General features: G+C 33.7%; 2 protein-coding genes and 1 long non-coding RNA gene across 3 annotated transcripts; 2 read left to right on the top strand and 1 right to left on the bottom strand.

Moving 5' to 3' along the window:
- Nucleotides 1–6,943: 6,943 nt before the first annotated feature.
- Nucleotides 6,944–7,955, bottom strand: LOC107638039 (uncharacterized). The gene is made up of 2 exons (XR_001619702.3): nt 7,880–7,955; nt 6,944–7,201 (listed from the first exon to the last, which is right to left on the bottom strand). It is a non-coding gene; the product is annotated as an uncharacterized LOC107638039 (long non-coding RNA).
- Nucleotides 7,956–21,111: 13,156 nt separating this feature from the next.
- Nucleotides 21,112–21,813, top strand: LOC107618128 (uncharacterized). Its single transcript, XM_088483092.1, has 3 exons — nt 21,112–21,418; nt 21,493–21,615; nt 21,711–21,813. The coding sequence occupies exons 1-3, from the start codon at nt 21,291–21,293 to the stop codon at nt 21,811–21,813; spliced, it is 354 nt and encodes a 117-aa protein (XP_088339218.1). The 5' UTR covers nt 21,112–21,290.
- A 6,376-nt stretch (nt 21,814–28,189) lies between these two features.
- LOC148569254 (uncharacterized) lies at nt 28,190–28,872 on the top strand. The gene is made up of 3 exons (XM_088483163.1): nt 28,190–28,477; nt 28,552–28,674; nt 28,770–28,872. Exons 1-3 carry the CDS (start codon nt 28,350–28,352, stop codon nt 28,870–28,872), a joined length of 354 nt encoding a protein of 117 aa, XP_088339289.1. The 5' UTR covers nt 28,190–28,349.
- Nucleotides 28,873–72,089: the final 43,217 nt, after the last annotated feature.

Genomic DNA, 72,089 nt, shown 5'->3' with positions numbered 1-72,089 from the left:
ACTTTAATTTGGTGCATGAAACATCTTATCTATGTCGATGTATATATAGCAAGGTTTTAAAAATCGAACCGACTATCGAATCGGTCTAATTTTTAATTTGCTGAGTTATTGATTTAACCAATTTATTTGTGGTTCAACCAAAAAATTATTTTATAATAAAATAATAAATAATATTATCTCTAAATATTTTTTAGTTGATGCTCTCATCCATACCTAAAAATTATCAGCAATTCAATAACAATATTACAGCAACTAATTAATTTTAAGATAGATACAATGATACAAAAAAAATTAACAACAGAACCAAACCAAAAAAAGAAATTAGAGACAATAGAACCACGGCATATCAGAATCAAGATTTAAGAACATCAACGACAATCCTAAATCACAGTAATAACTAATGACAACAATAATTGAAAAAGAAAAATGAAAAATCACATATTAACAGTTCTAAAACCAATTAAAACAATAATTACAATAAAAAATATCTTCTAAAGTATAAAAGACAAGGAGCACAATGGAAGGCTGGACGCGACTAAATTGGAGAAGAGGTGGCTCAGACCGCCGCAAAACTAGAGCCAAGGGGAAGAGGGTGGTGCACGGCAGAACTAGATCAGAGGAGGGTAGAGCGTGACAGAACTGGAATAGAGAAAGATTAGAGCACGGTGGAACAGAGCCCATACGGTGAGACAGTGACTGTGCGATGGAGGAAGGATTCGAGACGAGTTGTAGTGGGACGACGGCTTCGAACAGTTACAACGTCTGCAGTGACACAGAAATGGCTGGACGGAGCAAGTGAGGGAGTGAGGGAAGAGCTCAATACCGAGAGTCAAAGGAAGAAAAAGGAGTACTAAGTGAGTGCTAAGCTTAGATTAGGGTTACTCTTTTTTTTTAATTAATAAATGAAACGGCGTCGTTTTCTTCAAAACGTGAAAATCAATTGGGTTCTGATTCAGTTCGATTGGCTGGCCAATTTTTGACCAATTCAGTAGTTCAATTACGATTTTTAAAATAAACAATTATATTTTTGAAACGAATAGCTTTTCTCGTTGGTTCATAATTTTGACCAATTGATTCGAACCGGTTTTTAAAACTTTGATATATAGTAAATCATACTCATATACTTTTGATGGCATATCTATAATATCTATTATATATTAATAAAATCATATTTCTTCAATTAATAGCAGACGTGGCATGTTCTTAAAGATAATTTTTATTTATTTTATTTGATTTACTTAAATACGTTAATTAATTAACCATTCATTTAATTTAATTGAGATAACTATTATTTATTTAATATTTTATTTAATTACATTAACTATAACTAATCAATTACATTAATTATATGATTTGACTAAAATAAATAAATTGATTTTGAATTAATTTGGATTAATTTGGATTAATTTTTTATCTTATGTATTTTACTTAATAATTTTTAAAAATATTATAATTAATTATTTATATGATTTGATTATGATAAATATCAAATTATTTAATATTTTTATCACATTAATTATAATTAATTAATTATACTAATAAAAAATATTAAACAACCAACAAAATTTATTATTTTTGGCCAGCAGTTAGCCATTAATATTTAAAAATATAAACTAAAAGTATGTTGTTGAATTACTAAAAATATTTTTTTCACACAAAAAAATTTATTGAATTCAAATTTTACCTTTTTATTTTTAAATTAAGATGTCTAATTTTTCAAACCGATTTCGAGCAGTTAAAATTATTATTTTATTAAAGCGGTTTTACGTGAAAATTCTGGTTCTTACATTCTCCCCACCTAATTAGGAATTTTGTCCCTAAAATTCGAATCGCGTGACGTATCTTTCCCTTGCACCTTCCGCTGCATCACTTTGATTAGTTGCCATTAAGAATTCGAATTTTTCTTTAAACCAAATACCACTTTTGTAACATTTTATAAAGCTTTCAAAACAAGTTCAATCTAAAATTTTTCAATGTCAAAACTTTTTTAAAAGACTCAAAAATTATTTATTCTTAAATCAATCAAAATTATTCTCGATAAATTAAATTATAAACTAATTTCACAACTTAACAAAATCATTGGACTCACTTTTCCTTTAAAACATATCATTCAAACCAAGAGTTTTGATCTAATTTCAAAACCAAATTATTTAAACCAAAAGTTCCAAACTAAACTTCAAAATTAAATCATCCTAAACTTTAAAACTTTTTCAACAAGGCTCAAGAGGCCATACCGGTTAGGAATTGAAAATCTTAATTAAAAACTGCAAAAATATCAGTCGGTCCTTCTAATGATACATCCTCATTCTGTAGCTGCATCAGTTGACACTTCCCCTGCCACCAGTGTTGAGATTCACCCATCAATTGATATGCCGCAAACTCTACAAACTGGTTTTCTAGAACATGTTGAGCTTAAAACGCATTGGCTAGGCTAGTCATCCTCACTATCTCTCCATGAACGTGATTGATCTCGTCCGTGAGTTGCCATTCGGGTTGCTTTTTCACACCAAACAATCGATATCGAGGTGATCAGTCTCAATATCTCAGACCCAGTGCTTCAATTATCCCCAAAGGCACTCACAAACAAACATGTTATGTATATCAAACAGATAACCTAAATAACATGGAAGAAAAATGATCCAAAGAGTGTGACGAAGCACAATCGGTCCATCCCTCAAGCTCACGAGGAGGAGCTGTTCTGATACCATAAATGTAACACCCCGTTAGTCTAAGCCTTACCTCTAGCCGCAAAGCAAAGGATAGCAAAGTGCCACGACAGTTCTAAAGTTTATAATATATAATATATATCTAAGAATTTATATAACTAGAAGTCCGATGAAGGAACAAAAGCTCAAAGTCGCATAAAGCGGAATTACAAAATGCGAAGCGTTCACACTCTGTAACTAAACGCGTAAGTATGAACAGAACAAGATATAATACATATAAAATGTAGATAGCTCCAGGATACACAAGGTAACAATTAAATTAACAAGATATGTATATATAAGTATGATGTACCAAAAAGAGGGCTTGTCAGAGCCTGCAGAGTTTAGGCAGGCTAGTCAAACTAAAATACAAAAGAGTTTTGGAAGTTTAAAACAGCTTATACAACTTATCTCTCAAATCAAGCCTCTAAGGCCATAAAGTCTAAAATAGAAAGATGAGAGAATACTACAACATAAGTAAAGTAAAATAAAGCATAAGAAAGACCATCCTCCGTCCTGTCACCATATTCGCAAACTCACCTAAGTGGGTTGCGACTTGCATCTGAAAAGCAACAACAATATATGGTATGAGAACATGAGGTTCTCAGTATGGTAACAGTGCCTAATATATAAGATGTAAAGTTCTGGGACGCCAAAGGCAATCCTAGAACTTCACACCGATACAGATATTCAAGCTTAATGAAAATAAATAAATCAAACCATAAACCATAAAAAGGGTTATCTAAACTTAGGAGATTTCTAACTAAAACTAGTCACACTGCTGTATCCCACAGCCTTCACCAATCTAACCTCCGTGCGATCCCATCGCCATCGCCTCCCGATCCTCCTTAACGCCAGTAAAACACATTTAATGCAACCAAGAAAAACACAAGTAATATACATATACAGCAGGTAATTCAACTAGCATTTAGGCATGTTATTCAAAAAGGCATAACTCAAGTAATCAAAGCAAGCAAACATATAGAAGATACATATGATGAATTTCTATCCTATTTGACTGGTGATATCACTTGTCAATTCAAAATGCCAACCCGACATATTCCCGGGATGTCGCCTTTCTGCCACGACTAGGGTTATAGTGCCCTGCTCACTCTTTCTAGTACCCAGCACTTTATCTTACGCCCCGTGAGTTATAGTGCCCGACACACTCTTCAGGTTATAGTGCCCGAGTTCACTCCGGCGGTAGAAAGGTTATGTGAGCAGGAGACTGCCACAGTCCTCACATCTCAACGTAGGTGAGAGACTGCCTCGATCCCTACGCCGGCACCGCTACCTCGACAAGCAGGAGACTACCATAGTCCTTGCTCAAGGCGCACAGCGACTTACCAATCATTACAGTTCAGTAATACAACACAGCTCATAGCACAATTCCTTTTATATTCATTCCAATCTCATCATCCAATGTCAATATCTCAAGTTCATCACCAACATCTCAAATTCATCATCAACATCTCAAATTCATCATCAACCCGACTCCCCCTTAGTTCACAAGATGAACCACCCAACTGACATGCCAAGTCTAAGTCACTGGCTTCTAAAACCCGTATATAAGTCCATTAAATATCAAACATAAACCCATCTATACTAGTCTTAGGCCTAATTATTAACCACAAGTATTAAAGAGGAGTTATGGAAGTTTGAAAAGTTAGAGAACCCTTAAAAGTGAAGAAAAATCATTGTTTAGCAAAATAGGATGTATGCATATGCATGCCCAATGTATGCGTACGCATACGTAAAATTTTCCCATCTCGCATACACATACAAGAGTTCGCATACACATAGGTTCCAAACAAAATGGTATGCTCGCATATGGGGGGTTCTCGTACGCATACCCCTCCAGACTTACAGAATTTTGTAAAATTGCAGAAATCAGTTTTAAACACTAAATTTTAAATGTTCATAACTTCCTCTACAGAAATCCGTTTTCATCAAACTTTATATCAATTTAAAGATCTTTAGATAAACTTTAATTTAAGATAAATTTCAATCAAACTTAAAACTGAGGCTCAAGTTATGATCCGTCAAAATTTACCAAAAATTTACTAGGTTCTCAAAACTTCCAAAATTCACAACCAAACCAAATCAAAACCTACCAAATCCATCAAAAAACACTACCACACACTACACTTTACTATCCATTGTACTTTCATCACTTCCACACTTAATTCACTCAACCCTTCCTCCATAATTCAACACAAATCTATAATTCCAATTCAATACTTTCATACCAATAATTCACGCAATCTAATTCCCCATATACATCCTTCATCAATTTACAACATCATCACATCACAATCATTATATCACAAGTATCATCTACGCAATCAATACTCATTTCATCATCTACATTCATTATCCAACATCAATAATTCCATTATAATTCATTAAAATCATCATACATCATCAATCCAATAAATTTCAACAACCAATTCAATCCTATCCTAAGGTCCACTAGCCTAAGTTTCCAAAAATATTACATATTACATAAAGAAAACTGAAACGATACCTTGACCAATTCCCAAAATGTACTAAACACCAAAACGAAGCCACCAAACTCGATCCAAATCCTCAAACCAACTCCAACAAACACCAAAACTCAATCTAACATCACATAACATACAAATATCAAACCTAGGGTTCACAAAAATAATGAAACACAAGGAGTTAGTAAAACCTTACCTTACCCAACAACATTAAGGGTAAAACCCAACAATATACCAATGCTAGATCACCCCTAAACAACAAAAATACAAAGAAACTCAAAAATCCAAAGCCATTTTTTAGTTTTGAGCTAGGACAAAAAACTGGAGCTAAAGAAAGAGTTTCTTACCAACAAAACTTAGTTAGAAATGACGGAATCGGTGAGAGCTTCGCGTGGCTACAAACGAATCGTCAATCGGAGCTGCGTAACTCAAGATATAGCCAAACGAAGAAAAAGGTGAATAGTACCCTCTCTTCTTCTCTCATGCTCGAACCCTCACTCTTTCTTGGGGGAGAAATGAGCTGAATGCTCGTTAAATAGCCTTATATATGTTGGACCTTGGGTCCAGTTTGAATTCGGTCCAATCCGTTAGCGTTTTTAGCTAGTGGGCCAAAACTTTTTAAGATTTACACTCGGTTTTTGGATTCTAAATTATTTTTGCCTTTCAAAACAATAAATTCAATTTTTAAAATCTTATTTTTCTCAATATGCGGTACTGGACAGACTAGAGGCGATACTGCCGGTCTTAGTGTCGGTACGCGTTTTTACAAAAACTTTTCGAAAAAGATACATTTTTCCACTCAAAAAATCTATTGAATTCAAATTTCACTTTTTTATTTTCAAATTAAGATGTCTAATTTTTCGAACCGATTCCAAGCAGTTAACATTATCATTTTATTAAAGCAATTTTACGTGAAAATTCCGGTTCTTACAAAAAATACTGACCAAATTATTATATGTTTAAAAAAGGTTTTGTGGTCTAATATATGACAAACTAAAAATTCGCTTATTTAAGCCAGATAAATAGATTGACATGATGAATTTGACCCTACTAACTAGGGATATTCATGGATCGGATCGTATCCGCAGATCCGCGATAAATATCCGCATCTGATCCGAAAAATTGCGGATACGATCCGATTTGCAAATTAATCGGATCGGATTGGATCCGATCCGCACCCTTTGCGGATCAGATTAGATCCGATCCGCACCCTTTGCGGATCGGATCGCGGATGTCTACTCTACATCCGCGTATTCGATCCGCGGATCCGCAGATCCACACAATAATAATTAAAAAATAAATATATATATATATATATATATATATATATGTTTGGTATTATATTTACTTATTTATATGTTTAAGTTAGTAATTATTATTCATATATTGTATTATTTTATTTTTGTTATTTAGAAAGAGTTTGATTAAAAATATTGTAGGAATAAATAAGTTTAAAAGTGTGAAAGAAATATTTTTATTGAATTTTTTATATAGAAATATGATTAAAAAGAGAAGGTTTAATTATGCAAATATATCCGATATCCGATCCGCACATTTGCGGATCGGATCGAATCGAATCCGGCATTAAAAAGCGCGAATATCATATCTGATCCGATTCGATGAAAATTATGCGGATCGGATCCAATTTTTGGCCATATCCGATCCAATCCGATTCGCGGACACTCCTACTACTAACACCCTCACAGTTTTCTCTCTATTATGGACGGAATAAAATTGTATATTATAAATATGTTGTAGTCTCATTATTTAATTATTTATTCAAAAGGGACAATGTTGTAAATTTAGGACTACAAATTTAACATGGGAAACGGCAAACACAATCTCTTGTAATATCGCAATGACCAGTTGCATGGTCTCCATATATTCTCTTACAGTCCCTGTTGCATTCGTTATTTGTTGTTGGATTACACTGTCCTTCAGTCTCGGCATAACACAATCTTGCCTCTGATACTTTTAATAATCTTTCATTGCCTATACATTTACACATCAAACATATAAAACCATTAGTACTTGTGATGTAAAATTTCAACTATGCTTAAAGAATGTATATAATTTGCGTTTTTATTTTTAATATTTTCTGTTTCAAAATTCTATAGAAAAAAAAAGAAAACAAAATATGAAAAAAAAAATTAAGATTTTATTGTTTTTATTTTTTTTTCATAAAATCTTAAGAACAGAAAACAAAAATACAAATCAAAAATATTTTTAGAGTTTATTTGGTTTGAGAAATAGTTTTCTTTTTTATTTATAATAATTTTTAGTTTATTAGGATTTTATTTAAGATAAAATAAAAAGTTAAAATTTTATTTCTTACCTTTTTTTATATGAAATGCTAGAAATTGAAAATATAAATATAAACCAAATCAAACCGACGCTGAGTAGTATCTATTTGTTATTTTTTTTTTGAAAAGAAAAACTTTTTACCTGTGCATATAAATTTATAGATAAAAAATAATCATTATTAATTTTTCTGTTAAAAAAATTTATATAAAATAGAATCTTTTACATAAATTCATTTTTAGCAATTTTAACAAATATAGAAAAATTAAACGTAAAATAACATTGTTTTCAAAAAAGAAAACAAACATGCACATAAGAAGTAAGAAGATACAAATAATGAAATCTTGTTAATGAATAACTAAAATATACCGATACCAATGGAGAAAATAAAAAGAATGATAAGAACAAAAGTAAAAGCCTTCATCTTATCAGTATTCAATCACTTAGGTACATGAAACATCTTGTATATGTATATATATATATAAAGTAAGTCATACTCATATGCCTTTAATGGCATATTTAATACTAATTAAATGTTTGAGAGTCATCATTTGAAAATTAAAGAGAGTCATATATAATTTAACCAATTTAGATTGATTAAGTGATTAGCTCACTCGTTCGCTTAAAGCATCTACAATGGTGAGTTCCTCTTTCATTTTTTTCTGACATATAGGAACTCTAACCATTGGAGGAGAGAAGGAATGAGTTCCTGCACGGGTCTCAAGGTGAGAGAATCCCTCTAAACAGGGACTCAAGTTAACTAATAATAACTTGCCATTTGACAAATTATTTTAAAAAAATAATAATATAAAATCTGAAATAATTAAATAATTATATTAAATAATAAAATAATAATTAAATTAGTAATAATTATAATAAAAATTATATTAAATAATTATATTTTTATTTAATTAATAATTTATATTAATTATTTAAAAAATAATTAATTAGATTAAATAATTACATTTTTATTTAATTAATAATTTATAGTAATTATTTATATCATATTAATTGAATATTATTTATATTATTATATTAAACTATAATTAATTAAATTTACTTACATCAAAAAATAAATTTAATTTTTACACCTTACAAAATAATTCTTAGTTGAGTTAGTTATTTTTATTTTTAAAATTTAAAATGCTAACGATATTATTAAAATTAGCAATTGTAAACACAAAACTATAAATTAGTGTAATCTCGAATTATATATTGTGTATTATTATTATATATGAATTTATTTAATATTAATATCTTTTAATAGTGAATTATTTTTAAATTTATAAATTTAAATAATATTATTAAAAAAATCAATTATATTAATTTTAAGTATTTTAATTAATTAATTAAGTGGGACCACAACAGGGACTAAAGTTAGTTCTTCCTAATGGAGAAGAGAGAGATGCTTTGAGTTCCTATTTACCGTTTATGACGCAAAAGCTGATGTAGAGTTACTTTTTATGACAGATGGGCCATAAATAGGGACTGAGATGAGTTCCCTACTGGAGATGGTCTTAAGTAAGTGATGAAGGATTTGAATGTCGTCTTATGCATGCAATAATCTAGGCTACGTTTATTTTTGAGAATAGGACAAGACAAGACACTGAAAACAATACATAAAGGACAGAGACAAAATTTTGTGTTCTTATATGCTATTTGGTGATAAATTAGAATAAATTATGAAAATTTAATTTATTCTCATTTTATTTTTTCATTCAAAAAATTTTGGAACGAAAAATATAATAATAAAAAAGGCAAAACACCTCAATAAATCAAATACACATCAATATTAGCTGAATATCCCAAACCAAAAAATGCAACCTTAAAGTCCCAAAGCACGTTTTTATATAAATTGAATTGATTAAATTCGATTTAATGAAACACGTAGTAAATCGAATTCAATAGATTCGAATTAGGTAAAAAACGTTATTGAATGAAAATCGAATCAAGTGGATTCGAATTAAGTGCATGGTTAAGATGCTAATAAATCGAATGAATTGGCTTCGATTTACATGTTTGCTTCGTCTCCCATAATTCGAATCTAATGGATTCAATTTGCATAGATTTTGGCTATAAAGTTTTTGTTTTGAAAAATAATTTATTAAATTAGTTTTTAAAAGATAATTTTTAGATAAACTTTTAGAATTTATTTTTGATAAATTATACTAAAAATAATTTTCAATAAGTATAACTAATAATAATTATATTTAATAAATAATTTTTTAATTTTAAAAATATTATAATAAATATAAATATATAAAAATTAAATAAATTTATATATTTATTAATATATAAATTTATATTAATTTTTTTAATTTTAATAAAAATAAATTAATAACTTGCAGAAATATTTCTATAAGAGAGAGAAATAAAAATATATTATATCCACTTTATTATAGACTTATTCACTCAACATATATTCTTTTTAAGTATTTTCAATAATCTTATTTTTATTATTATTATTTTTTTTTACTAAAAATAGGAGACTCGAACCCACAACCTCTTAACTGAGTATGGAGAGATTATGCCATTTGAGTTATAACTTATTGGCTATTTTTATTATTATTATTATTATTATTATTATTATTATTATTATTATTATTTATTTTATCCAAAAAAGGTCAACAATTCATACATAATAATCTTCTTATTGAGAGTACCTAAAAAGAGTACTAAAATATGTTATTTTATATATTATAAATACTTATGAGACTTTTTCTTTTTTTTTAGTACTTTTTTAGGTACTCTCAATAATAAGATTATTATGTATGAATTTTTGACCCTTTTTAGACAAAATAAATAAAAAATTGAACATATATAATAATAATAATAATAATAATAATAATAATAATAATAATAACTTTTTAAATGCTAAAAATTTATTTAAAAATTATCTTTTAAAAACTAATTTAATACATTATTTAAAAATTTTATAGCCAAAATCGATGCAAATCGAATCCATCAGATTCGAATGATGGTAGACGAAGCAAACATGTAAATCGAAGTCAATTCCTTCGATTTATTAGCATCTTAACCAGTCCACTTAATTCGATTTTTATTTCACTTAATTCGAATCTATTGAATTCGATTTACTACGTGTTTTATTAAATTTAAATTCGATTTATATAAAAATGTGCTTTGGGACTTTGACGTTGCATTTTTTGGTTTGGGACATTCAGATAATATTGATGTGCATTAGGTTTATTGAAGTGTTTTGCGCTAATAAAAAATTAAAAAGAATAATGAAAGAAAAAATAAAAAATAAGTTGTGTCCCTTGTTAGTGTCTCTGTGTCCTTCCTGTCATGATAGACACAAAATACACTAATTCAGTGTTCTGGACATATTGTCTCTATCCATGTCTCCTCTGTTAAATACGATTTTGTGTCTCTGTGTCGTCACTGTCTCAGTGTGTCCTGTCTCTGTAAACAAATGCAGCCCTATTGATTAGCAACAGACCCTTAACTGGAGCTTAGATCCGCGACGAATTAGTCATTGAGGTTGAAAAATACCGTAAACAACAAAAAGTCATAATTTATTTATTTTTTAACATAATCCATTTCTTATTTTATATTCTTTAATTATTATTGAAATAAATAAATAATTTTAGATGTAATAAACATGTAATAATAAATGTATATACATAAAACAGTCATGTTACTACACATCCATATAATTTTGTATCCAAACTAGTCCAATACCATTAAATGAGCGTGTATTACATGTGCCCCAACCCCCCCCCAAAGCGTTAACATTTATTCGCGCTTCATTATGAAAAAATTGTTCCTTCTTCAACCTTGAAACTGCTACTGGAGAACTTCGAATCTCTCTCAAAATCTCTCAAAGTTCGATCGTTTTCTTTGCAAAAACTGCTTCTACTCAGGAATCGCGAGAAGATTTATCGAAAGAAAGAAGAAAAATAAACAAAAACAAGAATAGAGACTGTGAAAGGTATGAGAAAAATTACTGTTTATTTAAAATCTCGCAATCTCGCGTTTCTCCTAGTTGCATTTTAGGTTTACTGGATTGAGTTGCTTCGTTTAGTAGATCGACTTATTCTGATTTCTTTTTTTTTTTTTTTTTTTGCGTAATTAGGGCATAGGAATGGAAATGTATTCTTATTTACATTCAGTTTAGTGAAATTGGTCATTTTGATTCACTTGATTATTAATGTGTTCAGTTGAATTTTTTTACATGCAAAAATACTTTTCTTATTAATTAAATATTTATCACATTTTATTCAGAATAAATGATATTCAATTTAATGGAGTTGACCATTTTCATTCATTTGATAATAACTGATATACTCATATGGCTTTTAATGGCATATTTAATACTAATTAAATTTTTGAGAGTCATAATTTGAAAATTAAAGAGAGTCATATATAATTTAATCAACTTACGTGGATTGAGTAATTAACTCACTCGTTTGCTTAACCAACTGATGGGGTTTGAATTTGATTTTGTGCATACAATAATTTATTAACTAACGGTAGATCCTTAACTGGAATTTAAATATGCGACGAATTAGTCATTACCTATCAAATTGAAAAATACTATAAACAACAAAAAAAATCATAATTTATTTATTTTTTTTAATATAATTCATTTCTTATTTTATATTCTTTAATTATTATTAAAATAAATAAATAATTTTAAATATAATAAATATATAATTATAAATATTATATATATAAAATTATAAATATTAAGTTAAATAAAATAATTTATATTATTATCTTCTTAGTATTACTCATTTAATATTACCGAGTAAAATTAATTACATTTGGCCATGTATATCTATTTATTTATCTATTTATAATCTATAAAAAGTAATATTAATTATCTATGCAATGAATTTAAGTCAGCTTACTTTTTAACGATGCCTCATCAGCACTTTTAAACATATAACATATAAGAATCAACCAATCATCCTTTAAAAAAAATAAAAAATTTAAAATAATTTATTATTATTATCTTCTTAACATTATTCATTTAATATTACCGAGTAAAATTAATTATATTTGGCCATGTCTATTTATCTATTTATAATCTATAAAAATTGATACCAATTTTTTATATACAATCAAATTTAGTCATCTTACTTTTTTTAATAATGCCACATTAGCACTTTTAAATACATAGCAACATATGAAATTAACCAATTATATTTTTTTTTTAAAAAAAAATTTAAAAGTAAAAGCTCTTACCTATTATTAGTATTCAACAAATGTAATAATCGTGTCATACACGTGATAAAACTGAAATTATAATTTTAAATTATTCTATTAAAATTAATTTAAATTGTAATAATTTAATTAATAAATAAATAATATGATGTGCATTGTTCATGTTTTTTTAAATATAATATTAAATGTATTAACTCGAATGTAGCTATTAAGTATATAAAAATTATATTTGAATTATGAATTCTCTAAATGAAATTATCCCATTTAAAATATTTAAATTATGATTTCAATCATAAATTACAATTATGATTTAAAAATTTTTTTTGATATAATATTACATTTTTTTCTTCATTTTACTATTAATATGTTGATATTATAAGTCTAAATTTATGTATTTTACTTAATCTTGACTAAAAAAGAAAATAGTTACGTGTTTCTATCATTTAATTTATTTAATACACAATGTGCTAACACTAATAACGATATTTTTAAAAAAATATATTGATAAAAATAGATTTAATATAATTACAAATATAACATAAATAAATAAAATATATAAATAAATGCGAAACAAATATGTTTACCAATGTCTTTGTTAAATTTTATAAATTAGAGAATAAATTATGTATTTGGTTGCTTGGTGATCACATAGATGATCAAGTAATTGGATTGTAAATTGATCTCATAGTGTACATCTTATTTTTTTTCTCATTTTTGAATAAAAGCGAGAAGCCGATAATTAAGGGAGTAAGTAGTAATATATAAAGAAAAAAAATTTGTACCACAACACATAATTATAACCTAAAGAAATATTCATATTAAAATTTTACATACTGTAAATCATGAAGATCAATCACAATGTACTGGTCACTTCTCTCTATTTTTGACTATGATGTGAGTTTTTCTTTTCTAGTCAAGAATCTAATAACATTTAATTGAACAAAAAAATTGAATTAAAAGTACCAAATTAAGGACAAATGAGTGAATAATATAAGAAATTATAACTTCGAACGTGTATAAAATAAAAAGAATTTACTGATTTATTTTATATTAAACGACAAAACTAACAATAGTATATTAATAAAAGGATATACCTTTAAAAAAAGTCACAATACAATTTCAAATATTTTCATAAATAAACTGTTAAAATTTTTGTTATCGATAAAATGATGCTATTATACAATTTTTTGGCAAAACTTAAAAGCAAAAGGAAAATAATTTTGTGTGGGTTAATATAAATTAATTACGTACCAAATAAGTAGAATCGTTCATTTGTTTGTTTCAATATATCAGCATGAGCAAGCAAATTAAAATGATTATCCAGAATTTTACGATCATCGACCAAATGTACTATACCTGACTCTATCTTAAAAGATATTTTGCATGTGTATACAGTCAGAAGATATATTCCGCTTGATTTCTCGATTTCAAAATTCGAGAAGACATAGACTTTCCTTTCTACCAATTCATTCTCAAATATTTTTGTCAAATAATTCTTGATTGAATAATGAATTTTATCGTATTGCAAAACAAATTAAATATAAAAGCTATTAGCATTTACAAAGCTATTAAAAAGAATTGTCTTTTACTTGATTAAACAATGAATTTTATCGTATTGCAAAATAAATTAAATATAAAAGCTATTAGCATTTACAAAACTATTAAAAAGAATTGTCTTTGACTTGTAAAATGGTGTACTTATAAAATTAACTTAAAATATGAACTACAAATATTTATAAGAATTTAATTTTGATGCACTGACAGTGTAAAGTAGTTTTACACGTGTATCCAACTATGTAATGACACATCAATAAAAATAAATACATTTCACATTGACCGCGTGAATGGTCATTCAAAAAAACGAATGTGATTACACGACTATGTAAAACGTTTTACACTGTCAGTACATAAAAATTAAACTCTATTTATAAATTGAACTTAGCATTACTTGAAAAAATTTAGTAAATGAATCAATTAATCTTATCATCTATTAGAACTATTTCTATGTAAATCGTCTTACTCTTGCCAAACTTGAATGGAACTTTTTATAGCCTTATAAGTCTTGTCTTTATTTTTCATACTTTCTCTTCGTATAATCTACTATAGGTGATACTATTAATAGAATCGTAGTCAATAATCATTAGGTATAGAAAAAAAATAGAATAAAGATTATGTGAAAATTATAAATTTTTTAACTAATAAACATGAAAGAAAATTTACTGCTTATTATATATACTAATAATATGTCAATAATTTTAAAAATTTACTAATAATACTAATAGTTTAAAGATAATTTTACTATAGTTATAATAAATTTAGTTATTACTCTAAATAAATAAAATAAATAATATATTTAAAAACTAAAGAAAAAAATATTAGCGGTAATTATGTTTAGAATGTTTCCATATTTTTTTATTTTTTTTTTGCTTGTTATTCTTTCACTGCAATGTTAGATCAAAGAAACTCTAAATTTAAAATATAATAATAAATATGTCATGTAATAGAAAAATAACAAACTATATATATATATATATATATAGGGAGTCAATGCATGTCTCAATATAATAATAAATATATCATGTAATGAAAAAATAACTATATATATATATATATATATATATATATATATATATATATATATATAGGAAGTCAATGCACAAAGATATGTTATTGTAATAAAATATCACACTATGAATAATTATATTTGTCAAGTAAATTTATTTATACTCTATATCTATTATATTATTTTATGTAAAATTAAAATCTACTCTTCTAATTTAATATTATATATATATATATATATATATATGATATTTTAGGTATTAATTATTATTATCTATTAACTTATTTTAGGTTTTTAATTATTAAAATATTAGATATTAATTATATTATGTTTACCATGTTAAGCCTTTAAACATAATTTCAATTTAATTTCAATTTATATATATTTTTTGATATTATCTAAAATTAAATTGAAATTATGTTCAAAGTCTTAATACCGTAATTGAGGTATAATTAATACCTAAAATTTTAATAAGTAAATACCTAAAATAAGTTAATGAAATAACAACGATTAATACCTAAATTATTGAAAAGGAATTTTTAATAAATGTGAGGAGTAAAAATAAAAAAATATTAATAAATAATATTAGTGTTTAAATGAAAGAGTTGGTAAAGAATAATAATTATAAGTAAAAATAATATTTTTATTTTGGAAAAAAAATACATGAGAAATTGTTTAATAATTCGTGCTATGTACATGATAATAAATTGTTCAATAATTCGTATTATGCACATGATAAGTTTGAAATTATAATTATAAATTATTTTATTAAAATTAATTTAAATTGTAGTAATTGCGTATATTTTTTCTTAATTTAGTGTTATGTGTATCAACTCTAATATAGTTATTAATCGTTTTTGTTAATCTACTTTTTTTTCTCTAAATTTATGATTTAAAATAACAATTATAAATATTAATAATTAAACAAATTATTAGATTATAATTATTTACGTTTTATTCCCAAAATTGAAAACATACTATTTCTTTTTTATTTAATGGTTTTTTATTTATACTACCAGTATATATTAATCGATTAGTCAATGATATTTTTATTCGTAGGATATATTTATTTATTTTGTTTAAATAATTTTAAATCTTTCCTTATTTAAGTACATATATTAAGTCACATATATTAATTATTTTTTGATTTGTTGATTATAAATAATTTTTTTAGCCTACAATAATTATACTGATTTTGATTTTGTTATTCCGTTAATACCATCATATGCCTAATAATATTCATAAATCATATTAATTTTCGTATTTATTTATATGTATATATATCAATTGTTTAGTTAATAACTTTTTTATTTTTAGAATATATTTATTATTTTAAATAATTTTAAATACTTCTTTATGTAGTATATATATATATATATATATATTGTATGTACATATATTTAAATAGTATATATTAATTAATTTTTTTAATATAATTAATTTTTTTTTGAGTCTACAATCATTCAATAATTTTTTTATTCTTTATTATTAATGTCATCGTATGTGTAATTTTTATAAATTATAATAATTTCTTTATTTATCTATACATATATATTAATTTTGTTAAATAATTCTAAATATTTGTTTATATATATATATATATTAATTGTACATATAAAAATTTAAGTCACATATGCTAATTATTTTTTTGTTATAATTATTTTTTTATATATATATGATTATTTTTTATTCTACAATCGAGTAATAATTTTTTATTTTTTATATCCATGCATATTCTCCAATCTCTTTTCATATGTATGATTAACAATTTTTTTAAATGGTGATATTTTAATTTTTTTTCTTTCACGTATTTTTATATATTAGCAAGAAAACAAAACCATGTATTGTGACTCTTTTTTCTTTTTCACGCCTTAATCTTAATAAATCAATCTTGTGTCCAAAACATATGTTAGTTAATCTTAATTAAACTTTTAATCATTCTAATTTATTAATGAATTATATTTCTCTTAATAATTGTATTACTAATCTGAAATACAAAAAAAATGTGATACATATATCAAAAAAGAAAACAAACCTAAAAAAAAATCATATTAAAAAGTTTAAAAATAACATATCTATAAAGAATAGTCATAATAGATAAATTGAGATAACAATTTAAATTTCTCTAAAACTAATTTAATCAACTACCAATATTAGAACTAAATTATTTAAATAATATTTAATCTATTCTAATCCTTAGATACGTATAGATTAGAGTCATTCTCGTAACAACCAACCGAAATAACATCATAAGATCGAATACTTAGAATCGGTACAAATTCAGACTATCTTCTTGTTAAAATTGTCAAATTAAATTAACTTTTATTCTCTTCAATGGCATTACATTAATGCACCAAAAGACCGGTAGTTTCTGAAAAAAATACAATATGTTATAAAATTATTTTTAATACAAAAGCTTAAGAGAAAAAAATTTAAATATAATACCAATCTTTGAATTGCATCTTCAAGGTTGACACGAATTTTTTAAAATTGAACCTAAATTGAGGAAATCCGATCTCATTATATGCTCCACTTCGAATATTTTTGGACAAACGTAGAAAACCTAGAGGGGATGTGACTTGAACTTGACCTACAAAACTCCTTAGAAACAATTGCCCAATCAAAAAAGAATAACAGATTAGAAAAAAATGCTTTGATTCTTAGATTTAGACTCACTAACCACAAAGAAACACTATATATAGCCTTTAGTAGTACAAAAATAATTATAGAAATTAATTATTACAATATCAATTTACCACTATGAATGTTAGTATCATATTTATAGCAATTAGAATTATAAATTTATGTTTAAATTTTTATATAATTATAATTAAGATATTTTTAAATCAGTATAATTATGTATTATTCATTAAATGCTAATTGTAATATAATTCTAATAAAGATATTTTTTAAAATAAATTTAGAAGAGAGAATAGTGCCTTTATTTTGAAAAGAAAATAAATTCATGAGAAATTGACAACTTACTTTCATTAGTTGGGGGAAAATCCAATTTTAGTATATTAAGTAGATTATTTTATATAATTATAGTAAAGATATTTTTCTAAATTGGTATAATCATGCATTATTCATTAAATGCTAATTGTAATATAATTATAATAAAGATATTTTTCTAAAAATAATTTTAGAAGAGAGAATAGTGCTTTTATTACATGAGAATAGTACTTTCTAAAAATAAAGATATTTTTCTAAATTAGTATAATCATGCATTATTCATTAAATTTTTATAAAAAAATTGTTACAAATATTTAAATTTTACACTACTTGCACTACAACACACGCGGTGGTTCCCTACGCCGAATCTCCTGCGGTTTCACCAAACGCAGCAACTAAGGGTGGATTGCTGCGATTCATCTCCAAATTAGCCTTCCGATGCCAATTCGTTCTGCTTTTGCGTCGAACTCACCAAGCCCGCCGCTAACCCCAAACCGTCTATCGATTTTCTAACCCAACCTCGCCTCAGAATACCCAAAATCTAGTATCTTAGAAACCCGCCAAAGTAGAAAGTAGAGCGCGTGAAACTCTTTCCTACTCTACCGTGGCCCAATCTGAGACCGTGGAATCTCGTGGGTATCCATCCAGCACTCTCCCTCCTGCCGTCGACCCTTTTCAGAATCAGATCCGTAGCTCAGACTCTTCATCGCGCGAACACACAAGGGGTAGAGGCACAAAACACATCTCCCCGCGCCCATCCTTGCCGCCGTTCTCCTCTGGACACCACTACCAGCTGAATCGTGCTTCTCGTTGCCGGTGGATCCATCGTCGACCAGCTTCGTGGTTTACAATTCTGGTATGTACAAAATCCCTCTTTTCTTGTAAGGTTCTAGCTTGTTAAACCATTTGTTAGCTCTATCTCATATGAATTGTTAGCTCTATTTTTATTCGACTAAAAGTAACTGGTATTTGAAATTGGTGTAAGTACACCTAATCATTTATGCTGTAACATGTTGGGTTTAGTTATTAAAATGTCTTGAGTATGCTATTAGTCTAGTGTGATTGTGTAATTTTATTTATGCCTGCAGAAAAAATATCTGAGATTGAGCAGTTGGATGAATCTACAAGAATATTGTCAGAAAATGATTCCTTTGCCCAAGCTCTCAGTAAAGAGCACCCGGGTAGAGTGCGTGGGATGGGACACGGGTCGACACCAAGTCAACTCTTTCGTCCGAGCTCGCAGCCGCCGGTGGATAGAGCTCAAGTAGAAGAGGCCCAAAGAATGCTGACTGAACTACAGGCAGAGGTGACAACCGAAAAATTGATGCGGAAAGCAATGTAGGATGAATTAGCAGCAGAGAAAACGAAGAGGCAGGCAATAGAGAGTGTGCTGAGTTATCTGGTCCAACAGCAATGTGGAGAGCTGTCTCCGGACATCGCTGCACAGATAAATTGTTTGGATGGACATGGCGGAAAATAGAGATTAGGCTTTATGTGATACTTTGTCTTTCAGTATATGTTTAGTTTATGTTAAGTATGATGCATTAATTATTAGCCAGGTACTTTACCTTTTTGGGTGACTTTTAAAATACTCTATTAATATTATTAAAATATATATGTTAGTTTGCTTCGCGGTTAAATATTCATGAGCTTTTTTTCCATATTGCAAAATTTTTAAGATAAAAAAGGTATAATATTCTTAAATAAAAAAGATGAAAGAAGAAATTAATAAAATATAAATAAAAAGATAAAAAAAATAAATAACGATAAGATTCTTTAGATAAAAAGAAATTCTAAAAAAATTACCCAAGATTGTAAAATTAATCAAAATAAATTATTAAACAAAATTCTTCAAAATAGCGGCAGTTTTAAACCGCCACGAATAAAGTCTCTAAAAAACAAAGTAACAAATAGCTGCGGTTTTAAACCGCCGCGAATAAATTCTTGTAAAAAATTTGCAACGGTTTTAACACTAGTAGGAAAACACAGAGTTATGATATATGTAAGACCCAAGACTTTTGAAAAGTCCTATTTTGAACTAATCTCAAATTATATATATTTATTTATAGTTTTAATTTCAGAAATTATTTTTATTAAAAAAATAATTAAAGGCAATTAATTGGATTTGAAATAAATTAAGGTTTTTATCTAAACTATATTCCTAAGTATTATTTTCCTATTTATGATTTAAAGTTCTAGAAATTTAAAAATAATGGGATTTTGGCTATTTAAATTAGAATTTTGTCTAATTTTATAATTATTGATATAAAATTAGTAGTTATGAAATAATAAGAATTTTATATGATTAGATTTTAGATAATTTAATTTATATTATTTAATACTTTAAGTTAAAGATAAAGAAAATTAATTATATTACCATGAATTTTCAATTAGAATAATTTATTGAGAAAATCAATTAGTATTTTTATACCACAAATAATATTTTAAAATAATTTTAGAGATTTAATTAGATTTCAAAATTTATACTCCATGCCTCAATTTTATTAAAATTACTTTACTATAATTAAATTCAAAATCTTAATTTTATACATACCCTAATCCTAATTAAATTACAATTTTTCCCTTACTCCTAATGAAACCCTAGCCGCCATTAGACTTCACCAACAGCAGCTGAAACCCCCTTTTTTGTCTAACCAAAACCCATCAGGAAAAAAAAAAGAGAGAAAGGGGAAAAAGGAAGGGGACCGAGGAAGGAAGGAGAGGGGGAAGAAGAGTGAGGCGGCGCGGTGGGTGTCACTGCCACCGTCGCCGCCGCTGCTGACAGAAGAGAGAGGAGATCTGAGAGAGAAGGAGAGTACCGCGAGGAAGCCGCCGCGCAGCTCAGGACCGCCGTCGCGTCGCGTCGCGTCGTTGTTGGCGCCAGCGTCGAGGAGACCACGCGGGGAGGAGAGACGCGCGAGGGAGAGAGAGCAGAATCTCAAGCCGAGCTGAGGTCCAACCACCGTGTTAGAACCCTTTTCGCGTCGCCAGCGTTGCCCACACCGTGAAGCCGTCGCCGCCGCTACTGTACCCGCGTCGTCATCGTCCTCGTCTTGGAGTCGGTTGCCGCCACTTATGGAGGAGCCAGAGAGAGCGAGAGAGAGCGAGCTCGGGAGCAGAGGAGAGAAAAGAGAGACCCGCGCCAGCCACCGCCGCTTCTGCCGCTCGAAATCCTGCTGCCGCCGCCGGAGAACGCACTGTCGGTAAGGGTTTTAAAGTTTGGTTTCTGTTCTTTTGGATTCCGGGAACCTTTATCGTCACTGCATGTCTATTTCAGCTCTCCGCCGCCGCTGCTTGTTGTTCTGAACTGCTGCACCGTCGTTGCCGCCGTTCGGGTCACTGGGAACATGGCAGTGATCACCGGAACCACCATCGGAGTTACCGTTATTTCAATTCAGCCGTTCGTCCTTGTTTGGGTAAACAATGCATTCCGAAACCTATGAATTAGTATTTCTGTTCTAAGTTATTTAAGGATCCAAGGTTTTGGTGTCATAGGATCGAGTTCCGGGTCTTGATTGCTGAGTTCTATGGCTGTAGCATACAACATCAAGGTGCTGTGTCGTCACCGAATCTGCTGTTGCTCCATTTTCTCAATTAGTTGTAAGCCCAGTAAGTCTTTCCTTGTTCCAAACTCTTTTAGTAGCTATTCTGTTATAGACTATTGAGTTTACGCGACATTAATGTTTTAGGATTGAGCTAAGGCTATGTTTAGAGGTTGTGGCTGCTGCGGGGACAGTCGGTATTGATGTTGCTGCTGTGGAATAAGAATAAAAATGTAGTTTGTCGCGTAGTTGGATCGCGAATAAGGTAGGGGCGTCTTTCTCAAACTTGTTTTTCTTTCCAGAGTTGTTGTAAATCGATATTAATGCGTAAAATACATCTTTGGTGATTGCCTGAGTCTTATGAATTGAATAGAGTTGTCTTGGATGAATAAGATTATTAGTTTGATTGATAGATGGATCGATTGAGAAAGCTGAATATTCTGATTAGTTGACTGATGTTGTTAAAGTGGTTTTCCTTGAATTAATGGGAGAGATTTAATAATGGCATTTAGTTTAATTTTGGAAACAATTCGATTTTAGGAAAGGTTTAGTATTGAAATTTGATGTGATATTGAACCCGATTTGATATTGGAATTTGATTTTAAAACCAATTTGGAAAGGACTTGATATTTGGAAATGGTTTGTTTATTGAGAATAATTTACTATTTTGATAATGGTTCGAACATGGTTTGAGGAACGGTTTGGTTTGAAACTGTTTGAGAAAACTGAAAGTTCTTAATTATTGATTAATGCTGTTGAATGAGGTTGATTTAAACTGCGATTTATAGGATTGGTTGATTGGATTCTGGATTTTACTATTTCTCTGTGTTGAGTGTGGTTGTTGTGAAAATTATTATTAGAGTGATTTGAATGTTTAACAGGTGTTTGGTTTGGTTTGGTTGGGACTCGAAAATGGTGGCAAAGTCCGAGTTTTAGAGGAGATGCTGCCGAAATTTTATAAAATTGGAAGTTTTGTTTGAAGCAATTGTTTAAAAAGATTTAGTTCTTAAACGTTATTTGTTTCAGATTGATTTATTTAGAAAAGAAAGAATTATGTTTTGAATTGAGATTGTTGATTAACGGAATGAAGGATGATGAGGATTAATTTGAAATATAATTTTTGAATGAATTTGAAAATGGGACATGGTTTGACGAATGATGATGATTTTGAGAATGGCTTAGATATTGATGAATGATGAATGAATTATTTATATGGCTTATGAATTTGAAATATCTGAGATACGAGGTTCCCTGGATTAAGTGCCGTGGCTTGCCACCACGTGTACCAGGTTGAAAACTCGATACTCTGTTGACCCTACGACGTAAGTGTGACCGGGCACTATATAAATTCCCGGGAATGATACCCCCATTGAGCAATATTGATTATTTGAAAAAAAACTATGCATAGACTCTTGGGGATGCACGTCGGGGGACAGTCTAAGGACAATTCAGACTTGTCGGGTTGGCTGGATAACCGACAGATGAGCCTCATCAGCCATAGGACAGGCATGCATCATATGCATTTGTATGCTTTGCTTGGGTTTGAACTTGTTTTGGTTTGCCTAATTGCTAAACTGTTCTTAATTGCTACTTGAACTATTTGCTGTAACTGCTACCTACTTGTGCTTTCCTTGTCTGTCTTGCCTGTGTTTGTTCTGGCGTGCTACATTTGAGAATGAACTTGGATGCTGAATTAATGATTGTGTTGTTTGATTGCGTGGTTGATTTCTGATTGAGATTTTCTTATAAGGAAAGGTTTCGGATTTCTGAAAGATTAAACATTGTTTCTCTGAAAAGGGATTTGAACGATTTCCTATTGGTTTTAAAAGATTCATAAGGCAATGATAATTACTGAGCTTGAAAACAGTTTCTTATTAAATATCTTCTTATGACAACTTTGAAACTCCGTGGTGAGATCGTGTGGTTAGGTTCTCACCCCCCTACAGCTTTACCTTTTCAGGAACCAGATGAAGAAGTATTAAGAAGAGTTATACTGTATTTGGTTTATATGCTGTTGTATTAATTAGATTATTTTCTTCTCTCGTCTTTGTTATTACAAGTTTGTAAGAGGGATAGGAATTGTATGTTTTATATGTACAATATATTGAATTATTATGTAAGGAGTCTTGTATATGAATCTATGCCTGTTTGTTTTTCCTTAAGATAAAGTATTTATTTCTGGTTTTTCAAAGAAATCAGCGATACAGTGTCAAGTCATAGGCTCCTATTTTAATATTTAGTATGTAAAGTAGTCGTAATACTTCTTGCTATCAGAGTAGCGCAGCCGGAAGCGTGACTTCTGGTAGTGAGGGTGTTACATTATGGTATCAGAGCGGTCTTTCCTGTAGAGCCTGAGAAATTGACCGATTATGCTTCAATTGCATACTCTGAGAGTCAGTCATGTAGTAGGTCTTGTTTGGATAACGAGAATAGAGCTTTAAGTACATGACGGTCTATTGATAAATACCATTAATCTTGCATTGCATAATTCCTGGTATTAAGTTTGGCCAGCTTAACCCTGGTGAATTATGTATTTGTAAGCACTAATGGGTTATCATAGACAATATGCGAGTTATAGGTAATGCGAATCGCGGGTTTTGGAAACGTTAGGAGTTAATTCTTGAGGTTACTCGGTTAGGTGTCTTGAACTCTGCGAATATCACGTATCTTATTCTTGCTTGGTATGCTCTAAGGTTCTTGTCTGCGATACTTTTCTTCGAAAGTGAACAGATTATCTTTTAATCCTACTCTCTTGTTCACGTACGATTTTGTTTGATCCTAACTGCATATGCCCGTTTAAAACTCTTGGTGTATTTACCTTCTTTATTTAGGCACTTCTTTTTTAATCATGTATTTTTTTTTATATACATTCGAATCTGTTTTGATGCAGGACACCTTTTTAAGTTCATATTTCAAGTCTTTTGTAAATAAATTGTAATTTAGTTTTCCTCTTATTTGATAATAATTACAGTCATTCTTTAAATCTTAACAAAATCGTTTTTAATTTGAAATATACAACCGCTTTTAATTTGATATGTACTTCTTTATATAAACGTTGAAAGTTTCTTATACAGTTTAAAACTAGTCGTTTTCAATACCTCGCCTGTTTCTTCATTGATTTATGGAAATGTATATATACTTTAAATACAATTTGATTTTCTAACAATTTTATTACCGTTTTTACGAATATCCTGATTTGACTATATATTTAGATATTTTTCAAAGAAAGGTTTTTGTCTCTTTCTAGTTGGTTTTGTTTGGTAAGCTTCACCTAATTTATTTTTATTTGAATTTGGTTTAGCATACTATATCATTTATGCAAATTGTTGTTCTTACAAAAAAAAAAAAAAATAATGTTGGATTCATGTCTTTATTCTCATGAATAGACCAATTTCTTCCTTAAACTTTTTATTTCTGTAGATGTCATATTTAATTCTATTTTTAACTACTCTTTTTTTTTTTTTTTTACCATTAATCTTAGTTTTCCATTTCTTGTGAATCTCATTCTCATCCGAGTCAATTTTAATTCGTTTTCACCTAATGCACCATTTGTCCTTTTATTTGTCTTTCTTTAGTCAAAGGTTCCTTCTTGAGAATTTTCTATTGATTGAGTTGTCTTCGTGGCGCATTTTGTATTTCTTTAGACCAATTGGAAACTCATTTGATAATCCATACCCAATGAGTTCTTGTTTGAATTCCCTTAATTTAAAGGTCCTTTCTTCCATGGGTTGATATCATTTTAAGCACATCGTAATCTTCTTAAATGATACTTGCGAGGTGGTTATTTCAAATATACTTTCAGAATTTTGTTTTGAACCATTTTTGAAAAGGTTTTCAATTCTTTTGAAGAAATTTAAGTTTTGAATCAACTTTTTTTAAGTTGTTAAATTTCTTCTTAAGCTTTTTGTTTCTATGAGTGACATGCTTTATGAATCCTAATTGAAATCCTTTAATTTAAGTCTCTTTCTTAAAATGAGTTAGTTTCCTTTTTAGCACATAATAATATTATTGAACATCCTTATAAAGTTGTGACTTCAAGTATATTATTGAAGTTTTGTTTTAATTTAAACCTTTTTAAACAAGTTTCGATTTATTTTTATGCAAAGTTGTCCCTGACTAGAATTGTTTTACTTGAACAGTGCCTCTTTTTGGTGTGATTTGAACTTGTTTTGGGCGATACATCTATTGAAGTTTTAATAAAATTGCTTTCAATTGAGTTTACACTCTTTTATCCTATACTCTGAAAATTTCTATGTGATTTAAGCCTGTTTGATTGTAATGCATCATCTTTTCTTTTATGAGTAAAACTTTATCTCAGATTTTCTTCTAACAAGATTATAGTTTTCATACATGCTTAAAAAAAAAAATAGAAAATACAATTTTGCTCTTAGCCAAATTAATCTTTCCATTTACAAAGTTTGTGTAATCTATTCCACTTGAATTTATATTGAAATAGTGCTACATTTACGCTTTTATTAATCTTTTGAAGGATGTTTGTTATCCATTTTCTCTTTCAGAACATGAAATGATTTCCCCTTCAGTTTTTCATTCTTTACGAACAATGCATTCAAAAATATTTTTAAACCAATACTCTTGAGTTCTATAAACTTTGTTTTTGGTTTGGATATTCTTTTTCTGTAAACCTCATATTTCTTGATTTAGCTTGAATTCGTTTCAAGATACTGCATTGTTTTTCATCTTATTGGTCTTATTAAATTCCTTCGATTTAAGAGTTACCCTTAAAGATATTAGTTGACTCTCTTTCTAGCACTCTTTATTACTTGTTCATCCTTGTCTACTTGTGATTTCAGCAATTCTTTTAAATTCTTGGGAACACGGTCCTTGTCGTTTTTCTTCCTTTTCTATGGTCTACTATCCTTCTGAGTATACTTGAGATTAGTTTTAGCATTTTGTGCGACCATTAGACTTAGTAAACGACACATTAGTCTTTTAGGACACGTTTGGTGAATGCAAAAGGTAAAACTCATAAGTGTACGACATCACAGGGAGTTGTGAAACCTTGTTTTACGTGAAAGAGTTTTGTTGATGTGGGACTTATAACCAGTAGTAAGGATTGCAAAGTGTTTAACAAAGTTGAGAACTTTCGGATGAGTTGCTCAATGAAGTACGGTTAAGAATGGTGGAGATAAATTATGTTGAAGTTTGAATAATTTAATCCCTAAAGTTGATATAAGATCAGTATGTGGACATTAAGCACATCATTTTAACCCCAGCTTGTGTTATAACCTTTTGCCGTATTGCTTTACCATCACATGTTTGAAACATATTATCTTGTACATCAAGCCTGTCTTGTAACTTCTGTTTCACATCATATTTATATCCTGTATATTTTTATGCCATATGAAAATCCTGGTATTTGAAACTATTTGTGTGTATATATATATATTGAGGACTTGTTGCCATTTCTTTAAATAAGTTCAAGAGTGAAGTAATATGAAAATCTCTTTCATTTTGTATTAATTTTTGAGGACGAAAATTTTTATAAGGTTGGTAGGATGTAAGACCCAAGACTTTTGAAAAGTCCTATTTTGAACTAATCTCAAATTATATATATTTATTTATAGTTTTAATTTCAGAAATTATTTTTATTAAAAAAATAATTAAAGGCAATTAATTGGATTTGAAATAAATTAAGGTTTTTATCTAAACTATATTCCTAAGTATTATTTTCCTATTTATGATTTAAAGTTCTAGAAATTTAAAAATAATGGGATTTTAGCTATTTAAATTAGAATTTTGTCTAATTTTATAATTATTGATATAAAATTAGTAGTTATGAAATAATAAGAATTTTATATGATTAGATTTTAGATAATTTAATTTATATTATTTAATACTTTAAGTTAAAGATAAAGAAAATTAATTATATTACCATGAATTTTCAATTAGAATAATTTATTGAGAAAATCAATTAGTATTTTTATACCATAAATAATATTTTAAAATAATTTTAGAGATTTAATTAGATTTCAAAATTTATACTCCATGCCTCAATTTTATTAAAATTACTTTACTATAATTAAATTCAAAATCTTAATTTTATACATACCCTAATCCTAATTAAATTACAATTTTTCCCTTACTCCTAATGAAACCCTAGCCGCCATTAGCCTTCACCAACAGCAGCTGAAACCCCCCTTTTTGTCTAACCAAAACCCATCAGGAAAAAAAAAAAGAGAGAAAGGGGAAGAAGGAAGGGGACCGAGGAAGGAAGGAGAGGGGGAAGAAGAGTGAGGCGGCGCGGTGGGTGTCACTGCCACCGTCGCCGCCGCTGCTGACAGAAGAGAGAGGAGATCTGAGAGAGAAGGAGAGTACCGCGAGGAAGCCGCCGCGCAGCTCAGGACCGCCGTCGCGTCGCGTCGCGTCGTTGTTGGCGCCAGCGTCGAGGAGACCACGCGGGGAGGAGAGACGCGCGAGGGAGAGAGAGCAGAATCTCAAGCCGAGCTGAGGTCCAACCACCGTGTTAGAACCCTTTTCGCGTCGCCAGCGTTGCCCACACCGTGAAGCCGTCGCCGCCGCTACTGTACCCGCGTCGTCATCGTCCTCGTCTTGGAGTCGGTTGCCGCCACTTATGGAGGAGCCAGAGAGAGCGAGAGAGAGCGAGCTCGGGAGCAGAGGAGAGAAAAGAGAGACCCGCGCCAGCCACCACCGCTTCTGCCGCTCGAAATCCTACTGCCGCCGTCGGAGAACGCACTGTCGGTAAGGGTTTTAAAGTTTGGTTTCTGTTCTTTTGGATTCCGGGAACCTTTATCGTCACTGCATGTCTATTTCAGCTCTCCGCCGCCGCTGCTTGTTGTTCTGAACTGCTGCACCGTCGTTGCCGCCGTTCGGGTCACTGGGAACATGGCAGTGATCACCGGAACCACCATCGGAGTTACCGTTATTTCAATTCAGCCGTTCGTCCTTGTTTGGGTAAACAATGCATTCCGAAACCTATGAATTAGTATTTCTGTTCTAAGTTATTTAAGGATCCAAGGTTTTGGTGTCATAGGATCGAGTTCCGGGTCTTGATTGCTGAGTTCTATGGCTGTAGCATACAACATCAAGGTGCTGTGTCGTCACCGAATCTGCTGTTGCTCCATTTTCTCAATTAGTTGTAAGCCCAGTAAGTCTTTCCTTGTTCCAAACTCTTTTAGTAGCTATTCTGTTATAGACTATTGAGTTTACGCGACATTAATGTTTTAGGATTGAGCTAAGGCTATGTTTAGAGGTTGTGGCTGCTGCGGGGACAGTCGGTATTGATGTTGCTTCTGTGGAATAAGAATAAAAATGTAGTTTGTCGCGTAGTTGGATCGCGAATAAGGTAGGGGCGTCTTTCTCAAACTTGTTTTTCTTTCCAGAGTTGTTGTAAATCGATATTAATGCGTAAAATACATCTTTGGTGATTGCCTGAGTCTTATGAATTGAATAGAGTTGTCTTGGATGAATAAGATTATTAGTTTGATTGATAGATGGATCGATTGAGAAAGCTGAATATTCTGATTAGTTGACTGATGTTGTTAAAGTGGTTTTCCTTGAATTAATGGGAGAGATTTAATAATGGCATTTAGTTTAATTTTGGAAACAATTCGATTTTAGGAAAGGTTTAGTATTGAAATTTGATGTGATATTGAACCCGATTTGATATTGGAATTTGATTTTAAAACCAATTTGGAAAGGACTTGATATTTGGAAATGGTTTGTTTATTGAGAATAATTTACTATTTTGGTAATGGTTCGAACATGGTTTGAGGAACGGTTTGGTTTGAAACTGTTTGAGAAAACTGAAAGTTCTTAATTATTGATTAATGCTGTTGAATGAGGTTGATTTAAACTGCGATTTATAGGATTGGTTGATTGGATTCTGGATTTTACTATTTCTCTGTGTTGAGTGTGGTTGTTGTGAAAATTATTATTAGAGTGATTTGAATGTTTAACAGGTGTTTGGTTTGGTTTGGTTGGGACCCGAAAATGGTGGCAAAGTCCGAGTTTTAGAGGAGATGCTGCCGAAATTTTATAAAATTGGAAGTTTTGTTTGAAGCAATTGTTTAAAAAGATTTAGTTCTTAAACGTTATTTGTTTCAGATTGATTTATTTAGAAAAGAAAGAATTATGTTTTGAATTGAGATTGTTGATTAACGGAAAGAAGGATGATGAGGATTAATTTGAAATATAATTTTTGAATGAATTTGAAAATGGGACATGGTTTGACGAATGATGATGATTTTGAGAATGGCTTAGATATTGATGAATGATGAATGAATTATTTATATGGCTTATGAATTTGAAATATCTGAGATACGAGGTTCCCTAGATTAAGTGCCGTGGCTTGCCACCACGTGTACCAGGTTGAAAACTCGATACTCTGTTGACCCTACGACGTAAGTGTGACCGGGCACTATATAAATTCCCGGGAATGATACCCCCATTGAGCAATATTGATTATTTGAGAAAAAACTATGCATAGACTCTTGGGGATGCACGTCGGGGGACAGTCTAAGGACAATTCAGACTTGTCGGGTTGGCTGGATAACCGACAGATGAGCCTCATCAGCCATAGGACAGGCATGCATCATATGCATTTGTATGCTTTGCTTGGGTTTGAACTTGTTTTGGTTTGCCTAATTGCTAAACTGTTCTTAATTGCTACTTGAACTATTTGCTGTAACTGCTACCTACTTGTGCTTTCCTTGTCTGTCTTGCCTGTGTTTGTTCTGGCGTGCTACATTTGAGAATGAACTTGGATGCTGAATTAATGATTGTGTTGTTTGATTGCGTGGTTGATTTCTGATTGAGATTTTCTTATAAGGAAAGGTTTCGGATTTCTGAAAGATTAAACATTGTTTCTCTGAAAAGGGATTTGAACGATTTCCTATTGGTTTTAAAAGATTCATAAGGCAATGATAATTACTGAGCTTGAAAACAGTTTCTTATTAAATATCTTCTTATGACAACTTTGAAACTCCGTGGTGAGACCGTGTGGTTAGGTTCTCACCCCCCTACAGCTTTACCTTTTCAGGAACCAGATGAAGAAGTATTAAGAAGAGTTATACTGCATTTGGTTTATATGCTGTTGTATTAATTAGATTATTTTCTTCTCTCGTCTTTGTTATTACAAGTTTGTAAGAGGGATAGGAATTGTATGTTTTATATGTACAATATATTGAATTATTATGTAAGGAGTCTTGTATATGAATCTATGCCTGTTTGTTTTTCCTTAAGATAAAGTATTTATTTCTGGTTTTTCAAAGAAATCAGCGATACAGTGTCAAGTCATAGGCTCCTATTTTAATATTTAGTATGTAAAGTAGTCGTAATACTTCTTGCTATCAGAGTAGCGCAGCCGGAAGCGTGACTTCTGGTAGTGAGGGTGTTACAATATAGCGGCGGTTTTTAACCGCCGCAAAACTGTTCGCCACAAAATTAATGATTCATGGCGGTTATGGCAGCGGTTGCTGGAAACCGCCGCAAAGTATGATTCCCGCGCCTTTATGCATTGCGGTTCCTGTTTTGCCGGCAAAAATCGCCGTAATTCGGCAATTAAACCACCGCTAATCGGCGCGTGTCCTGTAGTGACATACATAATAAATTTATTATTATTCTATTTGATTTATTTATAAAACATGTTGAATACAACTCTTACTGTTATTATTTCATTTCTTAATCTCCATGCTAATTGCTTAAAACTCCTCTAAAATAATTTAAATTTAGCAAAACATCTTTTATTAAGTACGTTTAAATATATTATAATTATAAAGTTAATTAATAATTTTATATTATATTTTTGTTATTTTTATTTTAATTTATTTTTTAAAATTTTTTTCTTTAATTATTTGTAAATAATAAAAACAATAAATAAAAATGTAAATTTGTAAAATTTTAATATAAAAAATTTATATCTTTTTCTAAAAAAAATTAAATTTTAAAATAATAAATATAATTCAATTTGTATTATATTTTAGTTTAATAATTATATGTAATTATTTATACATTATCAAATAAATATTTTACAAAATATTTTTAATAAAAAACATTTTAAATTATTTATTTATATATTATTTAATTAATTTTTAAATAATATTAAAATATATTATAGAGTATAATTAATTCACTCCTTCGTACAGGGAACGAGTCTCATCAGTCTAGTCTATTCTTAATATATAAAAGTAGATGGATAACTTTATACCCATATTATTTTTAAGACATCTTTTTTTTCTTATTAATGTCATGTCAGCAACATCGCTTACTTGACAAAATTTTGGAATCGACCACTCAATCTTTGCCAAATCAACTATTATTTCCAAATCAGCAAAAAAAATATATATATACAAAAAATAATATAATAATTACCAACAACAATAATTAGAAATTAATAGTATCTAACCAAATTTATAACTTACAAAGACATTAAATTCATATCCCTATATTTATTATATCTTATCGTTATAAACAATGTAATAAATTTATAACCCCAATAATTATTTTATTAATTTCTATGAATAACTCATTTAATGTAATAAATATCCATATTACAATAATAATAATAATAATAATAATAATAATAATAATAATAATAATAATAATAATAATAATAAAGTTTACGTTACAAATATTTAGACGAAAATCACATACCCATCAAGAGATTAAGGAGAAAGAAAACCATATAAATTCAAGACACATCTTCGAAAGAAAAACATACTTGCAAAGATGGAATAAACAACACAATAGAAAGTGCATATAACTCAACAATTCATAAAGAACATGCCTTCATAAGAACCTACGACAGAAAGAAGAAAGTAACAACTCTAACAATAACTAATAAAAAAGGACGAACGCCACATAAGAAGACTAAGTTCATCAACTAAAACAAATGCAAAAATCAAACCACCAAATAAAAATGTCATTTTGTACATACAATTCTAATATCCAAATCTTTTGTATTATAAATTATTTTAAATAAAATACCTTTTAAATTTAACTTTAGTTTATACATAATTTAATTCTATAAAACATAACAATTTTTAATATTTACTAGGGTAAAGTACTAAATTGGTCTCTATGTTTGGGCGTAATTCTGTTTTGATTCTTAAAGTTTAAAGTGTCCTATTTGAATCCAAAAATGTTTCATTTAGCATCAATTTAGTCCCACAGTGAGGTCAAAGTTAAATAATTAAAGAAATGTCCTACATAACAACAGTACAAGAACAAAATCGATAATCTGGAGAACATGTACAAGCTCAAGAGGAACAAAATCAACCGTTGATGCATCAATACATTTATTTATTATTTTTTTATAATATAAATAAAATATTTTCTATAGAACTAAAGAGAATGATAAATAAATATATTGATGCATCAACGGTTAATTTTGTGCCTCTGGAGCTTGTACTTGTTCTCCAGATTATCGATTTTGTTCTTGTACTGTTGTTATGTAGAATATTTCATTAATTATTTAAGTTTGACCTCACTGTGGGACTAAATTAATGCTAAATGAAACCTTTTTTGATTTAAATAGGACACTTTAAATTTTAAGGACTAAAACAGAATTACACCCAAATATAGAGGACCAATTTAATACTTTATCCTATTTATTATATACTATCGTTAATTTACTGTTCCACGCACCACGCAAGTCTCATTCTAGTTTATATATAATGAGTCATAAGCCTTTGATGGCATATTTTAATGTAACTGACTGAAATTGATTCCATTTGAACATAATAGAAGGAGGATATTGCTCTCAAAAGTCAAAAAGGATATATAGAGCACACGTATTTTTTTCTCGTATGACTTGTATCTTACGTAATTTTGACATCTACAAAGAGGATAGAATTAAGTTGAAACAAATCAAGCTTAAGACTCACAAATTTTTTTTGTTTTCACCTCAATTCATAAACAATTGAATTTATTAACATAGCTAGTTTAACTCATCAAAACTTAAAATATGATTCGCTCAAACTCATGAACGGACTCAAAACACAGTATAATTGATAGAAATTTTAATTTATAAAAAATTATTAATTGTATATTATTTTTTATATGAGTTCAAATCCAATTTAAATTCTGTTCATACATTTCTCTTAATTTCTTGTATGATTTATAGAATTTGTTTAGTTGTCATTAAGTTAATAGAATATTTTTTTATTTAGTATGTTTGACAATATTTTAATAGTAAAAGTCAAAATATTAAAAAAATTCAAAAATAATTTTTTTTAGAAGTTATTATTTATATTTTTAATTTTTTATTTAAAAAAATTTAACATAATAAATAAAAAATATTTTTATATTATTCTATCTAAATATAATTGTTAAATAAAAAATATTTTTATATTAAATATTTAAACATAAAATTACTTTTATTTTTAAATTTTCTTTTAAAAATCAATTAATTTTCTTTTCTGTGAAAATTCACCTAATCTATAATCCCTGGTAATTTTGTCACTTAGAAAGCGGAGTAGAAGTAAGTTGAAATAAATCAACCTTAAGACTCATAAGAATTTCGGTTCACACTTCAATAATTTAAAAGAAAAAAATAAATCGATTTCTGATTTTTTGGTCTGTCAATATTTAAGTCCCTCAAAATTTAAAATACATTTAAGTTATTAATCTCTTTAAAATTTGGACATATCAATTTCTGGATTTAATTTATTCCATTTTAAAAAAATTTTTATGTGTGCATTTGAATCAACGAGGTCAGTACAACGGGAGTTATGTTTGATTTTTTTTATTAGATCTAATAGATCCAAGTAAATATGAAGGATCATTATGTCTAAACTTTAAAAAAATCATAGACTTAATTAAATATATTTTCAAATCGTTAAGGACTTAATTGTCCACAAAACAAAAAGTCAAGGATCTATATATTCTTTTTTCATAATTTAATTTAATAAAAATATTTAAAAATAAAAAATAGACATATTTTTTTAACTTTTATATGCATTCATTAGTTATTACTAGAATAAATATATAACATTAGATATAATAAATGTATAATATTAATGTTATATAAATAAACTTATAAATATTATATTAAATAAAATAATTTTTTATTATTATCTTCCTAACATTACTCTTAATTTAATTATAAAGCTCAAGCTAAGTTTAACTTATCAAAAAAAAAAAAAAACAGGTTCAAACTAGGGATGGCAGTTTTTTCCAGCGGGGCGAGTATCCGCGGAAATTTACCCGCCAGGGAACAAATTTGGGGGCCAATCTCTCCCCGCGGGGGCAGAAAACGGGTATCCGTTTAATAAACGGGGCGGGGGCGGAGGTAGAGATACCCGCCCCGTGGATACCCGTTTAATACCCATCAATATCAATTTACCAAAATATCCCAGTATATATATATATATATATATATATATATTCACAAACCCTAATACCCCATTTTCATTTTCCATTTCACTCACTCTCTGAGTCTCTCTGCCCGAGCCTCAGTCTCAGTCTCTCAGATCCTCTCTTCACCACTGCCGCCCCCTCCGTTGCTCACTTCCCAGACTCACCGCGAGCTTCTCCCCCTTCGGCGAGGTCACCTCACCTTCCCCCTTCTTTTTTCCCCTTTTCTCATCAAGTTTTGTCTTTCTTTTTTTCCTTTTTTCGTCAGAGCTCCTCCTCGCCCGCCATCCTTCCTCCTCCTCGTTAGATATCATCAACGCCACAGATCTGCCTGTCTCCATCTCCACCACAGATTTGCATGTCGCCATCTGCGCATCGCCATCTGCGCATCGCCGATTTTGTCGCCATCTATTCCGTCTCTGGCTCTGCTTCTCACCGCTGCTGATTGCAACTGTCTCGTCATCTACAGATCTGGGTATTTTAATTATTTTTTGAAATCTAGTGTTAATTTGTATTGTTATAAAATCTGCATTATATAGATCTGGGATTTTTTAAATTGTTCTAAAATCTGTATTGTTAATCTTCATTGTTATAAAATCTGCATTGTACAAATATGGGTTCTTTAAAATTGTTCTGAAATCAAAATTGTTAATCCCCATTGTTATGAATGATGTATTGTTAATGTGCATTGTTTCTGAAATCTGAGTTCTTTGAAATTTTTAATTTTTTTAAATGGAAGATCCGCGGGGATATCCGCGGGGAATGGATATCCGGCGGATATCGGGTATCCGCTACCCGTCACGGATACGGGGCGGGGACGGGGGGCTTTTTGGGGTCACGAGGCGGGGGGTGGGGGCATGTCCCTGCCCCCATGGGACCCGTTGCCATCCCTAGTTCAAACTCATAAATTAACTCAACACACAATATAATTGATATAAATTTTAATTTATAAAAAATTATGAAATATATATTATTTTTAAAATTTTATACGTGTCCCTATTATAATAATATATCTATTATAATAATATATGAACTCAAACCAAATTTAAACTTGCTTACGAACCTAACTTATAACCTCATTACCGAATTGAGCTCGCTCGACTAGACCTCATTTATTTCCAGCCCTACTCGCATGTTACTAATGTCAACCAAATAATATAGTTTCTAATAAAAATAATTATTCTATTACTTATATAGTTATACCAATCAATATTAAATTATTTCTATTATTTTCAAAAGAAATTTATCTAGTGTTAATAAAATAATTTGTGATCCAATGGTTATAATCTGGTCCAACTATACTTATAAATCAGAATTCAAATACAACAACAAATGTAGCTTATCTTCAGTTAGAGAGAATCTCGCTGATAACAACACATTCAAAAATAAATAAAGGTGGTTACCAAAAGATCAGACAAATATCTCAACCTCTCTACAAAAGATTACACTCTATAAATACCAAACTCTAACAATATAAAAGATACGCTACTCACTCTGAGTAACATTATATTCACTCATACTCTTACTAACTTGAGCATCGGAGTGCCTTTGCAGGTGTCTGCTGCCGCCGTTTCTCTTAAAGCCGACGTATACCTCTTCCACTTCAGGCAAAGGAGAGCTCAATCCCTGAACAGGACAAGCTATACCTCTACAAGGCTTACCGCGCAGGAACATTTGGTGCACACCGTAGGGCCGAATTTACTTAACCCCACTATCATTTTTTCTATCTGATTACCTACCCTCTTTTGCTGGTTTTAATCAATGGTAGAAGAGCAAAACAATCCACCCTCTCTTTCAAGTAAGGCTGAACTATTGGCTATCAATGAGTCACTGAGAGCAGAAAATCAGTGAATGGCCGGTTTATTAAATCAGAAGCAAAACAGTTGAAGTAAGGAGGAAGAGTAGAGAAATCCGGGAAACAAAGATGATGACGACGACCACACCTCAAAGGCTAAGGCCATAAATGTAAACCCCGGTTAAATAAGTAAGTAATTAGTCAATAAATTAGTTTTTAATAAAGAAGATTAGAAATGAGAATATTATATCAAATTAGGATAGAGCTCATCGAAATGAGAATTTTGACATTAATTTCGAAGAAATCGATCCAAGATTGGACCGAATAGGCCGAACTGGTTGAACTGGGTCCAAACTGGGACGTCGATCCAACTGGACCGACCTATTAAATGAACCCAAGCATTGCTTTCTCCTTCATTTCAACAAAATGAAGTTGAAAGCTTCCCAGGGAGAAGAAGAACAAAACACTCCCGTAACCCTTACGTAAATTTCTAACTCCCGTAACTTTTTCATCCGAGCTCTGATCGCCGCACTGTTTGCAGCCACGCGTTTGCCGCGTTGAGCTATACGTTTCTATTGGAACAATTTCATAGGTAACTTGTTATTTCAACCTCAGCCTTCTCTTCCCCCAATTCTTGAACTATTGAGTAAGAAGTTGAATTTTTTTTATTTCTGATGTTTTAGGATCCAATTAGCTTGAAAGAAACGTTTACTCTTGCTTATGTGAAGCTTGGGTAAGGTGAGGATATGATAATTCTATTTTAATTTCATTGAATTTGAGCTTTAAGTATTAAATTGGATATATATGTGTTATGAATGTGTATTAGGTTGTGAATAAATAATTGGAGCTTGAAATTGTGAATATTGGAACTTGGAAGAAGCTGAGCTTAGGGTTTGTTGAATTTTGAGGGGATGTCTTGATTTTGAATAAATTGCTTTGGTCGTTACGTGGAAATCGGCCAAGGTATGGTTTAGGTTTCTTGCATTTAATATATAATGTTCTGTAAAAACTTAGGCTAGATGACCATAGGATAAGTTGGATTGCATGTATATATTTAATATTTAGTATCCTGTTGATGAACATGGTTGGTTTGGTGCTTGTTGATTAACTGGTGATTTGGTGAATTATTTGATTTGAGGTATAACTATTGTGGAGGTTGTTGTGATAATGAGGTATTTTGTGTTAAAAGCCTAGGATTTGTGAACTATGATTCTTAGTTGAATTTTGGTTGTTAGATTTGAATATTGTATGAGTATAATTGTTGATCTGAGGTAGATTTATTGTGGTGATTTTTATGATGATGAGAAAGGGTATGTTGAATTGAAAAGAATGCAGGTTTGGACCCGAAAAGGGTGGCAAAGTCCGAGTTTTAGAGGAGATGCTGCCGAAATTTTATAAAAATTAGAGATTTTGTTTAGATGATTATTTAAAAAGATTTAGATTCAAAGGTTATATGGTTTGATTTTGAGTTATTAAGAAAATGAGTATGTTTTAAGTTTGATTCATTTAGAAAAGAATGAACTATGTTTTGAATTGGAACTATTGATGGACGGAATGGGAGGTGTGATAATGAAGGATAAGGATTGAATATGATTGATGTATGATGATGAATGAGATGCGATTGAGAATGATGTGGATGTTGATGAATTATAATTGAATTATTTATATGGCTTATGAATTTGAACGATCTGAGATACGAGATTCCCTGGGTAAAGTACCACATGTACCAGGTTGAAAGCTCGATACTCTGTTGACCCTACGACGTAAGGGTGACCGGGCACTATAAATTCCCGGGAATGTAACCCCCATTGAGCAATATTGATTATTTGAGAAAAAGTTATGCATAGACTCTTGGGGATGCACGTCGAGGGACAGTCTAAGGTTTTTGGACTTGTCGGGTTGGCTGGATAACCGACAGATGAGCTTCATCAGCCATAGGATAGGCATGCATCATATGCATTTTACTTGAAACACTTGTTGTGAATTAACTGGGTGTGCCTAAGTGTATTTGCTATGCTAAATGTATATTTGTTACCTGCAGTATTTGTGATCTTCTTGTGCTTGCCTTTATCTATCTCTTTTTCTGTGAAATGCATGATGGAGTTGGAGGTATGGAGGAATGGCAGTATGAGACTTAGGTTTAAGGTTAAGTTAAGTTAGGCTTTAATACTTTTAGAAAACCACCTTTTATGGCTTCTGTTTAATACTTTAAGCTCTATAATCTGAGTGTCGGCATTCTAGGATTGCCTCTGGTATTCCCAGGACCTTATATATTATGTGTGTGTGGCACCTTTACTATACTGAGAACCTCCGGTTCTCATTCCATACTAAGTTGTTGTTTTTCAGATGCAGGTCGAGAGGCATCTCACTAGGCGTCTGGACTCTTGAAGCGAAGTGGTTACTGGGTTGTTTTGTTGTACAGTGATGTATCTATAAATACTTAGCTTTCTCTCCGCATAACTTATTCTTTTGATCCTCTTAGAGGTTTATGGAGAGGTAGGATTTTGTTTATGTACATCTGGGTTTTGGATATGTATATATGTATATGTATGTGTGTATATTCTCTGGCCAGTCTTGACTTCACAGGCTGAGTCAGGAGCTCATTATTTTGTATCTTTGACTCTTTGTTCCTGTTTTGGATTACTTTACACTTAACAGCTATAGTCTTCCTTAGCACGCAAGTTAACTCGTTCCTTGAGTGTTGCGCTTTTATTTCGCAATTTTTATTTCCTCTATTCTTCAAGGCTCCTAGCATATTATAATTCTTCTGCTATTATATGTACACATTTTATTTTAGAGGTCGTAATACCACACCACCTCTATTTTACGACTTAAGCGTAAAGCTCAGTGTGGTAGGGTGTTACAATAAAGACAATCACCCCAAAGCCACCAATGAAAAAGACCAATCCATTTTCAAAAGACAACATGAGCTTTTAAATATCCAAAAACTTCACTTTACTAACAACACTAAAACCCTATGAGGGAATCGGCAACCCTGACATACACGTCACTAAGTTCTATACGATGATGTTCATGAATGGTGCATCCAATCTAATACTTTGTCGTATATTTTCGACTTTCCTATATGGTGCTACCTTGATATGGTTTCCTGGTTTACTTGCAGGTTCTATATCAAGCTTCGATGAATTAGCCAACCTATTCGTCACAATTTCGCAGCTTCGAAAATCTATATGCATGACTTGGACTATCTTAGCACCATAAAGCAAGGACAACATGAAAACCTTAAGGACTATATGATGGTATTTGCTAAGGCACTATAAAGATACCTAACCTTAACCCAGATGTTTACTGACATGCGCTGAAGAGTGGACTTCGTCCCAGAAAATTTCAGGAGACAATAGCAGTGGCAAAACCAAAGACACTGACCGAGTTCTGAGAGAAGGCAGCAGGCCAAATAGAAATAAAAGAGTTTCAACAAGTTTGAAGAACGAAAAAACAAACTCCTAACCGAGAAGATGACAAACAAAACAAACATCAGAACAATAGTGATGCGTGGCCTAGAGTGGGTTTGGAATTTCTCTTAAAATAGAATTTCTCCATTGCAAGTATAGTCCAAATCCAACAATTGACCATCAATCAAAGTTTAAATAAAGATGTCACAATTCAAAACAAATATAAACCGGGAGTTTTAAGTCACGGGTCGTCTCCCAAGGACAAGTGCCAATGAGTGCGCAATTTCGGTTGTGAAGGCAAAAAGGATTTTCAATAAAGAGATGAACAATTAAAGGAATGAAAGAACACTCAAAATTGCAATTAATAAACTAATAAAGGAATTAAAGAACTAGCTATGTAATATGAACAAGTAAGATATAAAAGTGATTGATGTATGTGTGTATGTGTGATTCAAAGCATAAAGGGAATCTTGGCTTGGAATGAGCTAATGGATCCTTTACTTGTTGCAACCACAACTATGGCAATTGTAATGGATTAATCTCACTTAGTTAACCCTTACATCGGAGAGTAGCTCAAGTGAGTATAGTTGTTCTTAATCCACAAATCCTAACTCACTTGCTAATTGCCTTAGCAACAAGTTAGTGTTAGTGAAAACAAGAACAATTAACAGTCCAAGAATTATCACTAAATGTTGGACATTCCAACTATAGGAACCCATATGCTCATTTTTCCCAAGCCAAGAGGTGGAAATTTAGCCCATAATCAAACTTGACATTTCCACAAACACTTGGTGGGCATAAACATTAAACATGGGAAAATTGAGAAAATGCTTGAAACTATGAGCAACAATAGAAACTCAACCAAGCATGTAATAATCATCAATCATCAAAATTATCAACAAGAGATCAAAGTTGTAAAAAGTATATGTATTAACAATATTACTTTAACTACAAGAAAGAGTATCAAAATTGTAACTATAAAAAGTAGTAATTAAGAAATACTTACAATGGAGGCAAGCAAAAATTCAAGATCAAAAATGAAAAATGGCACTTGAAATGTAAACCCTAATAGAAACCCTAATAGTGTTGGAGAAAACTTAAAGAAAAACTACACCTAAAGCCTCCTACTACTATTTACAAACTACTCCTAATGATATGCTATCCTTCTCCAATGTTTGCCCCTTGCAATATGAGCTCTAGCCATCAAAATTGGGCCTCCAATCCCTCAAAACGTGAGTCACGTGCATTTTTAATAAAAGCACGCGCGGGTACTTATGCGTACGCACAGACGTGTGCGCACGCAAACTTGGCTGAAATCTCAGATTGTGCGTACGCACAAGAGGCTGTGCGCACGCACGCTTTGCGATACTTTGGATGATCGTGCGACGCACAAGATGCTCTGCGCTCGCACACTCCGCTTTGCTTTGCTACCTGTGCGTACGCACAAGAGGCTGTGCGCACGCACACATCGCGATGCTCTTCTCCTTTGTTTCTTCATGCTTCCTCCTCCTTGCATGCTCCTCTTCCATTCTCACCAAGCCATTCCTATCTTATACATCTGAAATCACTCACCAACAACATCAAGGTATCGAATGGAAGACAAATGAAATAAAATAGGTTAAATTAAGCATAAAAGAGTATGTTTTCACAACCAAGCATAATTTATGAGGAAAGCTCAAAAGTATGCTATTTAAGGGAATAAGTGTAGGTTTATATGATGAAATCCTCTCAATTCTAGCAAAAAATTATCGTAAAATATGGATTCATCAAATAAAAAAGACCATTCTGAACAATTAGGGTCATTGGACAAGGAACATACATATTACAAACACTAGAAGGCGATAACCTATCAAGTACATGGAACATTTCTTTCCTTAGATTGCATTATAGTTAAGCATATAAGTCAGAAGACGGTGATGTGCTTCTTTTTCTATTGTCTATATTTTATCCTACATTGGTTTTGTCGAGAGAAGTTTTAACGAGGCACACCCCAGCACCTCCCACTATAAAGGTTACAATAAGAGCACAACATTTTTTATTATTTTACATTTCTCTTATTCTTATTATTATTTCTCTATCCTTTATACCAAAGCAAAACTAACACCGGCCTATAAGTCGACTTATCTACTATCACACATTGATCAATGCATCAAACTGAATACCCATCTAACTGATTCATACGCTTCAACAAAAAATTGTAATTTTGATATGTCCATAACTGATATGATCCATTTTAGTGCATACCAAAAATCTAAAAATATTAGACATCTATAAGTCAGAATTATTTCAAATAAATCGGTAATTATAAGTCTGAATCACTCCACACAAACTGACATCTATAAGGCGGAATCATTTCAAACAAATCGATAGTTATAAGCCAAAATCAATCCAAACAAACTAACACCTATAAGTCAGAACTACTCCATACAAAACGACATTTATAAGCCGGAACCAGTCAAGGCAAATCGGCAGAACTAAGTCGAAGTCAATCCGACAAACAATCAACTATGAATTCATCTGAAAGTATACTAATGCAAGTAACACTGATACACCACTATTTTATGATATATTTTGGAATGAATTGAGTGGGTGTTGTCAACTATTCTCACACTTATTCATGTAAATTGTATGTTTTTAAGTTTTCTTCCTAATTTTGTGCTATGACTAAAAATATGCTTCTTAGGTCTTAAAATTGTTAATTTTTAATTCTCCTTTATTACCATTTAATCCCGTGATGTGTTTGTTAAGTGTTTTCAGGTTTACAGGGCATGAATGGCTTAAAAATGAAGATGAAGCATGTTAAAGTGGAAGGAACACAAGAAATTAAAGAGTTGAGAAGCGAGGAGTGACGCGCACGCATGGCTGACGCGTGCGCGTGAAAAGGAGCGTCTTTCAGTGACGCGTATGCGTGACTGAAGCGTACGCGTGGCCAGATGCAATGTTCAGTGACGTGTACGCGTGACAGAGCGTCACGTGCTGCACTTAATAGAACTCGCTGAGGGCAATTTCTTGGCTGATTTGGACCCAGTTTCAAGCTCGAAAATGCAGACTAGAGGCAGGGATGGAGATGAGACTGGGACACTTCACTTCACACTTTAGTTTTTGATTAGTTTTGAGTTCTAGAGAGAGAAATTACTACTTCTCTTATGGTTTTTGACATTCTTAGCTTTGCTTTTGATTTGGATCTGGAGAGAGCTGCTGCTACCTTCAATTGGAGTCATTTTTCTTATAGTTTTCTTCTCTAATACTTCTATTACTCTTTTTCATTTGATTGCTTTGAATTCATATTTGAATTTTGTCACTCTTAAATTTTATTAATGCATTGAAGTATTTTTTTATGTTTATTTTTATTGCTTGTTTGATCCTTATAAATTATTGTTAGTGCAAATTTTGATTTAATTAATTTCTAATAATTATCATGTCTTTTATTTACTCCTATTATGTGTTTATGAAAATGGCATTCATATTAATGGGGTAAAGCTCCCAGTTTGGTTGGGGGTTGAGTAATTAGAACCCCTTGAGTTGTTATACCCAAGTGTAATAATCTGTAATTGGAAATTGCTGGCTAGCTCAATTCTCACCAACTCTAGTCCTTCCCCAGAAAGTGACTAGAACTTGTGAGCTAGAGTTAGTGACGCTCACTTGACTTTTCTTCAATTGCTAGAGAATAACTAAGTGGGAGCAATGAACCTTTATTATTACACTTGGGAAAGACAACAAGGATAGAAACTCTAATTCTCTCTCCTAACCAAGGTCTTTTATTTTGATTACATAACACCTCTTGTTAATTATTCATTGCTTTAATTCCTAGCTATTTATTTTTCCATTCTCAAATTTCAAAAATATCCAGAAAGATCCTAACCAATAATTTGCATCTCGTGTCAACTCTTATGGAAACGATTCGGGATTCTACTCCCGGTTATTTTATTATCAATTGTGACACACTCTAAATTGATCGTGGAGTTTTTGTCGGTTAAGACTGTAGTTGCAACATTCTTTCAGAAAATACTTTTCAAAAATTTTTAATCGGCATTTTTCTACCAATCAAACACCAAATTTCATTCTCAAGATTATCAAATTAATATTGGGGATTAATACTCATCTCCCATTATTCCTAATCGTTCTCAAATTTTTTTTACTTTATTATTCATTTCAAGATATTTCCAAGCATGACTATCATTTTTCAACATACAACAAGTTGAACTTAGAGGTTACTACTATTACTGTTACCATTCCGATTTATAAGTCCACAAAAAACTCAGAAGCTCAATGATGAGCGGATAATTTATACGCTTTTTGGCATTGTTTTTAGTATGTTTTTAGTATATTTTAATTAGTTTTTATTATATTTTTATTAGTTTTTATTTAAAATTCACTTTTCTAGACTTTACTATGAGTTTGTGTGTTTTTCTGTGATTTCAGATATTTTTTGGCTGAAATTGAGGGACCTGAGCAAAAATCTGATTCAGAGGCTGAAAAAGGACTGCAGATGCTGTTGGATTCTGACCTCCCTGCATTCGAAGTGGATTTTTTGGAGCTACAGAAGCCCAATTGGTGCTCTCTCAATTGCGTTGGAAATTAGACATCCTGGGCTTTCCAAAAATATATAATAGTCCATACTTTACTCAAGATTTGATGGCCCAAACAGGCGTTCCAAGTCAGCTCAAGAATTCTGGCGTTTAACTCCAGAACTGGCACAAAAGCTGGAGTTAAATGCCCAAACTGGCACAAAAGCTGGCGTTTAACTCCAAGAAAAGTCTCTACACATGAAAGCTTCAATGCTCAGCCCAAGCACACACCAAGTGGGCCCCGAAAGTGGATTTTTACACTAAACACCCTAGCTTACTCATTTTTCTGTAACCCTAGGTCACCAGTTTACTATAAAAACTACTTTTAGTGATTCATCTTGTACCTCATGACACTTTACACGTTTCTTATTGTATTCTCTACGGCATGAGTCTCTAAACCCCATTGTTGGGGGTGAGGAGCTCTGCTGTTCTTCATGAATTAATGCAATTACTACTATTTTCCATTCTATCACACTTGCTTCTATTCTAAGATATTCATTCGCACTTCAACCTGATGAATGTGATGATCCGTGACACTCATCATCATTCTCACCTATGAACGCGTGCCTAAAAACCACCTCCGTTCTACCTTAGATTGAATGCATATCTCTTAGCCTCATGATTCAGATCAGAGTCTTCCTGGTATAAGCTAGAATTATTGGCGGCCATTCCTGAGATCCGGAACGTCTAAACCTTGTCAGTGGTATTCTGAGTAGGATCTGGAAAGGGATGGCTGTGACGAGCTTCAAACTCGCGATTGTTGGGCGTGTGACAGACGCAAAAGGATCAATGGATCCTATTCCAGCATGATCGAGAACCGACAGATGATTAGCCGTGTGGTGACAGCGCATTTGGAACGTTTTCACTGAGAGGACGGGAAGTAGCCATTGATAACGGTGATGCCCAACATAAAGCTTGCCATGGAAGGAGTCTTGCGTGCATGAAGAAGAAGATAGTAAGAAAGCAGAGATTCAGAAGACAAAGCATCTCCAAAGCCTCAACCTGTTCTTCATTACTGCAATACAAGTATTTATTTCATGTTCTTTTACTTTTTACAATTAAATCTGAGAATTGTTGATATCCTGACTAAGAGTTACAAGATAACCATAGCTTGATTCAAGCCGACAATCTCCGTGGGATCGACCCTTACTCACGTAAGGTATTACTTGGACGACCCAGTGCATTTGCTGGTTAGTTGTGCGGAGTTGCAAAAGTGTGATTGTAATCTCGTGCACCAAGTTTTTGGCGCCGTTGCCGGGGATTGTTCGAGTTTGGACACTTGACGATTTATCTTGTTGCTTAGATTATTAATATTTTATTTTTGTTGGTTTAGAGTCTTTTATTTGAGTTTAGTTTCATATTTTAAGTTTGGTGTCAATTGCATGCTTTTATTTTCTTTTAATTTTTCGAAATTGCATGTCTTTAGTTCTTTCTTGATTTTTAAAAATTCTAAGTTTGGTGTCTTCTTTGTGTTTTTCCTTTAATTTTTCGAAAATTTGTGTTTGATTTTCTAAAAATTTTAAGTTTGGTGTTTTTATGCTTTTATTTATTTAAAAATTTTTCAAAAATTTGTTCTTGGTGTTCATCTTGATCTTCAAAGTGTTCTTGGTGTTCATCTTGACATTCAAAGTTTTCTTGTTTGTTCTCTGTGTTTTGATCTAAAATTTCTAAGTTTAGTGTCATTTTGTTATTTTTCTCTTTCCGCATTAAAATTCAAAATCAAAAAAATATCCTTTCCTTATTTTACTCATAAATTTCGAAATTTTGCATTAATTTAGTCAAAGATTTTCAAAATCATATCTTTTTTTTAGTTAAGTCAAAATTCTAATTTCAAAAATTGATCTTTTCAAATCTCTTTCAAAAATCAAATCTCTTTAATTTCTTCAATCATATCTTTTTTTTAATTGCAATCATATCTTCTCAATCATATCTTTTTCAAAATAATTTTCAATCATATCTTTTTTAATAAATTGCAATCATATCTTCTCAATCATATATTTTTCAAAATAATTTTCAATCATATCTTTTTTATTGCTAATTTCAAAATCTTTTTAATTAATTAATTAATTTAGTTTTCAATTTGCTTTGATTTTATTTTCTTTTAGTTTTTGAAATTTTATTTTATTTTCCATTTATTTTATTTTATTATTTTCGGTCACTTTTAATTAAATAAAAAAATATAATTTAATTGCAATTCATATCAATTCCCTTTTCTCCATCATGGACATAAGTGGAAGTGAACAGTCTAGAAGGACTCTGGGGTCATATGCTAACTCCATTATAGCTGCATATGGGAGTAGTATCTGTATACCTCCCATCAAAGCATGTAGCTTTGAGCTAAATCCTCAGCTCATTATCATGGTGCAGCAAAATTGCCAGTATTCCGGTCTTCCACAGGAAGAACCTACTGAGTTTCTGGCACAGTTCTTACAAATTGCTGACACAGTACGTGATAAAGAAGTGGATCAGGATGTCTACAGATTATTACTATTTCCATTTGATGTAAAAGATCAAGCTAAGAGGTGGTTAAATAACCAACCCACAGCAAGCATAAAAACATGGAGACAGTTATCAGACAAATTTCTGAATCAATTTTACCCTCCAAAAAGGATGACACAGCTAAGGCTGGACATCCAAGGCTTTAGACAAGAGGATAATGAATCCCTTTATAATGCATGGGAGAGGTACAGAGAGATGCTAAGAAAATGCCCCTCTGAAATATTTTTAGAGTGGGTACAGTTAGACATCTTCTACTATGGGCTTACAGAAAAAGCTCAGATGTCCTTAGACCACTCAACTGGTGGATCTATACACATGAGAAAAATAATTGAAAAAGCTCAAGAGCTCATAAATACATTTGCTAGAAATCAATATCTGTACTCAAACAGTGAGTCCTCCATAAAAGAAGAGGCTATGGCAGTAACTACTGATCCTAATCCTCAAGAACAAATTGTTGAACTTAATCAGCAATTACTCCTTATGACAAAACAATTAGCAGAATTCAAAGAGATGCTCCAAGACACTAAAAATGCTAACAAGAATATAGAAGCACAATTGAATCAGGCAAGACAGCAGCTATCTAAACAGATAACAGAAGAATGCCAAGCTGTCCAACTAAGGAGCGGGAAGAAATTGAATAACTCAGCTCAAAATAGCAAAAAGTCAAGAAAGGAACAAATGACAGAGGATGACCAAACCACTGCCCAAAATCTCTCTGAGGACATCAAGAGCCCAGAGAGGAATAACTCTGGCGTTCAAACACCAGAAAAGGGGGGAAAGTTGGCGTTAAACGCCCATCCAGCACCCAATCCTGGCGTTCAAATGCCAATGAGGGATCAGACACCTGCAAGTGCTGATAGTAACCCCTCTAAGAAGGCTTCTCCAACCACTTCTGTAGGGAATAAACCTGCAGTAACTAAGGTTGAAGAATATAGAGCCAAGATGCCTTATCCTCAAAAACTCCGCCAAGCGGAACAGGATAAACAATTTGCCCGCTTTGCAGACTATCTCAGGACTCTTGAGATAAAGATCCCATTTGCAGAGGCACTTGAGCAAATACCCTCTTATGCTAAGTTCATGAAAGAGATCTTAAGTCATAAGAAGGATTGGAGAGAAACTGAAAAAGTGTTTCTCACTGAAGAATGCAGTGCAGTCATTCTGAAAAGCTTACCAGAGAAGCTTCAAGATCCAGGGAGCTTTATGATATCATGCACAATAGAGGGTGTTTGTACTAAGACAGCTCTATGTGACCTTGGAGCAAGTATCAATCTAATACCTGCATCCACCATCAGAAAGCTTGGCTTGACTGAAGAGGTCAAACCAACCCGGATATGTCTTCAACTTGCTGATGGCTCCATTAAATACCCATCAGGCATAATTGAGGACATGATTGTCAAGGTTGGACCATTTGCCTTTCCCACTGACTTTGTAGTGCTGGAAATGGAGGAGCACAATAGTGCAACTCTGATTCTAGGAAGACCTTTCCTAGCAACTGGACGAACTCTCATTGATGTCCAAAAAGGGGAAGTGACCCTGAGAGTCAATGAGGATGAGTTCAAGTTAAATGTTGTCAAAGCTATGCAGCATCCAGACACGTCAAATGACTGCATGAGCGTTTATATTATTGACTCCCTGGTGGAAGAGGTCAATATGACTGAAAGTCTTGAATCAGAGCTAGAGGACATCTTTAAAGATGTTCAGCCTGATCTGGAGGAATCAGAGGAAATAAAAGAACCTCTGAAAATCCCTCAGGAAGAGGAGAGACCTCCTAAACCCGAGCTCAAACCACTACCACCATCCCTGAAATATGTATTTTTGGGAGAGGGTGACACTTTTCCAGTGATCATAAGCTCTGCTTTAAATCCACAGGAAGAGAAAGCACTAATTCAAGTGCTAAGGACACACAAGACAGCTCTTGGGTGGTCCATAAGTGACCTTAAGGGCATTAGCCCAGCAAGATGCATGCACAAGATCCTATTGGAGGATGATGCTAAGCCAGTGGTTCAACCACAGAGGCGGCTAAATCCAGCCATAAAGGAAGTGGTGCAGAAAGAGGTCACTAAGTTACTAGAGGCTAGGATTATTTATCCTATTTCTGATAGCCCCTGGGTGAGCCCTGTCCACGTTGTCCCCAAGAAGGGAGGCATGACAGTGGTTCATAATGAAAAGAATGAACTGGTTCCTACAAGAACAGTTACAGGGTGGCGTATGTGTATTGACTACAGAAGGCTCAATACAGCCACCCGAAAGGATCACTTTGCTTTACCATTCATAGACCAGATGCTAGAGAGACTAGCAGGTCATGAATATTACTACTTTTTGAATGGCTATTCAGGTTACAACTAAATTGCAGTGGATCCTCAGGACCAAGAGAAAACAGCATTCACATGTCCTTCTGGAGTGTTTGCCTACAGAAGGATGCCTTTTGGTCTGTGCAATGCACCTGTGACCTTTCAAAGATGCATGCTCTCAATTTTCTTTGATATGGTGGAAAATTTTCTGGAAGTCTTCATGGATGACTTTTCAGTATTTGGAGACTCATTCAGCTCCTATCTTGACCATTTAGCACTTGTTCTGAAAAGATGCCAAGAGACCAACCTAGTTTTAAACTGGGAAAAGTGTCACTTCATGGTGACTGAAGGAATTGTCCTTGGGCATAAAATTTCAAACAAGGGAATAGAGGTGGATCAAGCTAAAGTGAAAGTAATTGAAAAATTACTACCACCTGCCAATGTAAAGGTAATCAGAAGCTTTCTGGGACATGCAGGATTCTATAGGAGGTTCATAAAGGATTTTTCAAAAATTGCAAAACCTCTAAGCAACCTGCTAGCTGCTGACACGCCATTTGTATTTGACACAGAGTGTCTGCAGGCATTTGAAACCCTGAAAGCCAAGCTGGTCACAGCACCAGTCATCTCTGCACCTGACTGGACATTATCATTCGAACTAATGTCTGATGCCAGTGACCATGCCATTGGTGCAGTGTTGGGACAGAGGCAGAACAAGCTTCTGCACGTCATTTACTATGCTAGCCGTGTTTTAAATGATGCACAGAAGAATTACATAACCACAGAAAAAGAGTTACTTGCAGTGGTTTATGCCATTGACAAGTTTAGATCCTATTTAGTAGGTTCAAAAGTGATTGTGTATACTGAGCATGCTGCTCTTAAATACCTACTCACAAAGCAGGATTCAAAACCCAGGCTCATAAGATGGGTGTTGCTTCTGCAAGAGTTTGATATCGAAATAAGAGATAGAAAAGGGACAGAGAACTAGGTAGCTGATCACCTGTCTCGGATAGAACCAGTAGCAGGGGCGTCCAACCCTCCTACTGAGATCTCTGAAACCATTCCGGATGAGCAACTCTTCGCCATTCAGGAAGCACCATGGTTTGCAGACAGGAAAAGGAAGAAGCATGAAATGCTTCTCTCAATACAGAGTCAAATAAAACCCCCACATTCAAACTCTAAGTTTGGTGTTGGAAGGCCACAACCAAACTCTAAGTTTGGTGTTAATAGGCCATCATCATGCTCTGAGTATCTGTGAGGCTCCATGAGAGCCCACTGTCAAGCTACTGACATTAAAGAAGCGCTTGTTGGGAGGTAACACAATTTTACTTATCTATGTTAATTTCTATTTTCCATTGTTATTATATGTTTTCTATAGGTTGATGATCATGTGAAGTCACAAAAACAATTGAAAAAGCAAAAACAAACTGAAAAACAGAATGAAAAATGGCACACCCTGAAGGAGAAGCCTACTGGCGTTTAAACGCCAGTAAAGGCAGCAGAATGGGCGTTAAACACCCAGTCTGGCACCATTCTGGGTGTTTAACGCCAGAAATGGGCACCAGACTGGCGTTTAACGCCAGAAAAGGGCAAGAAGCTGGTGTTAAACGCCAGAATTGCAGCATCCTGGGCGTTCAGAAAAACGTCCAGTGATAAAGGGGTTTCTGGCGTTTAACGCCAGCCAGCTGGGCGTTAAACGCCCATAATGGCCAACAATTGGGCGTTAAACTCCAGAATGGATACCATTCTAGGCGTTTAACGCCAGAAAGGCAGGGGAAGGAGATTTTGTTTTCAACTTCAAATTTTTTTCAAATTTTCATGTTTTGATTCATACTTTTCTGCATAAACATGTTTCAAACTTTCATCATTCACCCTCAATTTTCAAAAATTCAAACATTTTCTAAATCTCTTTTCAATTTTCTTTCAAATCCTTCCCAAATCTTCTTCAAAAACTCAATTATCTTCTTAATTTCTTTTCAAATCTTTTTCAACTCATCATATCATCTTTTAATTCTTAGATGCATAACCAAATTTTCAGATTTAACATCTTTATATCTTTTTCAATTACAAATCTCATCTTTTTCATATCATGATTTTATTTTCTTCCATCAATCATATCTCTATGTCATATCTCTTTCAAATTTTTCGAAATCCCTCCCCTCCTCCTATAAATATACATTCGGCCATCCCCTCCTCTATACCATTCGAATTTGCCTCTACTCCTCTCTCTCCCCTTTCCTTTCTTTTGCTTGAGGGCAAGCAAACCTCTAAGTTTGGTGTGTTTTTCCGTGATCACTGAGCTAAAACTCATCAAGATCATGGCACCTAAGGAAAAACAAACCAAATCAAGAGGCAAGAAAGAGAATACTCCAAAGAGTCTTTGGAATCAAGAGAGGTTCTTAACCAAAGAACATGCAGACCATTACCACAAAATAACGGGTCTGAGGTCAATGATCCCGGAAGTTAAATTCAATCTGAAAGAGGATGAATATCCGGAGATCCAAGAGCAAATTCAAAACAGATGATGGGAAATTCTAGCCAATCCTGAGACAAAGGTTGGAAGAAACATGGTTCAGGAATTCTACTCAAATCTGTGGCTGACAGATAAGCAGAGAATAACTGGAACCACCTTTCATACCTACCGAACCATGGTCAGAGGGAGGCTTATTTACTTCCATCTGGACAAGATAAGAGAGATCTTCAAATTGCCTCAACTACAAGATGATCCAGAATCCTTTAATAGGAGAATGGTGAGAGTAGATAAGGGGTTGGATCAAGTTCTAGAGGACATATGCCTCCCTGGAACTAAGTGGATAACCAATTCAAAAGGTGTCCCAAACCAACTCAAGAGGGGAGATCTCAAACCAGTTGCAAGAGGCTGGTTAGACTTCATTGGGCGTTCTATATTGCCCACTAGCAACTGCTCTGAGGTCACTGTCAAAAGAGCAGTGATGATTCATTGTATTATGCTTGGAAAAGAAGTGGAGATTCATCATCTGATTTCTTGTGAGATTTACACAATTGCAAACAAGAACTCCACTGAAGCCAAACTGGCCTACCCAAGCTTAATTTATCTGCTATGTAAAGATGCTGGGGTGAGGATGGGAGTAGATGAATTCATTCCAATCGAACACCCAATCACCAAGAGGTCAATAGAAGGACAAGTGCAAGACAACTCCATCAAAAGGAGGGCGCAGGAGTTCCTCCCAGAAATTCCTGAAATTGACTACTGGACCCACCTAGAAGCATCTGTTACCAAGCTGCAGGAAGCTATGGAACAACTTAAGGAAGAACAGCAGAATCAAAACTGCATGCTCTGCAAACTGCTGAAGGAACAGGAGAAGCAGGGGCGTGAGCTACAGGAGCTGAAGCGCCAGAAGCTCTCCCTTGAAGGACCAAGCACCCCACAGATTGAGGGAGCATCCACTCCTCAAAATCAAGGTTGTTAAGTCCTAACTCTGTGATAACCTTTATTATTAAGAGTCTATTTTAAGAGTCATTTATTCTTCTGCTTTTAATTTTCTGTCTTCTATTATTATGGGTCTGCGCTTATATTTATTTTTGAGTCTTATTTTTATTCCATAATCAATAAAAATTTAAAGTTTATGTCTTAAAGCTATGAATGTCCTATGAATCCATCACCTTTCTTAAATAAAAAGTATTTTTAATTGAAAAATAAAAAGAAGTACATGAATTTTGAATTTTAAAACAGTTTAATTATTTTGATGTGGTGGCAATACTATTGTTTTCTGAATGAATGCTTGAACAGTGCATATTTTTGAAGTTTATTGTTTATGAATGTTAAAATTGTTGGCTCTTGAAAGAATGATGAGAAAAGGAGAAATGTTATCTGATGATCTGAAAAATCATAAAATTGATTCTTGAAGCAAGAAAAAGCAGTGAAAAGCTTGCAGAAAAAAAAAGAAGAGGCGAAAAAAAAAGAGAAAAGAAAAAGAAAAGCAAGCAGAAAAAGCCAATACCCCTTTAAACCAAAAGGCAAGGGTGATAAAAAGGATCCAAGGCTTTGAGCATCAGTGGATAGGAGGGCCCACAGGAATAAAATCCTGGCCTAAGCGGTTAAACCAAGCTGTCCCTAACCATGTGCTTGTGGCGTGAAGGTGTCAAGTGAAAACTTGAGACTGAGCGATTAAAGTCGAGGTCCAAAGCAAAAAGAAGAGTGTGCTTAAGAACCCTGGACACCTCTAATTGGGGACTCTAGCAAAGCTGAGTCACAATCTGAAAAGGTTCACCCAGTTATGTGTCTGTGGCATTTATGTATCCGGTGGTAATACTGGAAAACAAAGTGCTTAGGGCCACAGCCAAGACTCATAAAGTAGCTGTGTTCAAGAATCAATATACTTAACTAGGAGAATCAATAACACTATCTAGATTATGAGTTCCTATAGATGCCAATCATTCTGAACTTCAAGGAATAAAGTGAGATGCCAAAACTGTTCAGAAGCAAAAAGCTAAAAGCCCCGCTCATCTAATTAATACTGATCTTCATAGATGTTTTTGGAATTCATTGTATATTCTCTTCTTTTTATCCTATTTGATTTTCAGTTGCTTGGGGACAAGCAACAATTTAAGTTTGGTGTTGTGATGAGCGGATAATTTATACGCTTTTTGGCATTATTTTTTAGTATGTTTTTAGTATATTTTAATTAGTTTTTATTATATTTTTATTAGTTTTTATTTAAAATTCACTTTTCTGGACTTTACTATGAGTTTGTGTATTTTTCTGTGATTTCAGGTATTTTCTGGCTGAAATTGAGGCACCTGAGCAAAAATCTGATTCAGATGCTGAAAAAGGACTGCAGATGCTGTTGGATTCTGACCTCCATGCATTCGAAGTGGATTTTCTGGAGCTATAGAAGCCCAATTGGCACGCTCTCAATTGCGTTAGAAAGTAGACATCCTGGGCTTTCTAGCAATATATAATAGTCCATACTTGCCCAAGATTTGATGGCCCAAACAGGCGTTCCAAGTCAACTCAAGAATTCTGGCGTTTAACTCCAGAACTGGCACAAAAGCTGGAGTTAAACACACAAACTGGCACAAAAGCTGGCGTTTAACTCCAAGAAAAGTCTCTACACATGAAAGCTTCAATGCTCAGCCCAAGCACACACCAAGTGGGCCCTGGAAGTGGATTTTTACACTAAACACCATAGCTTACTCATTTTTCTGTAACCCTAGGTCACCAGTTTACTATGAAAACTACTTTTAGTGATTCATCTTGTACCTCATGACACTTTACACGTTTCTTATTGTATTCTCTACGGCATGAGTCTCTAAACCCCATTGTTGGGGGTGAGGAGCTCTGCTGTTCTTCATGAATTAATGCAATTACTACTGTTTTTTATTCTATCACGCTTGCTTCTATTCTAAGATATTCATTCGCACTTCAACCTGATGAATGTGATGATCCATGACACTCATCATCATTCTCACCTATGAACGCGTGCCTGAAAACCACCTCCGTTCTACCTTAGATTGAATGCATATCTCTTAGCCTCATGATTTAGATCAGAGTCTTCGTGGTATAAGCTAGAATTATTGGCGGCCATTCCTGAGATCCGGAACGTCTAAACCTTGTCAGTGGTATTCTGAGTAGGATCTGGGAAGGGATGGCTGTGACGAGCTTCAAACTCGCGATTGTTGGGCGTGTGACAGACCCAAAAGGATCAATGGATCCTATTCCAGCATGATCGAGAACCGACAGATGATTAGCCGTGCGGTGACAACGCATTTGGAACGTTTTCACTGAGAGGACGGGAAGTAGCCATTGACAACGGTGATGCCCAACATGAAACTTGCCACGGAAGGAGCCTTGCGTGCATGAAGAAGAAGATAATAGGAAAGCAGAGATTCAGAAGACAAAGCATCTCCAAAGCCTCAACCTGTTCTTCATTACTGTAATACAAGTATTTATTTCATGTTCTTTTACTTTTTACAATTAAATCTGAGAATTGTTGATATCCTGACTAAGAGTTACAAGATAACCATAGCTTGCTTCAAGCCGACAATCTCCGTGGGATCGACCCTTACTCACGTAGGTATTACTTGGACGACCCAGTGCACTTGTTGGTTAGTTGTGCGGAGTTGCAAAAGTGTGATTGTAATTTCGTGCACCATTCAACCTGTCGTATTGAAAAATACCACAGGTCAAGCTTGGGAGCTGTGATCTGGTGGTTATAATTCGGTCCAACTATACCTATAAATCGGAATTCAAATACAATAACAAACGTGGTTTATCTTCAGTTGGAGAGAATCTCGCTGATAACAACCCACTAAAAAATAAACTAAGGTTGCTACCGAAAAATCAGGCAAATATCTCAACCTCTCTACAGAGGATTAAACTCTATAAATACCAAATAGTAACTATATAAAAAGTACGCTACTCACTCTGAGTAACATTATATTCATCTTCTATTCTTACTAATTTGAGAGTCGAGGTGTCTTTGTAGATGTCCACCACTGCTGTTTCTTTTAAAATTGGTGTATCCATTTCAGGTGAAAGAGAGCTCAATTCCTAAACAAAACGAACTATACCTCCACAAGACTTACCACGCAGAAACAATTTAAATAAATAATACACTTATTAAGGAACTTTGTGATGTCGGTTGTATAAAAAAAATTATAGATAAAAGTTGTCATTTTAATAACAAGATAATTATATTTTTACTCCCTTCCTTTCTCAAACAAATAAATAAATAACATCACTGTAAGAAAGAGAATAAGAGTAGAAGGCATTTTCACTTCAGGCAAAAGTTTCAATTGCTTTTTTAGGAGTCGCCATTTGTTCATATTAATTAGGATCGGTAATTCATATTTTATTTGTGGGTGTTTAATTTGGTCTAATCTATTCTAATAGGATAGGTTACTTGATCCGTTACAGGTAGAGTAGAGATCGGTCTAGATATGTCTACGAATAAGATAGGATACAGGTTTAGAGTGTACCCTATCCTATCCTACTCGCACCCTATATATAACACATATTTTATAAAAATTAGATATATAATAAAGAAGGTAAAAGTTAAACCCATAATCTCCTTTATATAAGGACTTACAATAAGTGAGCAACTACTAAACTAGTTAGTTAATTTAGTAATTTAGAATATTAGTTTTTTATTTTTTATTTTATTAATATGTATGAAATTAGGAATAATTGAATTTTATATTTACTTTATAAAAAATTGATATTTTTGCGAGTAGGATAGGCAGGATAGGGTTTAGAACTTTAGGGTGCGAGTCGGATTAGGGCTGAAAGATTCTCAACTCGCAGATAGGATAAGGTAGAGTTTTAATAAAATTTTCAACCCATGAGTAAGATTAGGATAAAGTCCAAATCCTACTCTACTTTATCCATTGTCAGTCCTAATATTAATAATGTGTAATAAGAAAAATAAAAAACAAAAACTTAACACAAACGTGATAGCATGAATAATATTGCATCACTTATAAGACTTGACTGATTTCTCTCAATAACTAGCACTTCCATTATTCAAAGAAACACATGCACCATGTATGACCTGAACAAATTTTTCATAATATTAAAAGGTGAGATCCATGCTTTTAAAACAAGGAGGGTAAAACCTGAACATACAAAAGTTATATGGACTACCATGTATGAATGATTTCATTGGAAAAGATTCCGGAACCAATCAAACATTTTTAGAGTTCTTATTTCACTGGCTCTCATATCTCTGAGTCTTCTTTTCAGTATCTACAATTATATCATTGAAAAGCAAACAACATTAACTGCAGGGTTTTAATTGCTACATACATTAGAAAAATTCAAATTTCTAACACGTGATTAAACACAAGTTTTTAGAAGCTGACAACTGTTAAAGCACAAGTTTCTCGAAAGCTATGATCATTGTAAGAGTAAGAGAATGAAGGCATCAACGAGTTTCTTGCTTGTAATAAGCATAATAAAAGAGTCTGGCATCAGAAACAACACAAATATCCAATATAATAACAATATGAAACTATTTACAATACAATATGACAACAACTATAAACAAGCAAATATAACAAGTAAAATAATAACAACAACACACTAAGATTTTAACGTGAAAAACTCCCTCAACGTGAGAAGTAAAAATCACGAGTCGTCTAAACCAATGAAATAGTTCCACTATAATCAAATGAAGTACAAAAGATTCACAAAAAAGTACAAATCGTGCATATAACCTGCCATAACATCAAAGCACCAAAGCTTACAAATAAGAAGCAAGAAGATGAAAAATACCAAAAAAAATAGAGCTGTTGTTCGAAGTCTATTTCTTCCTCTATGGATCTCCAATCAAAATTTCACCGTTCAGAATGAAGAAAAAGATGTAAAAAATTTGCAGTCCAAATTTCACGTTGATCCAACGGTGAAAGAATGAAAAATTGCCGTTCAAAGATTGTTGCTCTGTGTAAAACTGAGAAACTTATTTTCTCTCTTGCGAAGCCAATTTCTCCCACTACAAACTTCCAGTCAACATCTCCACCGTCCAGAATAAAGAACAAGATGAGAAACAGTTCAAATTTTAAGCCGATCTAACGGTGAACAAATAAAAAATTGTTATTTAAAATTTGCTGCTTTGTATAAAGACTAAAATTCTGTTTTCTTTTTTCTATTTCACTTTGATGGCTACACTCTCTACCTTTCAGTGACTTTAAAATCTGATTAGGATAGAAATACAATGGTACAAAAATACACCCCTAAAAAATTGGACTTACACCTCACCAAAGAAAAAAAAATCCAACACATAAGATATTAACTCCAATGGCCAACCAATAATCTGTATTGGAAAACATTTAAGTCTGACAAAAAATAGAACAAAATAAGTTAGTAACAATTTTAGTTAAAAGTATTTATCAGAGATAATATAAAGTAATAGAGAGTAAGAAACAAAAGGTGATGGCCATTATGAAAAAAGAAGCTATAACAGTAAATAAATAAAATTCCAAACAAAATTTGCTCCAAAAATTGTAGTCAATATTGTTAGTTTAAAGCATGGACACTGCTATTCAGGACTTCACAAGCTGAGAATTGGTGAATACAAAGATTTGCATTAGTGTTCCACAGCCTCAAAAATGGATATTTTGGACGTGTAACTTTGTCCTGGGAAAAGCTTTGATGTAAATTAGAACAATTATGTTATATATGTACACCAAAATAAATTATTAAGATAAAATATAGATTATAATACAAAATATACATTAAAAATAAATTAAATTATATATATATTTATACATAAATAATAATAATTAATTTTAATATACAAATAATATTTTTAAAATTTAAAAATGTCAAATAACTGCAGAACAAAGTCAACAAACTAGAATTATTTTAAAAATATCTTTATATTAATTAGTATTCTGTGTTAAGCCAGAGTTTCGCAAAAAACTACATCCATAAAATATAACGTATGCAATCTAATTTAATAATCATATGAGTAATTGTTTTTATGGATTAAACCCAGCCATAACCTTGAATTTAAGATAGGAGGGACAAAAATATATTGCCCTACCATATATGAATGGCCTCATTGGAAAAGAGTCCAGAGTCCATCGATCAAAGATTCTTAAAGCTCTTAATTCACTAGTCCTTATATCCCTCGGTCTTCTTTTGAGTACCTGCAATTATATCATTGAAAGGCAAACGATTTTTAAAGAAAGATCTCTTCTTTTGTAGACTTTTTTAAAAAGTAAAAATAATTTAATAATTAAATATTTCATGTAAAAATATATAATTACTAATTATGTTTAGGTATAATAACAGAAAAATATTTTTTGTTTATTTATTATTTTAAACATCTTATTTTTAAAAAAATAATCTTTAAAAAAATAAAAATTATAACTTTTTAAAAAATATATATATTTTTAATATTTTTATTCTAAATTAAAAAGATTTACAAAACACATTAAAATTATTACTTAAAAAAATTACTTAATAACATCCAAACACGCGCTTATATAACTCAGTAGTTAAAGAATTTATGAAAAGTACATATAACTCAAATAGACCAACTTTGATTATTCACTATAATTATGTGGGAGAGAAAAATAATTATAAAAAAGATAAAAATTCAAATCAAGTAATCACAAATCTCTTTATTTGTTTAGTATAGATAATGTCTATTTCTATTAAGTAATTATTCAATAATTGTTTGTCATTTAATTAAACATTTGAGAATCTATAATATTTATTGTAAAAGTTTTCGACAAAACTAATTATTATATGTAAGACCAAAACTTAAAAAAAAAATAAAAATAAATAAATAATATATAGGTTTAATTATTCTGTTAGTTCTTAATAGATTTTTTTTTTTTTTCTGTTTAAAGAATTGTGGTTTTGGGAAACTCAGTGAGGTAACGGGTGGGCTTTTTGCCTTCTTTTCGCAAGGGCTAACTTATTAAGTTTTTTGGTTGTGGGTAAGGAGGAATTCAATTGAAGCTTTTCTTGAAAATGCAAGCAAATTAAATGGGTAGCCCATTTAATCTTCAGCTGATTCGTTTAACTTGTTTTTTTTGTGGGTTTATCGAACTATGTTTGTTTAACGTCTCATTTTTACGAGCGTAATTTTAATGATAAAAGTTCATTTATTTAAACTAGATAAATAAATTGGCAGAGACGCAGAGTTAACCTATTTTAACAGTTCTACTTGCAACTTATCATTTTAACACTGTTCTACCCAGAATCAGATTGTATATTACAAATTTTTTATATGTTGTAACAAGTATGAAGTGGATGTTCATTTTTTAATGTTGTTCAAGATACTAAGAGAAATTATAATTAATTAAGTTTAAAAATGATGATCTCTTATACATAAATAAATAGGGATTTATTCTAAAGTAATATACACATAATAATTATAACCAGTGGCGGAACTTGAAACAAAATTTTGGAGGGGTCAGATAGAAAATAATTGTCAAATGTTTTTGATATGGATCCCGTTTAAGATAAGTTCGTCTAATCTCATCTCTCTAGTTTTGGGTGATATTGCTAAATTTAAAGCCGTTTTTCAAGATCTCGTTCCAAAAAGTTAAGGTTAAAGTCATCATATGTAACTTTTTGAACCTTTGAAGGTTATATCTCACTTTCTTCATAATTCATTAAAGTAGAAGCTGGGAGGAAATGTCAATAATAGTTACCATGCGAGCATCGGAATGGCTCCGTATGAGGCATTGTATGGGAGGAAATGTCAATCTCCACTATGTTGGTATGAAGCTGGAGAGAAAGGCTTGTTGGGGCCAGAAATGATAGCTGAAACCACTGAACAAGTCAAGAAAATCCGAGACAGGATGCTTACGGCGCAGAGTCGCCAAAAGAGTTACGCCGATCAGAGGCGGAAGCCCTTGGAATTTGAGGAAGGAGATCATGTTTTCCTGAAGGTTACTCCGACCACAGGAGTAGGTAGAGCGATTAAAGCAAAGAAGTTGAATCCTCGATACATTGGTCCATTTCAGATCCTGGAGAGGATTGGGCCGGTGGCGTATCGGGTGGCTCTACCACCTCATCTTTCGAACCTGCACGATGTGTTTCACGTGTCACAGCTTCGGAAGTACACTCCTAATGCTAGCCATGTGTTAGAACCTGAATCAGTTCAGTTAAGAGAAGATTTGACGCTTCCAGTGGCTCCAGTTAGAATTGACGATACTAGTATCAAACGGTTGCGTGGAAAAGAGGTTTCATTAGTCAAAGTGGCTTGGAGTCAAGGCGGTGTTGAAGAACACACTTGGGAACTTGAGTCGGAGATACGAACGGATTATCCGCACTTATTCTCAGGTAATTGAATTTGAATTTTGTGGGCAAAATTCCCAATTAGGTGGGTAGAATGTAAGACCCGGTTAATTAATGGCTAATTAACCCATAAATGAGAATTTATTCTAGAAAGCCAAAAATGTTATTTTTATGGCTAAATGTGATAGAGGAAATTGAGACGAGAATTTCGGTACCAATTTTATAGAAATCGGACCAAGATTGGACCGAACGGGCCAAACCGGACCAACCGGACCCAAAGTGGGCCCTTGGCCCAACTAAACTAAACCAAAACCCTAGTTTTCAGCACTCTCTCTCCTCACAACACACTCAAACACGCTGAAATTAAAGAGAGGGGAGGAAGAACACTCTCTCAAGTTCTTTCTCTCACTTGATCTTCAAACCACCATAACTTTTGATCTAGAGCTCCGATTGCCGCTCCGTTTGCGGCCACGCGTTCACCGCGGAGAGCTCTACAAAACCCATACAATTAATCTTGAGGTAAGCCACGTTTTACTGTTCGAAATTCCAGCCCTTGATTTCGAGTTTCATGAGCAAAAATGTTGAGATTTTGGGTTCTTTGATGTTATAGGACCCAACTCTCTTGAAGGAGAAGGTTAATCTTGTCTCCTTGGACCTTGGGTGTGGTAAGATTCTCAACCCTAGTATAATTTGTTGTTCTATGATGTTTGGGTATTGAGATGTTGTGTATGGGTATGATGATTGTGGCTTAGGTTGTGTATATGTGAATATTGGAGCTTGATTGGTGATTTTGGAAAGCTTGGAAGAGGGTTTTGTGTGATAAAATCTGTTCTTGGAGGTGTTGATACCTTGAGAGCTTGTGGACAAGTGGTTTGGAAGTGCTCCGGTTGAGCTTGGGGAATCGGCTAAGGTATGGTTTTGGTTTCCCGTATCTAATATGTAATGTGGTAGGAAATACTTAGGCTAGAGGCCCTAAGATAGGCATTGAATTGTTGGTGTTGTTGGATGGTTGAAATATATGATGTGTTCATATATGTGATTATGAATATTGATGCCTTGATTGTGTGAAATATGAGAAATGCATGTTGTGATATATGCTTGATGGATGATTGATGTTGAATTGATGGGTGGTATCATGTTGATGGTGAGTATGATGTTGATTATGTATAATGATGGTTAATTGAAAATGGTATTATTGGAAATTTGGAATGAGGAAGGATGTATGACATGATATTGTGTTTGTCCTTTAGCCATTTGATTGAGAAGTGTTAAAATGGTTGGATGTGGTTTTGGAAACCTTGGTAAAGTGTCAATGTGTGAGTTGAGGATGGCTTGTTGTTGATTTTGGTACATTTTGAATGATTTCAAAGAGAAGGGTTGAAATTGGCATGTTTGATTGATTTTGAAAAGAGTTGAAAGTGGCTTGTTTTGAAAATGGCACCTTGTGGTTTTGTATGAAAACATGGTTTTTGGGCATACTTTGACGAGACATAACTTGGACTACGGATCTCTGATTTGTGCCAAATCTGTTTAGAAATGAAATTGGATCCGGGATGTCCATGCCGTTCGAAGAACGGGTGAAAAACGATTTAAAATGAGGAAGTTATGTCCGTCGGAAGATTGGGGTTTGAATCTGTAAATTCTGCAGCTTTTAACTTAGAAAATTTTTAGCAGAATGACCCCTCGCGCGTAGGCGCACTTGGTGCGTACGCGCCGTTCTTCGAGAAAGCGCCATCCACGCGTGCGCATGGAGTGCGCGTACGCGTGGACCTATTTTCATCCCAAAGTTGATTTTTGAGTTTTAAAAGCCAAATTTCATACTTCTAAGCCTCCGATCTCACCACTTATGTCTTAAATCATTATGATATGCCTAGCATGAGAAAAAGGGCTAGTGAATGTGGTAACTTGCGAGTGAAGCAAGGGAAAAATGAATGATCATTGAGGATCAAAGATGATTATGTGAGATGCGGAGAATGGCGGTGGAAGTGCTTGTTGTGCCATGGGCCGAAGGGCCGTAATTGTTAATGAATTGGCTGGTTATGGATTTAACCGTGAGCCGGATGGCTAGATTATTGCCGTGTTACGGCGGAGCCATGTTTATGGCCAAGTATAAATGCATATATGATGTTGATTGAATTGTGAAGGTTTGCACTTCCACCATTGGAGATGAGGGTTTCCCTGGGTAGTAGCAATGGCTAGCCACCATGTGCTCCAGGTTGAGACTCGAAGCTCTTTTGACCCTATGTCGTAAGTGTGGCCGGGCACTGTGAAAGGCCCGGATGAGCTCGCCCCCATAAATATTCACCAGTGATGGTGATGGATAAATATTCACCAGTGAGGGTGATGGATATGGATCATGATTATGATCAAGTTTATGATGAGTATAACTCGAGTTGGGGATGCACGACAGAGGGACAGTCCAATGGCTAGCTACCAGGACTTGTCGGGTTGGCTCTATAACCGACAGATGATATCATCAGCCACTAGGGACAGGCATGCATCATAAGCATACTACATGAATTGTTTGAGATTGCCTATTTGACTGCATATTACTTGCTAATTGCCTAAATGCCTTATTTGTTCCTATTTGTAAATCTCTTGTCTGATATAACTGTGTTTGCTATATTATACTCCTGCTGGTTGTTGGGAGGTCTGAAGGAATTGGAAAGGGAAGTATTAGTTAGACTGAAGAATCTTTAGTCAGTTGCCACTTACGGTTTAGCTTGTTTATAAGCTTTGATATTATCTGAAGGAAGTTCTAGGATTGCCTTCGGCTTTCCTCTATTATTATGTATTATATATGTGGAAGCTGTTACTGTGCTGGGGACCTCTGGTTCTCACCCATGCGGATTTTGTGGTTTTTAGATGCAGGACGCGAGGCTTCTCGTTGAGGCATGCTGGAGACTTCTGGATTAGCGAAGATCCTTTGTTCTCGGGACTCTGTTTTGGGTTATATATCTTGTTTAGATACTTTTATCTCCATTAAATAATACAAACTGTGACGACTCCTTCTTGAGGGGATTTTTGGAGAATAGGTTTTCTGTATTTGTGTCCCTTTGGGTTTCCTTTGGGGTTTTCTTATTTTATCATATGTATATATTGCTATGCTCGGACCGGTTATCTTCACAACCGGGTTTTGAGTCTTGATATTCCCGTTTTTGACACTCTTTATATATATGATCTTGCGCTAGCTTATCCTTTGCTCGTTACGTTATCATTCGGAGTGTTGCGTTTTCGAGTTACGGTTTTTGTTTACCCCTTTTTCTTCAAAGGCTCCTAGTTATAATCAATCATTCATAATACTATACGTACTAAATTTTTGTTTTAGAGGTCGTAATACCTTGCCATCTCTGAATTATGACTTAAGCATAAGACTTTGTATGGTAGGGTGTTACATTATGGTATCAGAGCAGTTCGTTCCTGTAGAGCCTGAGGAATGGACTGACTATGCTTCTGTGCATTCTCTCTGTGTGTGTTATGTGCTGTTAGTATATCTGCTTGATATAATTGGCATAAACGTTCATGAGCATGCATTTGGGACTTTGAAGCACTAGACTTCCGATATTGAGACTGATCAACTTAATATCGATTGTTTGGTGTGTATAGGGACCAGATGGCGCCTCGTGGACGCGGTAGTGGCCGTGGGAGTGGTCGTACTAATGCTCGTGCGCCGGAGAATAACCCTAATGACCCGGTGAACTTTATGACTGCGTTGGAGAACATGGCTGCTGCTATGCAAGCCACTGCTGAGGCTCTTGGTCAACAGATGAACAACCATGGTAATGACGGAGGTGGAGTTCAGGGTCCGATGACACTGGCGAACTTTTTGAAGGTTAATCCACCGAAGTTCAAGGGAACTACTAGCCCGACTGAAGCCGATACGTGGTTTCAAGCCATGGAACGAGCACTGCAAGCGCAGGTGGTACCTGAAGGGCAGCGTGTAGAGTTCGCTACCTATTTGCTCACTGGGGAAGCGTCGCATTGGTGGCAAGGAATCTGACGCCTCCTGCAGCAGGGTGATGATTATATCACCTGGAATGTCTTCCAAGAGGAGTTCTATAAGAAGTACTTTCCGACTTCTGCTAGGACGGCCAAGGAGCTTGAATTGTTGCAGCTGAAGCAGGGTACTATGTCCGTATCTGAGTATACTGATAAGTTTGAGGAGCTGTTCAGATTCTCTCGTATGTGTCAAGGGACTCCGGTGGAATATGAGGAATGGAAGTGTGTTAAGTACGAGGGAGGACTCCGGAGTGATATTTTCGGTTCGGTGGGGCCAATGGAGATTAGGACTTTCTCCGAATTGGTGAACAAGTGTAGGGTTGCTGAAGAGTGTGTGAAGAGGGCAGCCGCTGAGAAAGAAAGTCACAAAGGATCATTTCCCCAGAACCGAGGGAAGAGCTTTGCACCTAGAGGTCTGTCTTTCAAGAGGGGAGGTTCTTTTAGGAGGCCCAACAACAACTACTCCCAAGGGAAAAGGTTTGGGAAGCAGCCTCAGAATGATCAAGCTTGTACTAGGTGTGGGAGTCACCATCCGGGAGTACCATGCAAGGCCGGATGGGGTTTGTGCTACAATTGTGGAAAGGCGGGGCATAAAGCCGCAAGTTGTCCAGAGAAGCAAAAGCAAGGTGCTGGGAAAGCACAACAGACTGGTCGGGTGTTCACCACCTCAGCTGTGGGTGCAGAGGGATCCGAGACACTCATTCGAGGTAACTGTGAAATGGCTGGTCAAACTTTAAATGCTTTATTTGATTCGGGAGCATCGCATTCATTCGTTGCATTTGAGAAAGCCCATGAGTTAGGGTTGAAGATCGTAACCTTAGGTTATGACTTAAAAGTGTATAATGCTACCCATGAAGCCATGGTAACTAGACTAGGATGCCCGAAAGTTTCGTTCAGGTTCAAGCAGCGTGATTTTGTCCATAATTTAATCTGCTTACCGATGATCGGTCTTGATCTTATCTTGGGATTGGACTGGTTATCTGAGAACCATGTCCTGCTTGGTTGTTCTACAAAGTCGGTGTACTTTATGCCGGAAGATACAGAAGGGCCGGTTGTGGTGAATAATTATTACTTGAATTCAATGATGGTGAACTGTTCTGGAATCGAATGTCAGGGTATCCTGTTGTTAACCGCGGGTGTTTCGAGTGATGATCAAAGGTTGGATCAGATTCCGGTAGTGTGTGAGTTTCCAGAAGTGTTTCCCGATGATATTGAGGAATTTCCACCTAACCGAGAGGTCGAGTTTGCTATTGAGTTGGTGCCTGGGGCGGGACCAATCTCAAGTGCTCCTTATAGGATGTCACCGTTAGAGATGGCCGAGCTAAAGTCTCAGTTAGAGGAATTGTTGGGTAAGAACTTTATCCGACCAAGTGTTTCCCCGTGGGGTGCTCCAGTATTACTGGTAAAGAAGAAAGATGGAAGTATGCGACTCTGTATGGATTACAGGCAGCTGAACAAGGTCACCATAAAGAATAAGTACCCATTGCCGAGGATTGATGATCTCATGGATCAGTTACAAGGAGCTGGGGTTTTCTCTAAGATCGATTTGCGATCCGGTTATCACCAGATAAGGGTGAGGGGTGAGGATATCCCTAAGACTGCTTTCAGAACTCGTTATGGTCATTACGAGTATACTGTAATGTCTTTTGGGTAGACGAACGCTCCTGCAGTGTTTATGGATTACATGAATAGAGTGTTCCGTCCGTTTCTGGATAAATTTGTTGTTGTCTTCATTGACGACATACTAATTTACTCCAAGACCGAAGAAGAGCATGCGGAACACTTGCGGACCGTGTTGCAAATTTTAAAGGAGAAGAAACTCTATGCGAAATTGTCTAAGTGTGAGTTTTGGAAGGATGAGGTAAAGTTTTTGGGTCACGTGGTGAGTAAGAGGGGAATAGCCGTAGATCCAACTAAGGTGGAGGCTGTGATGGAATGGAAGCAACCAACCACAGTAACTGAGATAAGGAGTTTTCTGGGTTTAGCTGGCTATTACCGAAGGTTCATCAAAGGCTTTTCGCAATTAGCTTTGCCGTTGACAAAGTTAACTCGCAAAGACACTCCGTTTGTTTGGACTCCTGAGTGCGAGGAGAGCTTTCAGACATTGAAGAAAAAGTTGACCACTGCACCTGTGTTAGTGTTACCTGAGCCGAACGAGCCTTTTGAGGTGTACTATGATGCATCGTTAAAGGGCCTAGGGTGCGTGCTGATGCAGCATCATAATGTGGTGGCGTATGCCTCACGACAGTTGAGACCTCATGAAGTTAGTTACCCTACGCACGATCTGGAACTCGCTGCGGTCGTATTTGCCTTGAAGGTGTGGAGGCATTATCTCTATGGGGTTAAGTTCCAAGTCTTTTCCGATCACAAGAGTTTGAAATACCTCTTTGATCAGAAAGAGCTTAATATGAGGCAAAGGAGGTGGATGGAATTATTGAAGGACTACGACTTTGAGTTGAATTACCATCCGGGAAAAGCGAATATAGTGGCGGATGCGTTAAGTCGGAAGTCGTTATATGCGTCTTGGATGATGCTTCAAGAGGAGAAGTTGCCCAAGGGATTCGAGAGTCTAAAAATTGGTGCTCGAGAAGTATCTGGAAACTTGTGTTTGAGCCGATTAGAAATCTCGAGTGACTTTAAGTCCGAACTCCTAAAGGCTCATGAAAATGATGAAGCGTTATGGAAGGTGTTACCGGTAATCGAGCAAGAAAAACAGTGGAGAGTGTCGGAAGAAAAAGATGGGTTATGGAGATTCAAAGGTAGGATCATTGTGCCGGATGTTGGCACTTTGAGGCAAGATATCTTAAAGGAGGCACACAAAAGCGGATTCTCCATTCACCCGGGAAGTACTAAGATGTACCATGATTTAAAGGTGATGTTTTGGTGGCCGGGTATGAAGAATGATGTGGCGGAATATGTTTCAAAGTGCTTAACTTGTCAAAAGGTAAAGATTGAACATCAAAGACCTTCCGGGATGTTGCAACCTTTAGGGGTTCCGCAATGGAAGTGGGAAAGTATTGCAATGGACTTTGTGTCGGGATTGCCAAGGACTAGGACTGGTTTTGATGCTATCTGGGTGATCGTGGACCGACTGACGAAGTCAGCTCACTTTTTACCCGTTCGGATGACTTACACCCTTGAGGAGCTAGCTCGGTTATACATAAAGGAGATTGTGAGACTCCATGGTGTACCTGCTACTATAATCTCTGATAGAGATCCTCGTTTCACTTCGAGGTTCTGGTGTGCATTTCAGAAAGCTTTTGGAACCCGATTAAGCTTGAGTACAGCTTACCATCCTCAAACAAATGGTCAATCTGAGAGGACGATCCAAACACTAGAGGATATGTTGAGAGCTTGTGTTTTGGACCAACCGATGAGTTGGGATCGATATATGCCGTTAGTGGAGTTTGCATACAATAATAGTTACCATGCGAGCATCGGAATGGCTCCGTATGAGGCATTGTATGGGAGGAAATGTCAATCTCCACTATGTTGGTATGAAGCTGGAGAGAAAGGCTTGTTGGGGCCAGAAATGATAGCTGAAACCACTGAACAAGTCAAGAAAATCCGAGACAGGATGCTTACGGCGCAGAGTCGCCAAAAGAGTTACGCCGATCAGAGGCGGAAGCCCTTGGAATTTGAGGAAGGAGATCATGTTTTCCTGAAGGTTACTCCGACCACAGGAGTAGGTAGAGCGATTAAAGCAAAGAAGTTGAATCCTCGATACATTGGTCCATTTCAGATCCTGGAGAGGATTGGGCCGGTGGCGTATCGGGTGGCTCTACCACCTCATCTTTCGAACCTGCACGATGTGTTTCACGTGTCACAGCTTCGGAAGTACACTCCTAATGCTAGCCATGTGTTAGAACCTGAATCAGTTCAGTTAAGAGAAGATTTGACGCTTCCAGTGGCTCCAGTTAGAATTGACGATACTAGTATCAAACGGTTGCGTGGAAAAGAGGTTTCATTAGTCAAAGTGGCTTGGAGTCAAGGCGGTGTTGAAGAACACACTTGGGAACTTGAGTCGGAGATACGAACGGATTATCCGCACTTATTCTCAGGTAATTGAATTTGAATTTTGTGGGCAAAATTCCCAATTAGGTGGGTAGAATGTAAGACCCGGTTAATTAATGGCTAATTAACCCATAAATGAGAATTTATTCTAGAAAGCCAAAAATGTTATTTTTATGGCTAAATGTGATAGAGGAAATTGAGACGAGAATTTCGGTACCAATTTTATAGAAATCGGACCAAGATTGGACCGAACGGGCCAAACCGGACCAACCGGACCCAAAGTGGGCCCTTGGCCCAACTAAACTAAACCAAAACCCTAGTTTTCAGCACTCTCTCTCCTCACAACACACTCAAACACGCTGAAATTAAAGAGAGGGGAGGAAGAACACTCTCTCAAGTTCTTTCTCTCACTTGATCTTCAAACCACCATAACTTTTGATCTAGAGCTCCGATTGCCGCTCCGTTTGCGGCCACGCGTTCACCGCGGAGAGCTCTACAAAACCCATACAATTAATCTTGAGGTAAGCCACGTTTTACTGTTCGAAATTCCAGCCCTTGATTTCGAGTTTCATGAGCAAAAATGTTGAGATTTTGGGTTCTTTGATGTTATAGGACCCAACTCTCTTGAAGGAGAAGGTTAATCTTGTCTCCTTGGACCTTGGGTGTGGTAAGATTCTCAACCCTAGTATAATTTGTTGTTCTATGATGTTTGGGTATTGAGATGTTGTGTATGGGTATGATGATTGTGGCTTAGGTTGTGTATATGTGAATATTGGAGCTTGATTGGTGATTTTGGAAAGCTTGGAAGAGGGTTTTGTGTGATAAAATCTGTTCTTGGAGGTGTTGATACCTTGAGAGCTTGTGGACAAGTGGTTTGGAAGTGCTCCGGTTGAGCTTGGGGAATCGGCTAAGGTATGGTTTTGGTTTCCCGTATCTAATATGTAATGTGGTAGGAAATACTTAGGCTAGAGGCCCTAAGATAGGCATTGAATTGTTGGTGTTGTTGGATGGTTGAAATATATGATGTGTTCATATATGTGATTATGAATATTGATGCCTTGATTGTGTGAAATATGAGAAATGCATGTTGTGATATATGCTTGATGGATGATTGATGTTGAATTGATGGGTGGTATCATGTTGATGGTGAGTATGATGTTGATTATGTATAATGATGGTTAATTGAAAATGGTATTATTGGAAATTTGGAATGAGGAAGGATGTATGACATGATATTGTGTTTGTCCTTTAGCCATTTGATTGAGAAGTGTTAAAATGGTTGGATGTGGTTTTGGAAACCTTGGTAAAGTGTCAATGTGTGAGTTGAGGATGGCTTGTTGTTGATTTTGGTACATTTTGAATGATTTCAAAGAGAAGGGTTGAAATTGGCATGTTTGATTGATTTTGAAAAGAGTTGAAAGTGGCTTGTTTTGAAAATGGCACCTTGTGGTTTTGTATGAAAACATGGTTTTTGGGCATACTTTGACGAGACATAACTTGGACTACGGATCTCTGATTTGTGCCAAATCTGTTTAGAAATGAAATTGGATCCGGGATGTCCATGCCGTTCGAAGAACGGGTGAAAAACGATTTAAAATGAGGAAGTTATGTCCGTCGGAAGATTGGGGTTTGAATCTGTAAATTCTGCAGCTTTTAACTTAGAAAATTTTTAGCAGAATGACCCCTCGCGCGTAGGCGCACTTGGTGCGTACGCGCCGTTCTTCGAGAAAGCGCCATCCACGCGTGCGCATGGAGTGCGCGTACGCGTGGACCTATTTTCATCCCAAAGTTGATTTTTGAGTTTTAAAAGCCAAATTTCATACTTCTAAGCCTCCGATCTCACCACTTATGTCTTAAATCATTATGATATGCCTAGCATGAGAAAAAGGGCTAGTGAATGTGGTAACTTGCGAGTGAAGCAAGGGAAAAATGAATGATCATTGAGGATCAAAGATGATTATGTGAGATGCGGAGAATGGCGGTGGAAGTGCTTGTTGTGCCATGGGCCGAAGGGCCGTAATTGTTAATGAATTGGCTGGTTATGGATTTAACCGTGAGCCGGATGGCTAGATTATTGCCGTGTTACGGCGGAGCCATGTTTATGGCCAAGTATAAATGCATATATGATGTTGATTGAATTGTGAAGGTTTGCACTTCCACCATTGGAGATGAGGGTTTCCCTGGGTAGTAGCAATGGCTAGCCACCATGTGCTCCAGGTTGAGACTCGAAGCTCTTTTGACCCTATGTCGTAAGTGTGGCCGGGCACTGTGAAAGGCCCGGATGAGCTCGCCCCCATAAATATTCACCAGTGATGGTGATGGATAAATATTCACCAGTGAGGGTGATGGATATGGATCATGATTATGATCAAGTTTATGATGAGTATAACTCGAGTTGGGGATGCACGACAGAGGGACAGTCCAATGGCTAGCTACCAGGACTTGTCGGGTTGGCTCTATAACCGACAGATGATATCATCAGCCACTAGGGACAGGCATGCATCATAAGCATACTACATGAATTGTTTGAGATTGCCTATTTGACTGCATATTACTTGCTAATTGCCTAAATGCCTTATTTGTTCCTATTTGTAAATCTCTTGTCTGATATAACTGTGTTTGCTATATTATACTCCTGCTGGTTGTTGGGAGGTCTGAAGGAATTGGAAAGGGAAGTATTAGTT

This window comes from Arachis ipaensis, chromosome B4 (assembly GCF_059453495.1).
Source record: "Arachis ipaensis isolate K30076 ecotype BB chromosome B4, ASM5945349v1, whole genome shotgun sequence".
In the NCBI taxonomy this organism is placed as follows: Eukaryota; Viridiplantae; Streptophyta; class Magnoliopsida; order Fabales; family Fabaceae; genus Arachis; species Arachis ipaensis.
This window is presented reverse-complemented; position numbering and strand designations above follow the sequence as displayed.

Bases quoted from the DNA above. Each gene is read 5' to 3' on its own strand.
- LOC107618128 (XM_088483092.1), top strand. From the start codon at position 21,291: ATGGAGGAGCCAGAGAGAGCGAGAGAGAGCGAGCTCGGGAGCAGAGGA. The intron at 21,419-21,492 runs GTAAGGGTTTTA...TGTCTATTTCAG, and splicing joins CGCCGGAGAACGCACTGTCG to CTCTCCGCCGCCGCTGCTTG. The intron at 21,616-21,710 runs GTTCGTCCTTGT...TTGGTGTCATAG, and splicing joins ACCGTTATTTCAATTCAGCC to GATCGAGTTCCGGGTCTTGA.
- LOC148569254 (XM_088483163.1), top strand. From the start codon at position 28,350: ATGGAGGAGCCAGAGAGAGCGAGAGAGAGCGAGCTCGGGAGCAGAGGA. The intron at 28,478-28,551 runs GTAAGGGTTTTA...TGTCTATTTCAG, and splicing joins CGTCGGAGAACGCACTGTCG to CTCTCCGCCGCCGCTGCTTG. The intron at 28,675-28,769 runs GTTCGTCCTTGT...TTGGTGTCATAG, and splicing joins ACCGTTATTTCAATTCAGCC to GATCGAGTTCCGGGTCTTGA.